Below are 72089 nucleotides of genomic sequence, written 5' to 3' on the forward strand. Positions count from 1 at the left end.
CGTGAAAAGGGTAGGTGGACGCAGTGTTATATAGAACATAGTCCTGAGAGCACGATTGAAAATGAAAACTAGATATATTATATGGTATAAACTATGCACCAAAAAGTGTGATATAAGATGAACCGGGCCTTGAAATATAATATGCAATACATTGTGCGCAATGACAGATTCATTGGAGAGCGCGAGATAGCACAGGCACTAGCGCTTGCTATGTGATATGCGCCTTGGAGTGTAATATGCACAGGGCAGTGTTGTGTAACCTAAGTAGTCTCTAAAGTTGTAATATAAAATATGTGCTGGGTAGTGTAACATTGCATATGCACTGTGACAAAGATATGGATCCCAGATTATAATATGTATGGCATAGCGCTGTGCTTTTAACATAGGCATCGAGGAAGGCACGTTAGATGGGGCAATATAACCCGTGCGAAGGCAAGTGTGGCATGACATATTCACGGGGTGGTGTTACAGTGCACATGGGCTAGAGAGTGTCATAGCATACGCACTAGCTGGTGGAATACAACACAGAGGTGTGTGGCACTCGGCGGGCACTGGTGGGTGTAACACAGCATTGGGCTCAGCCAGGAGCACGCTGTGACTCTCAAGTGAGGTTTGTCTCCTTTCCAGAGAGTAAAATAAAAAGTATTACACATCCGGCGGTGGATGTGTGTTTTATTACCCGTGAGGGGGTTTCTTGCATAGTTTGGTCGAATTTTTGTCGAATCCCCCTTTTTTTATGGCTTGGTGTGCATGTGTATTAAATGTGCCCGTGAATAGCTACCCATGTTTGTATATATAAACGACAAGGGTGTCTACTTGGAGAGTACCCACCAGCGGGGGCGCCGGGATTAGGCACGGTAGGGTGTCAGACATGTCAGAGCTTCACTAGCAGTGTGAATACATTCTACGTGGATTCATTGTATGCATAGTCGCCTTTTAATGAATATCACGCAAATCGTCATGGTGATAGGTACATACGGTTTGTCCAGCATGTCCTAGGTGTTTCTATAAATATATATTTTTTTAAAATAATAAAAATCAAAGGCCGGCCCCGGGGGATGAGGTCCCCAGGGCCATAAGTGGCCTGAGGAGGGGGGCAACACAGACCCCTCCTAAAGAATAAAAAAAAAAAATAGGCCATGACCCGGGGGTTGGGGTCCCCGGGGCCGATTAAGGCCTTGGGAGGGCCAAATTAATTTTTTTCAACAAAACAAATTAGGGTGCAGGCCCTGGGGGATGGGGTCCCCAGGGCTAATAAATTAGAAAAAGAAAGGGGGCCACACAGCCCTCCTGCTAAAAAAAAAAAAAAAAAAAAGACCGGCATCGCGCCGGAGGCCACGCCCCCTCCTTGCAGCACTCTGCAAACGCGCCCCCTGGCCAGTTGTAAGTTGAGGAATTAATTCCCCTTCAATACTGAGGGTCCCTGAGGGCCAACTAGCCCAACAGGTATCTCCAGTATGCGCCAGGGAGCTGCGCTGCAGACAGGTGTTCTGAGGCCACGCCCCTTTTTACACCTCCATGCAACGCAGCTTTGTGGCGCTTACTGGAGGTACCTAGTGGGCTAGTTTGACCCTAGGGACCCTTAGGATTCAAGGGGACTTAATCTCTCAACTCAGAATGGCCACAGGGCGCGTTTACACAGTGGTGAAAGGAGGGGACGGGGCCTGAGCTGACGTGTGCAAACACGCCCTGTGGCGCGTTTTTAAGTTGGGGAAATAATTCCCTTTCAATCCTGAGGGACCCTGGGGTCCAACTAGCCCACCAGGTGCTTCCAGTAAGCACCACTGCTCTGCGTTGCAGAGAGGTGGTGCAGGCCGTGCCACTTTTTACACCTCTCTGCAACGCAGCTCTGTGGCGCTTACTGGAGGTACCTAGTGGTCTAGTTGGACCCTAGGGACCCTCAGGATTCAAGGGGACTTAATCTCCCAACTTAAAACGGCTACAGGGCGTGTTTACACAGGGGGGAAGGGAGGGGACGGGGCATGAGGTGACGTGTTCAAACACGCCCTTTGGTGTGTTTTAAGAGGTAGTTTTAATCCTCTGCCCTATTATATACTAGGGGCTTACAGAGGAGGTCATGTTAATCACAGGGGGACCCCAACGCATAGTGTGCCCTAGTGTATGTAGGTGTTTGCGCTGTATTCTGAGTGTCTTTTAACATAGCACTGGCTCTAGGACTGGTTAGTCAGACTCAGTTACCACCAGTATCCGTCTGAAAAAGTTGAGGGTACAGGATGATTTTGCAACAAGGCTTGTTTCTGCTCTTCTGTTTGTTCTTTCTGCACGTTATACTTCTTCCTGCACTTTTCTTCGTCTTTGAGGACTTCTGTTGCTTCTTGCTGCATTTCTTTTTTTTCTTCCTGTGCGTTTTTCCTTCTTTCTTCACATGTCCTATCTCTGTAGGCATAGCTATAAATTAGCATTTAAAAAACCTTTGAAATTCATTGAAAAAACCATAGGTTTCAGGCACGTTATAGCTAGGAATTAGCATTTAAAAAACCTTAGAAATTCACTGAAAAAACCATAGGTTTCAGGGGCGTTATAGTTAGCTGGACTTTTCACTCGTACAAAACCATTGAAATTCCCCCGTTATAGTTAGTTCAGCTAACTATAACTCGCGCGCCCGCAATGCACTGCTGATGACGTCACATATTACATCACTCCCAATTTAGTTCAGCCCCAAATTCCGCCTTTCACTGGTGACGCGGGATGTAAAGTCGATACGGCAAATTTTTTGCCAATTGACTCCGTCCATCTCTTTTTGGATGTTGACTTCCTTGACGAAATTGTGCAGCAAACAAATTTGCGTGCCGAACAATTTCAAAGGGAGCATGGAGGCACTCTTGGGCCTCATTCTAGGGCACACAAGGGGACTCCCACTTCTTTAGGGGAGTTGAAGATTTTTTAGGCCTCACGCTTAAAATGGGGGTAGTGCATAAACCAACCTTGCTATCCTACTGGTCTACTCACACGGTTTGGTTAACCCCCTATCTTCGCACCATACATGAGCAGAGATCGTTTTTTGCTATTGCAACTCATGTTGCATTTCAATGACAATTCTGCTGCATTGCCCCAGGACCATCCAGACCATGACAGGTTGTTCAAAATTCGGACTGTCATGGAACATTTGCCTGCCAGGTTTCCAGAGGTTTATACTCCTGGAAAGAATATAGCCATTGATGAGTCCTTGATCTTGTAGAAAGGGCGGCTGCTGTTTAGGCAGTACATTCCGAGCAAACGCGCTCGCTATGGCATCAAGCTGTACATGCTGTGTGAGAGCTTGACTGGCTATGTGTACAGCTTGAGAGTGTATACAGGGAAAGACCCAACTCTTAACCCTGTAGGTTGCCTTCCCATGCTAGGGGTCACAGGAAAGATCGTATGGGAGCTTGTCCAGCCACTTTTTCACAAAGGTTATAACCTTTATGTGGATAATTTCTATACAGGAGTAGAGCTGTTCAGTAAGCTCTACAAAGCTGGCACCGTGGCTTGCAGTACAATTCGTTGTCGAAGCAAAGGATTCCCGCAGGAGCTTGTTTGCACAAAGCTCCAGAAATCCTAGAGCACTGCGCTGCGTTCCAACAAACTGATCGCAGTCAAGTTCTCAGATAGGCGTGACGTGTACGTGCTCACTATAATTCATGCTGAGAGCACTTCCCCTGTTATGGTTTGGGGTCAGATGGCGTAGTCCACAAGCCTACCTGTATACTTGATTACAACAAGTACATGAGCGGAGTGGACATGAACCACCAGGTTCTTCAGCCATGCAATGCGAGTTGTAAAACTCGCACTTGGTATAAGAAACTGTTTCCTCACCTGATCCAGATGGCAACATACAATGTGTATGTTGTTTATCGTCAGACCACCACAGGAAGACTCATGTATTTCCTAGACTTTCAGTTGTCTCTGATTGAAAGTCTCACTGCTACAGAAGCAGCAGCCTCAACTTCATGTGTTCTGGAGGACGTTGTAAGGCTGAAGGAGCGACACTTTGCTGATAAAATTCCTGCAACACCCAAAAAGGAGCTACCATGTCATTGCTGTAAAGTGTGCTAGATGCAGGGAAAGAGGCAAGAGACTTGTGTTTACTGTCCTCAGTGTCCAAGTAAGCCTGCCTTCTGTTTTCCTACTCGCTTTATGTTGCATCATACTAAAGCAAAATACTGGGAAATTGACTGAGGTGGAGCTGCCAATAGGTAAACCTTTCAATTGGTGTGAATGTATACCTACTGTCTGTGGGCCACTCCTTCACTACGCAAGCAGCTGCAGAATATTTGTTCCTCTACTTCAGGAAATCATGGACTTCTCAACACCTTCATCTGCTTTCAGAACGTGGTAGTTGTTCTGTTCGCCATTTGGCAAGTGCATTATAGTCCCCAAGCTGCACATACTGGTGGACAGAACATATACCACGTTGTCACGGAGTACCCGTGTTTCACATTCAACCGTTCTTCATAGTTATGATGTTCTCCTTAGAAATCTTTTGGACATTTCCAGCATGTTTACCTGAGTTTCAAAGGTAGATTCCCTTGCTCAGCTCGAGGAATGGCTTTGCGGCATACTCGGGCACCCTTAACTTGCCTCCACAAACTGGAAGGAGTTGGATTTAGCACAGTGAGAGCATTGATAGCATGTGACAGAAATGTTTTCTCAAGCTTCAAGTAGCTAGAGATGGAAGGCATTATTATAGGGTCTCTTGACAATTAGACATGATTAGTCAGGACTCTGATGAGGACAGACACACGAATGGGTCAGAACAGCTTATGGTAGGTGCGCTTTCTGAGGAATATTGCAAAGGTAGAAGGCAGATAGTAAAGGTAGTATAGATACACGTCATGACTTCTACTTCACCCATTGATTCAAATCCATTGCTGCCACTCTCGCACTGAATTTACTATAGTACTTATGGGCCAACGCTGCTTGTCATGTTCATCCTTTATTAGAACTTAGTAGATGGTCCGTTTGCTGTATGATAAGTGCATTACAGTCACTGCATATAACGGTGGAATGGACATATGCTACGTTGTCACGGACTACCCATGTTTCACATTCAACCCTTCTTCATAGTTTATGATGTTATCTTTAGAAAGCTTTTGAAAATTTCCGGCATGTTTGCCTTTGTTTCAAAGGTCGATATGCTTGCTCAGCTCGAGGTATGGCTTTGCGGCATATTCGGGCAACCCCTAACTTGCATCCACAAACTGGAAGGAGTTGGATTTAACACAGTGAGGGGTATATTCACAAGAACGTGTGAGAACTACTGCAAGAGTAGCGTAGCGCAACTTTCAATATCGCAGCCCATCGCGGGAAAATAACCCCGTGACAACGTGGGATTCACAACAAGGCGGTAGCATGCGATAGTCTGCCAAAACCGCGGACAATGTCTGCGATAAAACCAACTCGATGGAGATAAAAACACAAACCACAACACCAAAAAACCTGCGATGGGCCAAAGCGCGATGAGGAAATCAGAGATATGCAGCGCCAGGCCTGCAACACACACTTGGCGGGTGGGAAAAATCCCCATAAAAGCAGAAAAAACACCCACACACAAACTGACCTACACCTGCACTATGGAGGCAGCCGGAGCAGGCGCAGAGGACGAGCGCAATCCCACAAGCACCCCGGACAACCAGCCTGGGACCACGGAGACAGGGAAGGGCAAGGACAAGAAGACGAGGAAGACAAAGTTCAGTCTGCAGGCGAACATGATTATAGTCACGGAGGTGATGGAACACCATCAACAACTCTTCGTCACCCTCAACGTGTCACTGGGCACCAAAACTGCAATATGGCAGGACATCGTCGACAAGGTGAATGCCGTCGGAGAGCACAAGTGGACAATGGACGAGGTCAAGAGGCGAAGGAATGACATCAAGCGGAAGACCAAGGAGAAACTCTCCGTCAATCAGAAGGCAGCAATGCAGACTGGAGGTGGGGCCCAGCGCCACAGCTGGAGCTGGATAACATGGAGGAGCTGGTGTCGACAGTCATCAGTGTGGAGACTGTGGCCGGAGTTGGGGGACCGGACACTGCTCGACAGGACACAACACAGCTGCAACAGGGTGAGTGACCACCAGGCACTGGGGGGACAGGTGGAGATGGCCACAATGGCACACATCCACAATCAAGCAGAGTACAGTGCACACCCACAATGACTCTGGGTCATCGCCCAGATCTACAGACTGTCACAATGTACAATGCCATGCTGTCTGAATGTCAACTTGTACCATGCGTCTACACACATGTGGACACATTGTGACACACCATATCTCCTTCACATCGCAGGGGCGAGAAGGACAACGCCAGCATCGACACCCAAACCATACAAGACATCATTGACCTCATCCGCCACTCACCGCCAGGCTCAGGGCAGCCCAGCTACATCGATGAGACCCCACCCACCACCCAAACCACCCAGCAGGAGGCACCCACAGCCCCGCCCCCGCCCCCTCCCAAGACCTCCAGGGACAACACATGGCCGTCCAACGCAGTGTGCTGGAGTGCCAGATGGAGACGGCTTCGGCATCATTGCTGCCAAACTGGACGCCATCCTTGGGTGTCTATGTCTGCCCCATGGTCTCCAACGAGCCCTGACTGACATTGCTGGAGTCATTACACGGAGAGAAGAACACCTGTCCGCTCAGAGTGGCTCCAGCGATGCCAGCCGTCAGCTGGCACACATACGTAGGCTCATAGAGGACATGGTGCGGATGGAGGCGGAAAGGATGGCAGCCACCACTGAACATCATCGAAATGTAGCTGGGATCTATCATGCCCTACTGACATCCACCATGGCATTGCCGCAACAAGGCATGGCGCAGATGAATGCTGCTGCCCCCACACCATCCACATCCCCGCCCCCTGGGGTGTCAGTGCCACCTAGTGCAGCAGCCGGATCCACTCAGGCCCCTGATGTGTCAGTGGCACAAGGTGCGGCAGCCGGTTCTGCAACACACACAGGTGGGGCAGGGCACACACCCGGGGATGAGTACGCGGATGGGACTGTGGTCAGAAGGACCAGGCACTAGCATTCATTACTGCCACCTGGCCAGTTTCTGCTTGGTCCCGCACATAGCCTCATGACCTTACCCTGACACACACCGGTGCACTCACCTTGGACAGCGACATGGACTGCCACTACCGGATTGGTGACCAATGACACGTCGACCAGGCTGCGGACTGTACCCTTCCCTTCAGCAGGACTTGTCATCCCCGGATGGACTCTGGCTAGGCCTCCACAGGCCTATATTGTGTAGTGTGCTGGGCATTGCCTTGAACCGCTCCATCTGCATAACTGCACTGGATGTGCAATAAACATCCATTGACGCACTGCTGTGTCACGTCTTTCATCAGTCATGTATGCATGTGTGGATGTGGTAGTGATTACACTTGCGTCAATGATGCTCACCCTGTGGGATGCCAGTCGGAGGGTGCTACATTGCATTTTGTGTACCGGGTCCCGTGGACACTACAACAGGGACACATGCATCACTCACTTCCATGTCCGGACATGGACTAAACCACACCCAGAGCCCAAGTGTCATTGTGGCAAGCCCAGTGCTGGTCCGGCGTACGGCAGGCCAGACCACTCTGCTTACGCTCAGAGGGGGGCCATCATTGCTACCCGTCGCAGGCGTACTCGCTGGTGGCTTGCAGGTCACTGATCTAATTGTCAGCATGTCACAGACACTCCCTGAGGGCAGGTTTGCATGCACACCACACCCATCCGGCACAGGCATCACAGGCCATGTGACTCTGCCAACATAAGGGGTCGACGATGTCACATTCTCCTCTGCCCTTGGCGACTGGATGATGGACACCACGGTTCCCAATCATGAAGGGCCCAAGAGTTTTGTTGCGCACAGGGTTAGTGGGAACCCAGGCCTGCGTATGGCACAGGCCGACCACCACGTGGCACTGACTGGGGTTGCACAGGGTTAGTCGCACCCAGCACATTGCGGCAGGCACAGGCACCCCGCCACGGGACGGTGACTTTGGGTGCACTGAGTCTGTGACACCTTAAGCTGCTGAGCGGGTGGGCACCCTGCGATGATGCCCCGCCCCGGCGGTCCGGGCAACTCAGGTTTTGTGTGTCCTGCTGGACCGCAGTGTAGGCCCGAGCCAGCTGGCAGCGCGGGCCTACCGCCACATGGCCTTGCTTCCGGTTCACAGACTTAGTGGCACCCATTGGGCTGATCGGGTGTGCAAAAGACACACAATTGATGTACGTAATGCTGAACAAATCAAAACTGAGCAGGTGTGCAGCCTTGGATGCTGCCGGGTGTACTGGTATGTCCTCTGTCATGGAGAATTCAAGACCCAGCACCAAACGTGAGACCTGGTGGCAAGGGTGCATGGCTGCATGGTGTGGAGGGTGTCATGTCCGCGGGCCCCGGGCTGTGGCTTGCAGCGGCACATGGTGGGACATCCAGTCTACACGCCGGTGGCGGAAGGTGAGCAGTGAGGCCTGGGTGTGCATGGGCGGGCATGCTGCGTGAGCGGCGGGTGCCTTTGTGATGCTTCTGCCTGGGTGTGCATGGGTGGGTAGGCAATGTTATCTTGTGCAAGTGTGTGTACTGTGCCAGTCATGTATCTGGACTCTGTTTCAGACGGCTCTGACTCAGGTGTGTGTCCTGGTGTACTGCTCTACATACCGGCACGTGGTTGGAGACCCACTGGTGGCAGCAGGTGAGCAGTGTGACCTGGGTGCGCAGGGGCATCTCTCTCTCTCTCCTTTCTCTCGCTCTCTCTCCCTTCTTCTATCCCTTCTTCTCTCTCTCTCTTTCTCTCCCTTCTTCTCTCTCTGTCTCACCCTCTCTTCCTCTCTCTCTCTCTCTCCTTCGCTCTCTCTCTGTCCTTTGATGTGTGCAGGACACACCTTCTCCCCATGTCTTTTGTCTTGCAGGCTGTGATCTATGGACTGTCCCGCGGGGAGACGCCATGTGTCTTCATTTTATTTCGGTGTTCATGTTAATAAAGTTTTATTTGTTTCTTCGAAAGTGAATGTGTGATGCTCATTTCTGTGGCGACACATGCATTTCAACTGTTGTGATTGTGCGACATCATGCAGAATATTTTGTACATGTTTTTGAGTAGCTGATGTGGCATGTCTTTGTTGGGGGGGGTGCCAGGGAGGGGTGGTCCGGGGGGTGGTGTCGGTGGGTGTTGTGGCTCTCTTGGGTGTCCAGGCCGCATGATGTGTGGTTCTGTGGCATCTGTTGCATTTCCGATGTGGCCCTGGGCTGGTCTCCCTTTTGTGGTGCTGGCTGCCGTCCGACTTCCTGGTGCTAACGCGCCTTATCGCCGGTTTTGTGTTTTTCTCGCTGTTCTGTCTGGTCGTTGAAAATATTGAGGTGTGGTGTGGTTGCGGCTTTTGGCATGGAAACGCCCACTCTGCATCTCATTAGCGATAGTTGCGGTGATCCTCTGTGGCGATGTTTTTTGCGGCTGCTATCGCAGGTAAACTGGTGCTGTGGGCTGTTAGCGCCAGCTTGTGAATGGGGAGGTAAATTTATCACGACTTTGGCTGCGATGAAGTGCTGTTAATTCGCCGATAGTTCCTTGTGACTATGACCCTGAGTGCGCTAGAGGCGCATGAAAGAGAAGTTTTCTTCCTGAGCCTCGTGTGGCTGTCAGGAGAGCCATTAGTAAAGGTTCACTCGGCATGCATTCGGTAACGTTCAGGAAGAAGGAGGGGGAGACTTGACAGATGGTAAAATGTAGTCAAAATAATTATGTCTTGTGGCATATGAATGTGAGGGGCAACTTGCATGGCGGCGGTTGATTTGTGTGAGTGCAAGTGATTTGGTTGATTGGGCCCGTGGCTGGCGGTATGAAAGTCTTGTGTGTGGTCCGTGAATGGCGTGAAAATGGACCATAAAGTGGTTGGTGCCGTGAAGTGGCTTTATGGCTCCCCTTCAGAAGGCTTGGCTTCAATATTTATAAACATTGATAAGTATTTGTGCTTTGAAGCCAGCTTTTCCGGAGGTGCTAAAACCAACCAGTGTAAGTGGTGGATTAACTTTGTCAAATTAGTGTTAGATTTATATTTGTGGCGGTTTAATGGCCTTTTTAAGACTTTTTTTGTCAATAGGGGTAGCAGGGGGCTTTGTGCCCTACCTGAGTCGCCACCTAGGCAAACCTTCACATTTTTGAGTAGTAGACAAGGAGGAAAGTACAGGGGTGAATGACTTGCGTGACTCTCACTGTTTGGTTTTTTACCCAACATCTCCTGCAAACCTCATATTTCGCAGGAAAAATCACTTTATCCACACATTTTTGTGTGGGAAAGTTGTGGGATCACCGGACTGACACAAATTTCCTACCACCCAGCGTTCCCCCATGTCACCCGATATAAATGGTACCTCACTTGTGTGGGTGGCCAAGTACCCGCAACAGGTAAGGGCCTAAAACATATTAAGGCGACATCAAAATTGCCTATCACATAACGACTTGGTTTTTGCAAAGGGGGTCACCTGTGTTTTTGGCCCCTTGCTCGGCCGCCATCTAGGGAAACCAACCAAACCCACACATTTCTGAAAACTAGACACATGGGGAATTCCAGGGAGGTATGGCTTGCGTGGATCCCTCAACGTTTTCTTACCCAGAATCCCAAGCAAACCTCAAATTTCACTGAAAAAAAATCACTTTTCCCACACATTTTTGTGTGGGAAAGTAGTAGGATCACCATTTCCTACCACCCAGCGTTCCCCCAGGTCTTCCGATATAAATGGTACCTCACTTGTGTGGGTGGCCCAAGTACCCGCGACAGGCAAGGGCCCAAAACATATTGGCGAGACATCAAAAATGCCTATCACAAAACGACCTGGTTTTGCACGGGGGGTAACCTGTGTTTTTGGCCCGTGCTCGGCAGCCACTTAGGGAAACCTACCAAACCCACACATTTCTAGAAACTAGACACATGGGGGATTCCAGGGAGGTATGGCTTGCGTCAAACCCCCATCGTTTTCTTAACCAGAACCCCCTGCAAACCTCAAATTTCACTGAAAAAAATCATTTTTCCAACACATTTCTGTGTGGGAAAGTTGTGGGATCACTGGGCTAACACAAATTTCCTACCACCCAGCGTTTCTTCAGGTCTTCCGATAAAAATGATACCTCACTCTGGTTGGGTGGCCCAAGTACCCACGACAGGCAAGGGCCCAAAATGTAGTGAGGAGACATTAAAATTGCCTATCACACAATGACCTGGTTTTGCAATGGAGGTCACCTGTGTTTTTGGCCCCGTGCTCAGCGGCCATCTAGGGGAACCTACCAAACTCACACATTTCTGAAAAGTAGACACCTGGGGAATTCCAGGGAGGTATAGCTTGTGTGGATCCCCAATGTTTTTTTACACAGAATCCCCTGCAAACCTCAAATTTTGCTGAAAAAATAACTTTTTCCACACAGTTTATGTGGGAAAGTTGTGGGATCACCGGGCTAGCATAAATTTCCTACCACCCAGCACTCCCCCAGTTCTCCCGATAAAAATGGTACGTCACTCATGATGGTGGCCCAAGTACCCGCAACAGGTAAGGGCCAAAACGTATTGAGGAGACATCAAAATTGCCTATCACAAACGACCTGGTTTTGCAATGGGGGTCACCAATACGTTTTGGGCCCTTGCCAGCTGCGGGTACTTGACCCACCCACACAAGTGAGGTACCATTTTTCTCAGAAGACTTTGGGGACCGCGGGGTGGGTGGAATTTTGTGGATTCACACAGATTCCAGGACTTTTCACCACAGAAATGTGAGGAAAATGTGTTTTTTTGACAAAGTTTGAGGTAGCACGAACTTGACCCGAATCCAATCAGGTATCAGAAAGCTTTACATAGCACCAGTTATGTTACATGAGGACACACATTCAATCTTTGTTAGGCACAGGGAGATTAAGTGATTTGCCCAGAATCACAGGATGTTCAGCGTCATTACAGAGACTCGAACCCAGTTCCCCAGGTCCGAGGCTGAGCGCCCCAGCCGTTAGGCCAACTCCTCTCCAATCTCATTGTTTTCTGTTGTTAACACATCATTATATCCGAGAGACACACCCTGTGTAATTATTCAACCATCAACCCTATCTTGTTAATTGTGCAAGCATGCTAACAAAGTTGTGGCGGTTTTTCTATTTATTTTATTTGTTTGCACACCGCCGGAAAGCGTTTGCTTAATGTTCAGTTTCTAAATGATTTGCCTGCTCTCATATCACACACTCACCCTTTCAACCACTTCTCCATCCATACACTTACTCACTCATCTACCCAGTCACTATTCATTCATCTACTGAACCACTAACAATTTCTCCAACTACTCAGTAACATAGCCAGTGTGTCACGGGCCCTAGTAAAAGGAAGGAAATGCCCCATAGCTGCTCTTTGCAAAAAAAGGATCAGTTTCCACTGTGAAAATGCAATGTGTCCACGTTGTGTTTTGGGCTGTTTACTGTTACGGGCACTAGACTTACACACACAAGTGAGGTGCCATTTTTCTTGGAAGACTTAGGGGAATGCGGGGTGTGTGGAACTTTCTGGATCCACGCAGATTACAGAACTTTCCACCACAGAAATGTGAGGAAAATGTAGTTTTTTTGACAAAGTTTGAGGTTTGCAAGGGAATCTGGGTAACAGAACCTGGTGAGAGCCAGACAAGTCACCCCATCCTGGATTCCCCTGGGTGCCTAGTTTTCAAAAATGTATAGGTTTGCTAGGCTTCTCTAGGTGTGGGCAGGGCTAGGGTTCACAATCTACAGCTAGGCACTTTGCAAAAAAAAGGGTCAGTTTTCACTGTGAAAATGTGGTGTGTCCACTTTGAGTTTTGGGCCGTTTCCTATCGCGAGCACTAGGTCTACCCATACAAGTGAGGTACTATTTTTATCGGGAGACTTAGGGGACCACAAAATTGTAGACAAACGTTTATTACCTATTGACTTTCAAAGCATTTCTGCCTTCTAAATGTAAGAATGTGTAAAAAAGAAGTCACTTTGAAAAATGACCTACAATTCACATGCTGGTATGGGTACCCACAATTTCGGAGATGTGCAAATAGCTACTGTTTTTAAACTCTATATTTTGTTCCCATTTCAGAAATACATCGGTGACTTTCATACATATTTTTGCCTCTTTATATTTTACCAAATGAAATACTATATACCCGGTACACAATAAAAAAACATTGCATAACGCTGCTCAGTTATTGGCTCTGGGTTCCTCGGATTCTAGGTGAACCTCCAAGTCCTAAATATCCCCACAACTAGAAGAGTCCAGCGATGTACGGTATATTGCTTTCAAACATCTGTCATACTTAGTAGAAGTAACAGGTGAAAACCTTGGCACAAATGGCAGTTTTTATTTTAACTAATTTTCAATTTTTTCTATTTTCAACTATTAGTTTCTATACAAAAACTTTGAAGGATCTACACAAATAACCCCTTGCTGAATTCCAAATTTTGTTTACTTTTCACAAATGTGTAGCGTTCCAGGATACATCATTGCTTTCATATCCATTTTTACCATTAACTGGAAGGAGGTTGAAAGCACAAAAAATAGCAAAAATAGGCTATGTCCCAGAAAAATGCCAAAATTGTGTAAACAAATTTGGTTTTCTGACGAGTCTGCTTGTCCCTGAAAGCTGGGAAGATGATAATTTCAGCACCACAACCCCTTTGTTGATACCATTTGCAGGGAAAAAACAGACGCTTTCACCTGTAGACCTTATGTGGTCAAAAATTTACAGGGACCTAAGCGCAAACTACACCAAATGGCCCAAAAAGTTCTCACCATGGGGGGGAGGGGGGGTTGGAGGGAGGCCCAGCAGTTAAGGGGTTAAGGAACTTACCCCAAGCTGTTGGAGACACCACAATATGGGATCCCACACTAAGGAACAATGAGGAGAAAGGTGCCCAGGGCATGCTATTCGTGTACCACCATCTCTAGTGGTGATACATGCCTAAATAAAAACCTCAGAAAAGGCCTCCAGGTTATTTCTACATCTTCTTCACCATTCGAGTATGTTTGCCTTGGCGTGCATTACCTCTCTGACATTAAATGGATACAATTTAACTTTCCTGTTTTCAGTTTAACATTAAATGGCTGAAGAACTAAAGGAGAAAGAAGCATGTGGTAAGCAACCACATATGCTCTTTTGGTCAGCTGTATGGAATCTTCATTTTGTGGCTCATATCTGGGATCAAGTGCTGTGACTGACGGATGGATGAGTGTTTACTTTTATAGGTTAGTTTTCTTGAGTCTGAGTCTGCTACTTCATAGTTCTCCTCCAAGCAAACTTGCTACTAGACAACCATAAGTTATAGGGCCTATTCACAAAGGTAAATTACACTTGTGAGTAATTTACATGTGTAAGTTGTAAGAGGCTGGCCTGGTATATGATGTACCTTATGTAAGTGGACACCTTGCACAAGTCCAGACAACCCTTATGGTGATTGAAGAGGTCTCAGACAACCTTAGAAAGCTCTCTAAGTGGCAGCTGTGGAGTGCAGCCTTCAAGCTTAGTCCAGAAGGAGAGTAAAGCAGCTTGTTTTACCAGAATGCAATCTTATAGTGTAGATTAAGTGAAAAGAACCACACCAACTATTTATAAAATAATATGTATTTATTATAGAATACTCTCTAGTATGTTCAAATATCTCAAACACAGAGATAAACAAAATGCACACAATACTTCAGTTAGAAACACAGTAAATAGCACAATATACACAGTGCACCCCAGAGGGGGACCAAACCATATATTAAGAAAGTGGTATAAGAACCACGACTCTGGTCAAGACAGTGTTGAGAGGACGTAGAATTGCTGTGGACCCACAGAACAACCCTAGGTAAGTAGATAGGGACCTCACGGAGAGAGTGTGCAGTGTGGGAACACAACTACGTGCTCCGTACAAGTCTATGTGCAAGTCGCAGTTGGATTTTCAAAGATTAAGGACCCTTCCCAGTGGACTCTGAGGAAACTACTTGGAAGACAAAAGGTTGGAGAGCCAACCAACCCGTGGATACCCTAGTACCCACGTTATCTACACCAGGGAGATTGGGAGCATAGGGGTGAAGTGGTGTCGGAAACTACAGTCAAACCCAAAGCAGAACTTCAGAAAGAGCCGCTGCTGGAAGAGGAGAAAGTTTCAGTGGGAATCCACATGTGGATTCTTGAAGAAGAATACCTGAAAGCAGAGAGGACAGAGTCTATGTCACTCAGGAGTGACCAGGAGACTTGGAAGACGAATGCCCTCCGATGTCGGGTGCTTCAGGGAAGATGACGATGACCTTGACTCTGCAGCCCTGAGGACCAGGCGATGCTGAGGAAGACCAGGACCCAGATACGGGCTGGCCCACGAAGGATGTCGAGTGCTGCGGGGTCTGTGTCCGGCAGGAGCAACAAAAAGCCTTGGCAAATGCAACCCACGCAGGAAGTATAGAAGGTGCAAAGTTGGGAAGAGCGGGGTCCAGAGGACCCACCACAAGCAGGGGAGTCAGGACAGGCACCAAGCAATCAGGGGAGCCCTGAGGAAACAAATGGGACCCTCAAATTGACCCACAGGCCGGAGTCAGTGGAGTCGCAAGACGACCTTGAGCAGCTCAGCAATGGAGCAGGCCACGGTGCCCACGAGGCGGTGTGGTTGAAGACGTTGGTGGTGGAAGGAGTTGCCAGAGGTTGGAGCTACTTAGAGCCCAATGCACTTGTTGCAAAGTTGCCAACAGGCCTTTGCACTTGCAAAAGAACGCAAAAGCACAGGGGTTCAGTTATTGCAGCCCCCACTAGGCATACTGGCCTCAAACTCGGTGAGAGAACGGCTCAGGCCTCAAGGGACATAGAGAACTGTGTTGTTGAACCCTTCGGAGTCCGCAGGAGCTCGGGATCAGCAGACCGGTCAGCAGTGTTGAGGTGCCTACAAATGCAGGGAAGTGACTCCTTCACTTCAAGGGAGATTCTTTCAAGTGTCTTTGATACGCCACAGGCCTAGGGGGTTTCTGTATGAAGCCCAGACACAGACGATGCAGCAGACAAGCAGGGAGACAAAGTCGGGCCCTTACAAATTCCAGAGTGTCCAGACGGGTGAAGTTGAAGGGATATTGGAATAGAATCTTGTCCCATGACGAATCTAGGGACGTACACCCAGGTAAGCCCTTAAGTACCCAAGGGAAATGGTTGGGAGGATTCAGGGAACCCTCCCAGGGGAGGGTCTGGACAGGGGGAGGTTACTCCCATGTCCTTTGTTCAGTTTCGCACCAGAGCGGGAGCCGATGGCTCCCAGGACTGTTTTGAACTGGACTATGCACAGGGATACAAATGTGCCCCTCATGCAGACTTTCTGCCGCTGGCAAGCACACCCACATGGTCCCAATACACTAAATCCTGTCTGGGAGGTGGCCACAACTCCCTGTGACAGGATGCCTATTGTTCCACCTTCCTCTGCTCGAGCTTGGCTCAGCAGCAGGATGGCAGGAATGTTTCTCTGGTCAGCAGCATCCATTTTGTGCTGTCCGGGTACCCAGAACACTGAGAGCCAAACGGAATCATACCTCCCACACTGTTTAGTGTGGGGGTATGATTCCAACATGTTGGGATTTGTTGCAGCCGTTTTCGAGATGGTCATCGCGTAATTATGCAGTGCCGCTCTATATAGTTTAAGGCTGCCTCACTGATAACCCGAAGAAGCGACTCCATAGGCTGCAGGGGTGTCCTGCTCATGCGGGGGCACCCTCTCTGTTATAGCCAAGCACCCTGCCTTCAGGAGTGTAAAGGCCTGCCATAGGGGTGACTTATAGGTTTTAAGTACTGTGACCCAAGATATAGTAAGCCTATATCTTTAGTAAGTGGTGCAAGCGCCAACTTACACAGGCTGCAATGGCAGGCCGGTAGTTCCATTTTGAATGGTCTCATGGGTGGCACAATGCAGCCCATGGGAGACCTCTGAGGTTCCTATGCCCTGGGTACATGGGTACCCTATACTAGGGACTGACGAGGGTACCCCGGTATCCAATCTGGGATGTACCTAAGTACTGAACACATTTTAGGGAGAAAGCAGATAGATTGGGGTGCTGATTAGCAGGATCCCAGTCAGACTAGTCAAAACACAGCTTAGCACCAGGCAAAAAGTGGGGGTAACCATGCAGAAGGATCCTACTTTCTTACACAAGTTCACTCTTAAACTTTTGAGTAACTTTATTACTTTTTGCCATTCATCACTTGGGATTATAGTTACTCAAAAGTGTAGACCTATGCAACTCTACCCTCTGAAACAGAGTAGAGGAAAATTTATGAAGGAACATTACTACAGCCAAAAAATAGTCATAGTAAGTCCAACACCAAACATGGCCAAACAATGATACTGCAACACCCTCCCACCGAAAATATTGGAGGCTGGGACTTAAAATATAAACCCTATATATTTATTAGCAAAGTTTTATATAGCGCTGGATAGACTCAGAGGTATCATAGGGTTTTACATGAGGATCAGCAAGTTACAGGTTACATAATTAAATCAATTACAGGAGCAAAGTACAGACATAGGAGAAAAACATGAGATTACACAATAATATGAGCTGCTAGCGTGTAGCATAGCCAAGACACACGTCTTATGGGGAATGAAAGGTAGAGGGGGAATGGTAAACAAGGGTAAGGAATGCAGATAGAGTCAGGCAGACCGGCAAGGGGGAAAAGCACTTCAGGGGAACAAAGCAGTCCAAGCAGTCAATATGCAAGAAAGACAGAACCGACCTGAGTATTGGTGGAAGTATACGAAGGGAGGGGTGTGGGAGACCATGGGGGGAGTGGGAGGGGACTAGAAGAAAAGGTCAATCAGGCGAAAAAGGAGCAGACGAGTAGCAAAGAGGATAGGTCAAAGCCGCCATGATGGAGGACCAACCAGAAGCCGATAGCATTTTCCCAAAAAGGCAGGATATACAAAATCGAACAAAAAAACAATTAAGGTAGCCGACTACACGGTTCCACGCAGGACTGGAGAAGGGGAGGCAGCTAAAGAATCACAGGGGGAGGAGTCGGGGGAGACGAGGAAAACAATGTCCAATGTCCAGCTGGGTAGGTGACCGCCAAGGGGTGAACCAGAGACAAACTCCTCTATAGCTGTATAGGGCAGCTTCACCAGGCATCGGCCAAGGTTGCTCGGGATCCTCGGTAAGTACAGATAGTTATGGTTTCCGCCCAGAGGGCATCGTCAAAGTTTTATCGAAAGCACCGGTCCGGGTGTTACTGGGAAGCGCAGTCCGCCTCCAGCTCGCCCCCAGGTCAAGAGTGGTGAGAGGAGAGGTGGAAGGGACAGTTTCAAAGTCTGCAGATGCATCATGGGAGGCCACCATATTGTTAATAACGTTCGCGTGCACCACACGTACGGCACCCGAGTTTGTAATTTGGGATTACTACAGCTCCCAGGAGGTACGCACAGGCGCTGTATTTGTGATGGTCTCCCATGGTATAATCGCGTTGGCCCTTCGCGAGTGGTCTCACTTCTAGGTATTTTTAGCATCCTCCATATTGAAGACAGGCAGAAACAGGAAATAACATTAAATTAAAATATTTATTAATATTACATTCAAACTTTTGTAATAACATTTAATGTAAAAGTTAATATAACATGTTTTTATTAAAATACAATTTAATTGCATTTCTTGAAATCAATTTCAATAATTATTAATAGTAAAATTTTTTACTTTTGCATATTGAATATTTACAAAACGTATTTAAGAGCGCTGTAGCATTGTTATTTTTATCTGCATCTAAATAAATATATAGAATTAATTTACATTAATATTTAAAAGAAAAATATTTTGTACTATTTTTGTCAAGTTTAACCATTTTTTTTTACATTTTAACCACAGGAATTGCAAACTGATCAATAAGTGCTTTACACGATTTTTTGTATATGTGCATGAATGGTTCAAATTAATTTTACAATATAGCGATGTATCCGAACAAAAGGCTTATGCCCTAATTAGGAGTTCCACTGTACTGGGGTAGGTATTACCACTATTACAATGTGGAAAGTTTGATTCAGTGCCATGCAAGTTACAACACCATGGAATTTGAAATTACCTCTTGGGACTGATTGTTCCTCTCTGTTCTACCACACAGAATTCCTAGTTCCATTCCATAGGGATAAACCCATACATTTACCACCTGCTTTTAACAGGTGGTAAATGCATGCAGAGTCTGATGGGGGTGGATAGTAAAGGAGAGAGGTTGGGGAGTTAGAGGGGAGGGGGATGTTATTTCTGGCACGAAAGAAAAGTACAAAAAAAACAGGGAAAGGAGCTTGGCTAAGCATGCAACTAAAGCCTGACACAATTTCATTATGCACAATTACTGCACACAATTACTGAATCTGGTTCCCCCTCACCCAGAGAACACCTCTGTGTATAGAGTTCACTGCCTATTCCAGATTCAGCCAGCTCTGCCCCTCTCTTATTTGTGAACCGACTTACGAACTTTTGTGCTAGTATACAAGAACCATTTTGTGATTTAAATTTATAGTTGCACAGTTTGTGCAGTAGCATGTGAACAGTATAAGTCACAGTTTTGTAGAAAGAAATGTTTCATATTATGTCAGAACTGAGGACAAGGAGCTATCTAGTCAACTTTCATGCCGTAAACAGAAAACTGATACATGACTTAACCGTAAATTGGACATAACCCCTACTGCACAACATCATATGCTTTTTATGTACAATTTCATTTGACACTGATTTTATGAGTTTCTGCCTGTTCACATTTCCCAAGTGTGTTTAGTGCTTAGTCAACATAACACAATGCAATGACAGATACAAAATGTATTCCTGGTTCTCTGCTGCTAATCCTTTTACTAATCTGACACTATCCCCTGGCTACTCAGGGTGGCTTTAAATCACCAGTCAGTAGAAGGCAGAGATGCAGGTGGGAGAGTTAATAATGAGTGGCCAGGAGGTCAGTGGGAAATTATGTTTTCATGAGCTCTCGGGAATTCAGTCTCTATTTTTCTACGGGTGCTATGTACCTTAGTTGATCAGTTGTCTTTGACACCGATCCTCTTTGGTTCGCATACTATAAATTCTTCTTGTACAGTCAGTGGTGGGCTGATGGTGGTAAATCCATGCTGTCCACTGAAGATACAAAAAAATATTGCAAGGTCCTGATAGTGTCAAACCCACAAATACAGGCTGCATGGCTTTAGGGAAATTTCCTTTTCTGCTTTGGAAAATACATGTTAGGTTCTATAGAGGAAGCTTCAACTGGCACTCAAGAAGATCCAGGCGTCCAGGTATGGTAGAAAAGACCAGGTACAAACTAATTTGGGCCTTGTCCTGAGAATACACCCAAGTGGTACTCCTTGCTTCACAGGCCTTAACGAACCAGTTGGCTATTTTACTGAATCAATGAGAATGATGTAGCACAGACTGTAAAATAACTCAGACAGTGAAAGAAAAGTTTAACATCTTCCTGAGCCATTGTTATAGTTCAGTGTGTGGTATTCAGACGGCCATGGGGACTGTTGCATAGATACTGCTTCCTTTAGCACACAAATAAGAGGGTTTCTCATAAAGTCTGTTGGCATCGTGTACATGGCAGAGCCGTAAAAGCATGATATTTCATAACACAGGAACAGAATATTAGAAATATTGAGAGCAGCCAATTGTCAATGTCTCGTGTGCCTATTTCAACCGGTCCTAGATTGTTAGCTTACACCACAGTGTATTCTTGCTTTTCAAATTCACAATTAGAATGGGAAAAGTTATGCCCCAGAATGCAAATTGATATTGAAATACCCACATTGTGAATTTGTCTCTGAAAAACAAAACAAATGCTGAATGGACTACCACATCAATTCTTTGACATATTTGGGTAGAAAAGCAAAATCTTAATAACTCAAAGTAATGAAATAAGACAATGCTTTTATTGTTACAATACCACGATAAAGGCAAAATCTATACAGACACACTTGTAATAAACTTAGCTAAAAGCAGTGATACACGTCTACAAATTTCAGTTAAAAATATGAACTATTCAAAAGACAAGTGAATATAAAAGTGATATATTTTGCGCTCACCCTGAAAAGAAAAGAAGAAACTTACAACGAAACTGTAAGTGTGGCATGTTCGCTTTTGCTGCAGAAGGAGACAAACCAGAAAGGAACCTCTAAAATATATCTAAAAGACTCAAAACACGACTGGCTGGTCAAATCTCCAAAAGAGATTTAGGTGCTAACTCTATGAACTACATTTCTTGGTTTTATATTCCTAAAGTCTATGAATCAAAAATAGATTGTGTGATCATATTCTTTAGCACTGTGTAATCAATTACTTTGTACTGGAAGGCTGACGAACAGAGTAGTGATATACTGTTTCCTATGTGTTAATCTTTGCAAGATGTAATTTACGGAGTAAAACTTTAATGGCAGGAAAGGGCAACAAGGCATTTTTGAAATGTTCAGCGCACATTTCAATTAGCAGCTTCTAGCATGAATTTGTATTTTGTAAACTTCTTGAAATAAAAGTCTGAAATCCCCAGTGAATAGTCTTGTTGTACTCGTAATTCTGGTTATATTTGCTTTGTTCCACTATAAATTGATCTCAATTAGCATTTTCTTGCATTACATCACCTTGTGTTTTTCTGAGTAGAGAGTACGTAGAGGACTGAAAGTTCTATAATCATACTGTAACAAACAACAAAGTGAAGGAAGGACTGTTTGAATTATAGCAGACACAGGAGAGATCACTCAGGGCAGCATTCCAAACCATTGTTTTTCATCCACTGCGCTGCTCTAGGCTGTGTTCCTTGCTCCTGTCTAGAGTGGTACAGTGGGAAAAAAAAGAAATAATGAACTGGAATGCGGTTCGAATAATGAGAAGTGGTGGAGATCTGTTCTGGCTGCCACCCATATTTTGTTTGTTTTAGAATCTCAGTCCTTGTGAGATTCATTTTTATCCCCAACTCCAGTTTTCTGGCGGCTAGCAGCTTTAATTGGCTAATAGTGTGTGGCCTTTGTGATTATTATTTCTTGCTTTTCTGTAATTATGGCTAGGTCATGATCCTAAAAGCCCAATTGTTCCAGAAGCATATGGAACAATACTTACATATTCTCTAACTGGGTGACACGAAATGTGGTGTGTCTGCATGTATAACAGTATTTTGCCATAAGTACCTAACTTTCAGACACCAGGTTTTTTCTCCTTTATAAGGAAAAACCTGCCGGTATTTGATTTACATATTTTCTCTCTATTTGTATGAAAGCCTCTGTACTGGGCAGCAATTATAAGTCTCTATATATGGATTTTAGTTTTTCACTACATAGCTCTGTGTATTTTTCTGGTCACTAGGGGATTGCTTTAAAAGGTCTTGATATTTTTGCACTTTCAAGTTGGCCTTTATTTTCTAAAGCTCCACTTTTTAACATTTTAATATTTGCTTTTGTTGCCAAATTTCTTTGCATTCAAGGCCTTTTCATTACGAGTTCCATTTTGAAGAATACCTGTGCAGATTTACCAGCAGAAGTAATTTTTATATATATACCTTCTGAATTTTGTCTCTAGCTGCAGCCAGTAGACCTATTACTGTTGTCAATTTGAAAAAGGCCCATGATTCCTCCTGCGATACATAAACTCCAAATGTATCTTTAAAGAAAAGCTAAAAAAAAATGATAAGTGTGCACTAGTTTCATATCCAACTGGTTTATTTATCTGTATGTACAATATCAATTAAAAGGTACATGCTAGAACAGGAACGGAAAGTTGATTCATAGTATTTTGTGACCTGCTATTACAAAACACTTCTGTATGAATTTAATTCTTCTGTAGTTTTTCTTTTCTGCAGTTGGCGTCCTTTATTGCCTTCGATAGCAAACAGACATTCATTATGTACCACAGTGCATCAACGAAAGTAGCATTAACTCTCCTTTAGATCAGAATGCCTCTTCATATTCAATATATTTAAATGGTCTTTGAATACTGTGTGTTCTGAGATGCTTCTCTAGCCATTTCTTCCCCTTGAAGACCTTGGCACATTCCTGACATGTGTAGGAACTTTCCCTAGAGTGGGTAGCTTGATGGTACTGAAGGTTTGGCTTAAATTTGAACGCCTTTTCACATTTGGTACATTTATACGGTCTTTCACCAGTGTGAGTTCTCTGGTGTGCAATTAGCGCATGCTTCGTCGGGAAAGCCTTGTCACATTCAGAACATGTATGTTGTTTTTCACCAGTGTGGGTTCTTTGATGTAGATTTAACTGTCCTTTGCTTATGAAAGCTTTGACACATTCAGTACATGTATATGGCCTTTCCCCAGAGTGGATTCTCTGATGCAGCATTAACCTGTCTTTTGCTTTGAATGCCTTCTCACATTCAACGCATTTATATGGCCTTTCACCAGAATGGGATGTAAGATGTACCATTAGTTGTCCTTTTGTCACAAAATCATTGCCACATTCACTACATTTGTATGGTTTTTCCCCAACATGAATTTTCTGGTGTTGTGTTAGCTGTCCTTTTATTTTGAAACCTTTGCCACATTCAATACATTTATAGGGCCTTTGATCAGAGTGAGTTCTATTATGCGTAATCAGTGCACTTTTTGATATAAAAGACTTCTCACATTCAGTACAATTGTATGGTTTTTCACCAGTGTGGGTTCTCTGATGAAGTAACAGCTCACCTTTTGTTTTGAAAACCTTAGAGCACACCATACATTTATGTGGTTTTTCACCAGTGTGATTTTTGTGATGCAGTATTAGCTGTGCCTTCGATTTAAAAGCCTTATCACATTTGCCACATTTATGTGGTTTTTCACCAGTGTGAATTCTCTGATGTAGCATCAGCACCCGTTTTGTTTTGAAAGCCTTATCACATTCAGTACATTCATATGGCCTTTCCATGGAGTGGGTCACACGATGTATTATTAGGTGCTGGTTTGACCTAAAAGCCTTTTCACATTCAGTACATTTATAGGGTTTTTCCTGAGTGTGGGTTCTCTGGTGTAGCATTAGACATTGTTTTATCTTGAAAGCTTTGTCACATTCTGTACATTTAAATGGTCTTTCTTCAAAGTGGAGTCTCTGGTGCACCATTACTTCTCCACTTGTCCTAAAATCCCTGCCACATTCACTGCAATTATATGGTTTTTCCCCACTGTGGATTCTATGATGTACCATTAGGTTTCTTTTAGTCCTGAATGCTTTGTCACAATCTGTGCATTTATGAGGTTTTTCACCAGTATGGATTCTCTGATGTAGCAGTAGCACTTGCTTAGTCTTGAAAGCCTTTTCACATTCACCACATTTATATGGTCTGTCTTCAAAGTGGATACTCTCATGTAGCATAAGCTCTTTCGTTGTTCTAAACGTTTTGTCGCATTGTGTGCATTTATATGGTTTTCCACCAGTGTGGATTCGCTGATGTGCCCGTAACGCTGATTTATGTGAAAAAGCCTTGCCACATTCAACACACTTAAATGGTCTTTCTGCAGAGTGAGTACTTTGATGCCGTGTTAGATTTATTTTTGTTTTAAAGAACTGGTCACATTTGGTGCAAACATATGGTTTTTCATCTGTGTGGGTTCTCTGATGCACTATTAGATGAGTCTTTGTTCTAAATGCCTTGGCACATTCAGTGCATGTATGTGGTCTCAACCCAGAGTGGATTCGCCGATGTACCACTAAGACCGCTTTTGATTTGAATGCCTTTTTACATCTGGTACATGTGTATGGTTTTTCATCAGTGTGGGTTATCTGATGCTGCTTTAAATTCCCCTTTGTCTTAAAAGCCTTTTGACATTCAGTGCATTTATATGGTTGCTCATCAGTGCAAATTCTCTGATGTACCATTAGATGTTGCTCCATTTTTAAAGAGTAATCACATTAATTACATTTATTATGCCGCACTAAATGTCACTATGAAGAAAAACGCTGCACATTAAATTCTGTAAAGTCTGTCCATTATGTGCACCTTTACCTGTTCCAACAGATATATACAACTAAAGGATGTGTGTATGTTTTCTTTAAATCAAAAACGAATTCACAAATGCATACGAAGGATTTTCCCTTGGAATAGTTTTGGCATCGGAAGATGCTCCTCTGGACAATACCATCACCGCTCTTTTGTTTAATGACAAAAGGCTTTAAAAAAGAAAATGATCTTTTCCTTTCTTGTTGTATGCCAGGTACCTGTTAGATTGGGAAAAAAATAACATTTCATGAGAACGAAATACATACGCATTAACTGTAATAATCATGCATTAACTGTAATAATCTACATGAAAACTCAAACAGTCACGGACTACATGTACGAGTCAGCTTAGTATAAGCTGGAAAAGGTTGCAAAGATATGAAGGACACAGAGGCAATAAGACATTCACTATGCCTAAACATTGTTTAACAAAGATCCAATCTATATGTGATCGATTAGCCTTGCCTACAACAAAACACCTAGAATAATCTTCCTCATTTTGGGAAGAGATTGGAAATCTTTGCCACAGTAAAAATTGGAAGCCTTAACCACTTCTGATGCAGCCCACTCATGTACTTGTTTCCCCTTGGTGTTCTTTTCTCCTTCTTACAGAGACAGTCTGATTGAGTAGTACAGGAATTTTTACCATTGTCATCAATTTGCGTATGATCAGTCCTCTTTAGTTAGGTAGCAGATTGGTAGTAAAAATGAGATATGGGGGCTGTAAGTTTTGTATTGTGTGGAGCTGAATGGTTAGAATGCAGAGTTAACATTATTCTTCATAGATCAGGCACCACTCCCGCTCCAAGGCACGATCTTGCAAATGTTGGAATAATCTTGAATAGAGACTCTCGAGCGCTAGATTAAATTAATTTAGAGAAACCAAGTCTGGTATTTGCCCCATAAAGCTAGTGTACAATGCTCCCCTTGCATTGAGGAAAGATTAACATGGCTGTTGTTTGAAGCAGGGGTCTAAAACTTGGTCAAACTATCACCATGGGGCAGAACAAGACAGTTATTCTCCCTTGTGTGCTACTTTTTCCCATCCCACTTCCCATTGCCACACACTGCCACCGCTTTTTATAAATAATTTGGGGAGACCCATGCGAAAAACTGCTGCAGGTCCCTCTGCTATTTAAAAAACAAATACTTCATTTTTTTTTGTTTTTATTTACTGATCCATCTCACGTTGGTAAAGAATCATTTTCTTTGCAGGCATGCATAATAATCATGACGTATCAAGCATGTAGAAATAACAAGCCTCCTTTTTGTTTTGTTTCTTCCAGCCATGCAACACATCTTTTTTTTTAATATATATTTTTATTGCTTTTACAACAAGCAAAATCAGCAATGCTCTTATGCCATGTTGAGGTACATAGGAATCTTATTATATCAGACCAACATATCAAACATTCTGTCACTGCCCAACAAGAGCTGATCTCAGCTAGTCTTACACATGTCTACCACAGCTGATCAGATCTTAGGTTACATCAATATCTATGTCGCATTGTAATACACCCTTTGTTTATATCCACACTTCATAGCAAGTCACATCCCAAATTGCCATCTTGTTGCGGATTATTGGAGAGTTCCCTTGTCAGCAGGCCCCCTTGTGTTTCTTGGAGAGCCGCCACCAAGATAATGATGTGTAGTGTGTGTGTAGCAGTCTTATTTCAGCAATCTATGATCCACCTCGATTTGTTATTTCAGCTAACCTTAAGTGTTTCCCTTTTATAAGGGTGTGGTACCGGGTCGGTTCGATAGGACTCGCATCAGCTTGGCCCATTCTACCAACTACTCCGACGATTTTTCGTCCCTCCTAACTTGTTGCATGTGAAACTCCTCCGCCTCTGTCCATTCCAGCATATCCCAGATCCAAGCTTCTTTGGGAGGCGCTTTTGGGCTTATGCAATGACTAGCAATTCACAGGATCACGCCCAGTCCAAAAAACGTAATTCTCAAACGTTGCCTCACCCTAGATTTCGGGATAATGCTTCAGAGTAGAAGTTTCACCCCTTGGAATGTATGTGCTGACTGTGTAGGCTACCTCCAACCAAAAGCCATATGTAATAGGGCAAAGCCAAACCCTGTGTAAGAAGTTCACCCTGCTAATGCAGCATCTGCCACAGCTTGCTGAGGTGGTCGGGTAAATTGTGTAAAGTTTTTGCTGGTGTATAGTAGGCCATATGTAGATAACTATACTACACCCATTCAAAACGTGCATTACTGGACACTGTCTTCACCCCTTTGCAGGGCTGCAGTCCACTCCTTATCGATAATTTCACCCTCTAAATGGTCTTGCCACTTGTCAAGTACTTTCAATTCCTGTACCTATTTATCTACTCGTAGCGAGCAGTATTTATGAGAATCCAGTTGTCTACATTGGGACAGTGCCAGCAGCAATGCTTTAGTCTGTGATTGTGGAAGGGCCTTCGGGAAAGGAGACCTTATGCTCCTGGCTGTGTAGGCTAGCTTAGCATAGTGTAGGAACTGACCAGGACCTATCTTGAAGTTCACCTGCATTTCCTCAATTAATATAAAACTGTTCTCAGCATACAGTTCTGTATACAGGCTATAGTTGGGACATCCCCCCACCCTTTTCGGGAACCACCAGTGTATGCCAGTTGCAAAGGGTGATCTTTTGATTATTGTTGTCACATCCTTTAGTAGACATGATGGATAACATAGGGGAGATGCATCAGTAATAAAGTGAGGAGAGGCTCAACACAGTGCACATGACTAAGGAGGCATTTCTCCCAATTATCCCCTTTGTCCTGCCAATGGACTGCATGCTGCAGCTGGGCCACCATATAGTATAGTTCTAGATCTGGAACCTCCAACCTACCATGCTCCCATATCCCTAGCTCACTTTGCCACTGGATTCAAGCTAGCCTGGATGATGAAGTGTGTTACTCAGAAACCGGTCCCAGGATGCTTGTTTCCGGTTCAGGGAAGACCTGGCTTGGCAGTTCGGGCTAGACTGTTCCCATGATGCACAGGGTCAAGACTGATTTGCATATAGCTGGGTCTGAACTGAGGTGGAGAAGTGAGCTAAAGAACGATGATGGATTCAACCCAGATCTGTGACTGGGGGTGAGTGCCTGGAAAGTTTCAGCATGCCGTCCATTATCTCCTTGTGTTTGCTTTGTTCGCCCTAAGTTGGCAGGGTATGTCCAGACAGACGTGGTTCCCTTGCTCACTTTGCAACTGGATTCAAGCTAGCCTGGCTGATGAAGGGTGTTACCCAGAAACCGGTCCCAGGGTGCTTGTTTCTGGCTCAGGGAAGACCTGGCTTGGCAGTTCGGGCTGGACTATTCCCATGAGGAACAGGCTCAAGACTGATTTGCAAAAAGCTGGGTCTGAACTGAGGTGGCTAAGTGAGCTAAAGAATGATGATGGATTCAAACCAGATCTGTGACTGGGGGTGAGTGTCTGAAAAGTTTCAGTGCTCAGTCTATCATTTCCTTGTGCTTGCCCCATACCCACTTCAGCATATCAAGTTAGACTCTGCTCCACCTACCCACCCATATCAGATCTCTCATCAGTCAGTCAGGGGCTACAAACATCTGTTGAGGGATCAAACAGGCAGCCCCCTGCAGCACATAAAGACAGTAGTACCATTTTCACCACTGCAACTCAGCCTATGACGGATAGTGGAAGTGCCTTCCAAACCCTAATGCACCAGACAGTCCACCACTCTCCCTATGTTCAGCCGATGGCTGTTATCCTCATCCAGCTGTATTCGAATGCCTAAATATCATAAGTTAGATGTTTCGCACAGATAACCACCATGGTGAACAATTTAGATTTATTTTGTTTGCTAAGGAGACCTGATATCTCCTAATATTGTCAGGCCTTTAGCAGGATCGGGATTAAGTACATGATGATACAAATACACCGAGTATTGCTGGCATACATAGGACCCACTTGGGTGATGTCTCCTACCTGTATACCCCAAGGATTAAGCACACTTCTGAGCCTATGGGTCAGCGGTTCCATCACTAGTGTGAAAAGCAGAGGCAAGCAGAGGCAACAGAACACAGTCCTGCTGTATTCGCGCTCTACAATAAACTGATTCAAAGTTATTGTGCCTGTCTTAACACGGGCCAGTAGATGCGTGTACAACAGCTTTATCCATTTCATATAAGTTGGTTTGAGGTTCATGGCCCACAGCACCTTCCACAGATAGGCCGAACAGACCAAATCAAAGGCCTAATCAAATCAAGTAGGACTGGGTGCCATCCTGATCCAACCCAACCACCGCATGAAGTACCTCTGAGCCAGCATATATATATTTTTCTGTGGTATAAAGCTGCATTAGTCCTCGTGCACCACCCCCTGGAGGACCAAAAGAAGGCGATTAGCAAGTACCTTACCTAATATGTTAACATCCATATTTAGCATAGAGATAGGATGTGGGATAGGATCTGACCAGGGCAGGGTCTTTATCTGGCTTGGTAGTTAGGACTAATTAAGCTGGTAGTATCTCCACCTCACAGGCCTTATAATACACGGCCAATAATCTATCTGCCACTAGGGCATTATCATGATGATAAGACGCTAATGGAAGTCAATCTCCATTGTCTGTATCTCCTCTATCACCGTCAAGATCTCGTCTTTATTCGGGGGGGGGGGGCAGAGACAGACTCTCTCTGTCCTGGAGTCTGTGGCGCAGTCGGAGGCCCAGAGTAATAGGCAGTCGTGTCCGGCCCAATCACACCTTGGCTATTTATCTATAAAGTGCTCATATTCTGGGCGTACATCTGGTTAATGCCCTCCTGGGTGTAATGTGTGTGCCCAGTTCCATCTTGGAGCTTCAAAATGGGCATCTGAGAGGTCTTCCTCTTAAGCAGACATGCTAGTAGTAGGCTAGATTTGTCACCCCTCTATACAGTTGTCGCCTATGAGTTCTACTTCTTTAATTATCCAGGCGTTCCCATGTCTATATAAGGGTACCTTTGCAGGTCACCCACTCTTAGAGTTCTGCATGTGTATGGGAAGAGCCACCTTCAGGGTTTTTAATCTAATCTACTATGAGCCCAATAAATGTTCCAGTTCTTTTGTTACCCTGTATACATGGCACTTACCCTGCCTGGGTACCACAACCTTCATGGCCTCCCATTCCACTGCCCCACATTGTCTGCGTTAGCCAAAAAGTAATCATGGAGAACATCTGCAAGCCCCCGAGTGAACACAACCATCAGTGCCACAGTACAGAGGTATATCGGTATTTTAGCTATGCCGCGTCCTGCCACAAAGTTCACCTTTAAGGGGGAACCAGCTGACAGGTTTTCTATAAGTATGACATACTCTTATATTTATGTGCATAGCAGGATTGTGTGTAGCAGGAGAAAATATTAGATATAGGGTGCAACATTCTCCACAGCTCTACCAAAGCCAATCCAGACACTGCCCCCACTAAGCTGTTGGTCATGTGTGGCTAAACATTGTCCTTTGGTGGGTTCTATCCAGGTCTCCATTTACTATACAACTGAAACTGCTCGCCCATATGTCTGCGGCAATATAGTGGGAGAACTTCTGCACTACTTCAGGGAAGAACACCGCCTCATCCAAGTTAGGGGCATACTCGTTGCCCATACAGAAATTATGTGAGTTTAGTGAACCCACCAATATTTGGTATCTGCCCATCACATATACCACTAGGTCTTTCAGAAGAAATGGAACACTAGGCTCCACCCAACCCAATACTCCTCTGGCATATCTGGAATAAGTTGTTGCGTATATCTGCCCCCTCCATTTTTAAAGAACCTTGGGGACATCTCCCCCATATAAATGTGTCTCTTGTAGTATCTGTACGCTAATATCATATCGCCGGAGATAAGAATGATCATGGGATTTGATTCAGCCTTCATGATTGGTTGTGTGCTACAAAGTGCTACAGCTCTGTTTACTGTAATTTAATGTCTAGGTGTCCTTCGGACAAAATAGACATTAAATCTTCTTGCCTACAACAAAGTCAATATGTCACCGGCGTCGGCTATATGAATCCCACACCTCTGAAGAGACCCCCAAGTGCAACAAAGAGATGAATCTCTAGAAAATTGGTTTGATTTATTCAACACATATCCTTGTAATCTTTGAGTGGAAGTAGGTAGCAAACAAGTACGTTTCTGAAAATGTTATGATGGAGAATAGCTGCTGAAGTATGTTGTAAGCCTCAGATTTCGTATCAAATGGAGAAGGGGGCAGGGAGTGCTTAGGCTGCATCAAGGCTATTTATATACATTTAAAATGTTACGTTTATAGACAGAGTTAGAGTCAAGGCAGTACTTTTACTGTTAAAAGGGTTCGCTTTAAGTCTGGTATGAATCTATTGCTTTACAGTTCTCTATACAGAAAAAAAGGGTTCGATAGTAAACAGCAAAATAAATATATAAAATTACTCTAATGCATCCATGCAAGCGTAGAAAGGGAACTTATACTCACTTTATCTTGAGTTTTATCCTCTGGGTGTAATAAAATGATGGTGTGAGTGATGTTTTAACAATTTCTAAAATGGTTCTGTAAAATGTATTTTCCACCATTGGGCTGTAGTTGTAAATATGTTGACCCACTACTAAATATGGTTCTTAAGACAGCAGTTTTAACACTTCTGTAAAAGGTATACTTGGAGAAATTAGATATGGCTGTCAATGGGTATCACGTTTTGTTTCCATGCTTTTCAAAACTGAAGACTAAATAGGTCTAATTGCATGTGATTGAATACTAATCATTGGCTGGGAGAATTAATTAATGCCTCAGAGGACAATAGGCTGCTCTGAGCCCAGAGTGAACAAAGAGGCAATAACTGAGGACCACTCAGCAGGGATTACCTATCTGGGAGCAAGCAGGAACAGTTGGCAGAACAAAAGGCAGTTTTAGCACAACTTGGAAATAATAAGGAAGACTTCTGCTAGTCATTCCCAGAATCCCGCCTGACAGGCAGCCTCAAGTCACAGTAAAGGAGAGAATCAGTTTTGACTCAGAAAGATGAGAGGAGAGCTCATCTAAATTGGGGAGTGGCTAGGGGGCTTAAGGCAGGCCTGCATGGTGGCAGCTGGGTGCTGCTGTTTTTGAACTTGGAGCTTCTGGGGAATTTTAAAGTAAAGCAAAGAGGAAGTGCTAGAAAGACGCTGGAGGATTAGATAGGATGTCATTTTTGCAGCACACAAAATTAAGAAACACGTAAATAAACACAAAAACCAGTTTTTTTCAGGGATTTTCAAAGGTTTCTTTTGTTAACATGCTTCAGCGTGTTTCCTTAGGGGAATTCCAAAACTTGTGTGTGTCTTTCTGGGTGTACTTCTGTAGTGGCACTTAGGACAAAACCTAAAGGGGGTATGCTCCATGCCCCTTTCTCATTCTCCAACCATGTAGGCCCAGTGTTCGGTCTTTTCATCTCAGTGTTTCTCTGTAGTTTTCAGCTTTTTGTAGGCACCTTCCAATTCTTTACCAGTCATTGTTAATCCACTTTCCACAATGGTGATTTTGGAGGAAGCCTCTCTTTTTCCCATACAATTTCTTCTTCCTCAGCTCCAGAGCTTTCCCTTAGGCTTCCAGATCGAATGGCAGAATAAGAATCTGAAGATGGCGACAACATCAAGGGATGTCCAGAGCATATACGTCTGATGTCACTCGGGGGGGGGGGGGGGGGTGTTTAAGCCCAAATGGTCGATGACGCACACAGAAAATAAAGAGATAACAAGGAGACTATTACATACCCAACCACTAGATAGCGGAATAATGCACAGCATGTTAATCTAAAAAAGATTCATGCTGCAAAAATATCAGTATCATCTACACATACTACCTAGTAACCAACCACCGCCAACAGACCTACTCCGTGAGTACCCTTATCCATGGAATTTGGATACTTGACATCTAATCTCAACTTTTCCACTTCACCTACAAATGCTAGTAATAAACACTATCCTAGAGCTTGGCAGAGCCCACAACAGTGACATTTCCCTGGGAATGGCACCCCTTTAGCCTTGCCATCAGACTTACTTTCACCTTAGCATTGACCTAATGGACTAAGTTGGAAAATGTAACCAGGAGACTGGGTTTTTAATCCCAGTCTTCTTTATGGCAAAATGAAATGCTCTTAAACAATCGCTTTTTGAAATGATTCCTTGTCTCCATTTTGACACTATTTAGAATCAGTGTAAGTGCTGCTAGTATTTGGTTAATGGCTATTACCTAGAAGAGCAGGGTCCCAGTACAGTCTGCCAAAGTCACCAAAGAACAATCTGGTGGTAAAGCAATAGCCTTTGCAACAAATAGCAATTTGCTGCATTCTTTAATCTACTGCTTAACAAACTGTTTAATCATGGGAGAACCATAAGATTAATAAGAGGTGGTGAACCAAAATGCAGGGCTATGGTGTCCTGCATGGTAGCTGTGTAGTCAGAAGGAAAAGGGCCACAACTGCAGGACAAAAGTGTAACATGCAGGACAGTTGGACACCCTATTCTCGTTCCAGGCTCCTCACTCCAGAACACTGTAATAATGCACGGTGGAAACGGGCCTCACCTGGATTCGCTGACTAAATCAAGTAAAACCCTTAAGACTGAGGTCAGGAATGCCGTAAGAAGAAAAGGAAAAAAGCATTTACTATAGTGCATGATATATAGGCTGCATCATTACAAGAGAGCAAGGGGCTTCAGTTGGAGGTGGGAAGGAGAATCTGGACCACTGCCATGGAAGACAGAGGGGACTACACTAGTAATATAGAACACTCAGAAACAGAACTCTGGTCTGTCCACACAAGAGATCTGAGACAGTGTGTCTTTATAGTCAAGAGGTGCTAAGTATGAGAAGAAGACAGGGTGGATAGGGCCCCAACTGATAAGTCTGTCAGGAGCTGCGGGACATTGGGGGGGGGGGGGGGGGGGGGGTTCTACATACACTATGGGACTGTCCACGGTTGGTAGGATTCTGAAAGTGGGTCCAGGAAGGACTCAAAGAGGGAGCTGGCTTATTGGCAGCGGTCTCACAAAAAACTATTATTTTGAATATCTGTGGGAAGAAGAACCCCAGAAAGTATCATAAATTGTAGGCCACCCTGGGATTTGCGGTGTGTTTTAGAAATGTTGTTCACCAGTGGGAAGCAGCTGAGCATCAGAGTGCTGAAGAGTGGAAATCTGACATGGATTGGTGCAGGTCTGAAGAGCGCCAGGTTTATGAAAGTAGAGGCTGCCTTATCAAGTGGGAGAAAATATGTAACATGGGGGCGAGAAGGGTGGAGGGACATACCCGGGCCTTATGGATGGCCCGTTCAGGCAAGAGAAGTATCCCGATTAAGACAAAGATTATGACTTGTAGGTGACTTGTGTGTGGGGAGGAGCGGTGTGGATTTTAAGGGTTAATAAAGTGAATACAATTGAAGATCGATGTGGTATCCTGAGAGATACTTACTGCTGCCATGATTGTTTTGGTTGTTTAACTGCAAAATAAAAATTGTTACAAAAAAAAGTATGGCAAGAAGAAATGTGAATGAACACTCTTTGTTCTGCCAGGACCAACTTTGGCCGTGGCCAGGACCAACTTTGCACCATAGTCCTTGACAAACCTACAGCCAGGGCTTTAGGTATGCCAGGTCCTGTCAATGCTCAGCATCAGCACTTCTAAAAACTAGCTGCTCAGATGGGTTCTTATCATGCTACAGAGGGGCAGGAGGGTGACGAGCAGAACTCACTCAAAACGTAACAGGTTTACAGTGATAAAGCGTTTGCATGCGCTGCTTCTGCCCAGTACGAGCAGCTTCTAGACATTTTCAATACTATTTAACACAGTAAATGCTGTTACTGATTCAACTTATGCAGCTAGCAACACCAGAAAAGCCAATAGTCCACATTTATTTTATGTGTATTATCAGTTGTTGTATTATATATCTAGGTGTAATTACAGAAAGAGGCAGCAAAACGACCAAGCAACACACTATGCTGAATAAGCATAAATTCTATGTCAGATCAGAGACTTGATTATGCTTTACTTTCTTTACTCAAAACTCACAGCAGCAAAAATAGAACGATAACTCCCATAAGTAATTTCATTATGTCATCAACTACATTTGACCACAATAGCTAATCACAATGTCCCTCTGGGTATAACAGTCCACACCGTACTCCTTTTGTCTTCTTTCTTTGCTGCTCACAGCAGCCTCAGAAAAGTGACCTTATTTAGTTTCTCACTATTTAACATTTGAGCAGTATTAAGGTTTTAGTGAATTATTTGGTACATGTACACTGACCGAATTATGTAAACCGGCAATCAAACTCAGGAAGCGCAGCTTGCATAAGTGGGCACTTCCCTCAACCCCTCCTGCCAGGCAGTTTGACCTGGGGTGCCCCTCCCCTGTCCAGTGCTTGCTCTGGATTGTGGTTAAGTGACAGCGCTCTCCTCTTGAAGGACGTCTCTTGCGGTGTCTCAGAAGCTTCCCCTAGGTGTCTGACCTGCTGATGCATTCTTTGTTTGAGTCTCAAGGAGGAATTTTGTCTGAGTAGGCGTGCGCATTCAACACCTTTTATGATTACAGTGCTACCTCAGGTTGTGCTTCTTGTGTGTTTTTTCTCCACATGGTTAGTTTAATTAGGAGTTTTCCCCTTATATTGACTGGGGTGTTAGTCAGGTGTTATCTTCGTGTACACTATAATTCATTATACTGACTTCATAAGTGACTTAAATGGGTGAAGCTCATGTATATGGTAGGCAGGAGGAGGTGATAGAGGAGTATGAGGTGGACCCAGAATTGGCTTCCATTATTAATATGGCAGTTTCCCAGTGGGGTGAGGCGGAAATGACAAAGACATTGCAGAAGTTGCTGGGCTCCGCCACCAAGAGCCCCAAGGGTTCTTCTGAGAGTCTGCCACAGACGCACATTGAAGGTAGGGCCCCATTGGACTGCAGGGCTTTTCATAGTCCAAAGAATTGGCAGTAGCCTTTGGTAAACTGCAAAAACTCCGAAGTGGACCTCCTACAGAGGAGGCAGGCCCAAGTGGCCTTTTCAAGCAGACATGAGTCTGATACTGGAACCTTGGTCTGACCAAGACCAGAGGGCCATTGATTCCCCCTTCCCGGATGAGGACTCAGACAAAAGATCTAAGAGATCTCGAGAATGGCACCCCACAGGGGGAACTAAGAAGGAATTAAAAGACTGGAGGCGGCTAGAACCCAAAAATACCAGACTAATGCCTCTGACCTTTTCAATCCCAATGACATACCGCATCCCAACTCCTTGGAGCAGAAGCTCTCGGAGACGGTGGCATGTTATTTGAAACAGTGGCTGCGACAGCCGCTGGACAAAGAGGTCCATAACAAACTCTAGGCAGAATGCCTGAGACCCTCTAATACCGGGCAAGGTCATGCCACGCATGAACTAGACACCATGATGGTTACCTTAATGGGCCGACTGATTAAGGACCCCAAGAGGGATAGTGAAAAATCTTGGGAGGTTATGCCAAGATAAGCCTAATAATGTTACAGGACCCCTAACAAAGATCATGGAGTTGGTGGGACCTAGTGAATTTTTTTTTTGCAGTTTTATATAGCACAGACATGACACGAAGGTATTTGAGCGCTTTACGTGAGCACAAGTAACTTAACTCAAGGACACAAATTTTGGGTGGCAGGGGGTTAGGCAAGGGAAGATTAATTTATCTGCCCACAATTGCAGGATGTTGAGCTAATGCAGAGATCGAACCTGGTTTCTCAGTTGCAAAGTCGGTACCTCTTGCCATTATGTCACATTCTCTCGTTCGTTGAGGCCTTTACATCTCTGGGCATATTTTATCCATCCTTAAAAGAGAGATTTATAGCCCCTGTATTTTTTGCTGGAAGTGGTAGGGGTCACTTATCTGGATGCGTCCCCTTCTGGATCGGGGGGGTAGAGTTTTCCATTTTTGGGGCATACTGCACCAAGGGGGCTAGCCATCCATGGCCCATATACCGGAGGCTAGATTGGAACAGATCTTTAGAACTGCAGATTGGTCGACTTCACATTTAAGGGACTCTATTTCAAACCAACGGATCAGTTTGCTTCATTAGTGGCAAGTAAGCGTTAAAGAAGCATAACCAAGCCGCCAGTCCTGATATAGAATGAAAACTTTCCTAGCAAACCTGAAGGAAAATTTCAATTCTATTAAGGATACAGAGGCACATAGTACCCATCCCGATGTGTGAAAAGGTTGGAGGACCCACGTTGGATAGAAGTATCTCACTTAATATAATACTGTGCCCCGTTTATATCTGCATTGTTTATATTAAGGGCCTTGCTCATGCAAAGAATTAATGAATACTGTTCCTTTTTAGTTATGGAGGATAAACAATGATGGCAGTTGCAGCGGAAAGGAGAGGTGAGAGAGAGGCCACCATTCGCAAAAAGAAAGAGGACAAAAGGAGGTTGACACGGGGGGCAATTGGTGAAAAGATCTTCAAAAGATTTGGTTGTAAGCTGTTAAGGTCCAAAATGATGCCTAAATTCCTGTGCTCCAACCATCCCGATAAAAAAGATCCAATCTTCGCTACATAGAGTGTGACAGGAGTAGTATGTCCTTTAAAACTCAAAAAGCTATCAAATTTTCCCTATACCTCAACCAGCCTACCCACATAGGTTATGTGTTTAAATTGTAACCTTCTAAATGGGACATTCTGATATTTGCACCACTCTTCTGGACCCGTAAGGGTAATAACTTATCCAGAACCCACCGTCATGGAAATAGAAATGCCAGGAACCCCAATCTGACAGAATGGTCTCCGGACACTCATGGAATCAAACTTTAGTACATTGTGTTCCTCTAGCTCTTTTTCTTGCCCTCCTGCTTCAACTGAATTCGACACCAACATCACAAGATTACCCTCCTCAATATCTTAATCAGAATTGCCTTCTGATATACAGTCAACAGAAAGAACACGTTTGGGTTTGACATGTGTTGACTTGATTTGCACACACTTGCAAAGTCTCCTTTCCTCTTATACTTGGTGCAATTATTATCGACTGCGGAGCATGAGGAGGCATTGCCTAAGTCATTTTTGCTGCCACACCTATAACACTCTAAAGTAGTTTTCTATTTAATGTCCATTTTCATTTCTACTTTACCACGGTGTCAGAAACAACTGCATGGACCCGCGTCTCCACACTCTTCGCTATCTCCAACGCTTTATCCAAGATAAGGTTCTCCTTCGACAAAAGTTTCTTGTGGATCTTTTTTGCTGTTCGTTTTTTCCACTAATTGATCCCCAAGTATCCCATCCTAAAAGGTTTTGTAGCCACATGTTGCAGCTAAAACTCATTCATGAAACTCTCCACTGGTTACCAAAGAAGTTGCTTACTCATATAAAATTTGTGCCTTTCTATAACAATGTTACGTTTTTTCTTGAATCGAGAGACCATCATTTGGATGGCTGAGGCATAGTCGTATATAGCATCACAATCCTCCTTAACAGCTATAGGTAAGTCCTTTAGTACTTTCTTACCTTCGGTCCTAAAGAATGGCACAACTCCTCCATCAATAGCCTCTAAATAGGCTTCAAATCCCTTTAAACAGGCTTCTCATTCTACTGAAGTATTACAATTTGATGTGGAGGGACAGCTCCTCAAAAGACCAATGACTTCCGGTTAAAAATCGGGATGCAACGGGGCCCACCAACCCCAGCGGCTGGCATCCAACTCAATCACAATCTCTGGAGTTGAGTCAAATATTGCTTTGCTATTCCAGGCCTCCATGTGATTTAACCACCACAACATCTCCGACCTCGTTTCCTCCTATAGGATAATCTGTTCTGCATAACGGAGGCCTTTCCAAAGATGAGGAATCTTGAGCCTCTAAAGAGCCTGATAATGTAACGGGCCAGACAAAATGGCCTGAATCGACGAAGCCAACAGGCCCACAATACGAGCTATCAACCTACGTACAGTCTGCTTACTCAGAGTTGATCTAAATTCTCTTTTGATGCTCTTGACCTTTTGGGAGAGGGGGAATCAGCTGGCAGATGAGAGTCTGCCTGTAATCCCAGAAACTCTACGCGCTGGGACTGAGTCAGAACTGATTTCTGAGCGTTTAGAACAAAACAGAGGACCTGAAGAAGTGTGTAAGAACTAACTGTGGACATTAAGCCATAAGAATGATGTTGCCTAGATAATCAGACGCACCCCTCAAGGGATCCCACTACCAGTCTAAGGAGCTTCGTACAGCAACAAGGGGCGGAGGAGAGGCCAAAGGGAAGGACTTTGTACTCGTAACAATGACAGCGCCAGAGGAACTGAAGAAAAAATCTGTGGGGTGAAAAAATGTGACTGGAAAGATATGAACCTTTTAAAAATGTAACCAAACCATCCAGTGCCCCTCTCGGAGTATGATCCTTAAGAGATGGATGCCCTCCATTTTGAAATGGCGGTAAGCAATCCAACCATTGAAATCTCTGAGATTTAAGACCAGATGAGACCCACCCCCTTTCTTCTCCACCAATAAGATGTAACTGATAAAACTGTTTGGGTGGGGTGACAGTGCCTCTATGGTGCCCTTTTGCAGGAGAGTTTGAATCTCTTAAGAGATAAAATCATGTGCGAGGGAAACCCCTTCCTCAGTTTGTAACCCTGAACAGTCACTAGAACCCAGAGATCCTGAGTCAGATTCTGCCATTTGTGAGGAAATTACTGGATCCCGCCCCCGAGTAACACCTCGGAAAACAGAATAAGTCTCACCTGTGGTACCAGACTCTTGGGTGGGAACCCTGCGATCCACCGTAGCGGCCTCTCCGGGAACGATTCTTCTTACCTCAAGGACGAGAGAGGTAGAAGTTGGAGGTGGCAGAAGGCATCTCAGTAATCCCCTCTGGTTTGATAAAAAACACTCTATGGGCCTTGGCTAAAATCCCGGCCAAACGCTCTCCCTCTGAAGTGCCCAGCCCTGCCAAAAAGTGGTCTGAAGGCTTTGCGAAGGAAACCTTGAGCTTTCTCGGGTTACTCAATGTAGCCACAAATTTACATAACTCTGAGAAAAGGCTGACCAAACAGCAGATCCTGAGCCACTGAAACAGATTCAGAAGATGCAAGCTCAGTGAGTTCTGGTCAAGATTAAGGAGGATGGACCTATGCAGCTCGCTGGAAATAACTTAATTTCCATTGCCCAATTGGCCTATAGCCCTCTGCCCCCAGCCAACCAACTCATCAGAGTCAATGGCCAAAGCTGACTACTTGGCTCAGTAACCTAACTCTAGAATGTTAATGAGGGGTCCGGACATGTCGAGGAGCTTATCCTGACAAAAACGCCAGGCCCTATCTATACCCTTATTCAGGTCCCATGAGTAATTTTTGAAACAGGTAATGAGGGTTTGATCCACTTCAGGAGTGTTAGTGACTTTGCCCGGGAGATCATGTCGAAGACACTCTGAGCGCAGGCGCTCTTACATTTTTGTCAAACACAAGGCAGATATGTGATTGGACATAGTCCGCCACTTCCTGGAGGTGAAAGCCACGTAGAGGAATTTGTATGAATAATTTTGGTCGGCTCAATGGCGAGAACTTTAGCTTGAGGAGAGGGATCGACATGATGTCACTTGCATGTACGCTTGCTAGGATCAGGTTCATCTTTTTGGTCTGAACTCTGGGAGGATAAAGTACTGGAATCATCACCCGTTGTCGGAAAGAGGGCGGAGAGTATTTTGGAAGTGCTGTAGTCATGATCCATTGCCAAGGAGCTGGTCACTCGTTCCAAATTAGAGGCGTGTGATCCCTTAGGGGTTTTCCTGCTGGCTTTTAGCTTGAGAGGAGAACTGACGACCTTTTATATGTGAAAGGTGTCACTTCAGGGGTTCAATGGCTTTCACCAGTGTCTTGATCTCGGAGTGCTGTACCCCAGCTTCCACTGCATCCAAAAGATCTTGTTCCAAAGACCCAGCCAGGTCATCATAATAATAGCCCTCCTCATAGTAAGCAGCCATGTTCAAAAGGTTTGCACTGCAGACCAATAAATGCCTCTGAGGGAAAGAGCAGGTGAGGAAGGGAGACACACCTCTGAATACGAGCAATCAAGGGGAGAATGCTGCAGACGGACCCCCAAAATAGGCCAGCAAACCACGAGGCTAATGCTAACAAACAACGTTGATAAGAGACAAGGAGAACTTAGATGCGTCTCTCCCGCGTTCAATCAAAGCCTCCGAGAACAGAAGGCAGAATTCCAGCCGTCGTGCATGCACACTGGCCGCTCGAACTTTGTCATAGAAAGAGGACACGACTGCAGTCATGCTGCATTACTCCAAGTCTCCCACTCCACACAATGAAACGAGGGCGAAGAACGGCTCCTGTGTAGCTGCAGGACATATAGAAAAACAACAGTGCATGTCAGAGCAACGCTTGGTGGCCCCAAAGAACGGGCGAAATGTCTTAAATAAACAGAAGAACACTGTAAAGCAGCAATAAAGGCACATTACAGCATAAACATTCAATTATCAACAAGCATCAGTAACACGAACATAAAAATGAATAAGGCACTTAAATGGCTTACAAGCAGCAAAGAAAGAGGAAGATGGACTGTCTACAAAGGGATTATATGGGATGGGTCTACAAGGTTATCATGTGACTGTTATGGAGTAATGGGAAAGAGTTTAATTTGATTGACTGATGTTTTGAAGTGTAAAAGAAAGAAAAGCATAATCAGTGCGTTGTTGATGACAATGTGGCTGGTAATTAATGGGAGTTTATGTTTTGGTGCTGTGAAATTTTCGTAACGAAAGTAAAGCACAATGAATTCATCAGGCAAGCTAGGAAATATTCCTTTATTAGCATATGTGTTTGAGCCACGCCCCTAGCTGTATATGCTATACCCTATCGAAAGACCCTTCTCATTAGGTCGAGCCTCAAGTCAGCATGTATGCGCTGCGAGACCTGATGTATCTACAACATGGGCTTTAACCAAGACCATCCCTTGCCATTGGTTCTTTGTTGTGCTACTTGAAATGCTGGCTTTGTTTTTGGTCCATTGCTTTCCATTGTCCAGCATTTAGGTGCTTGCTTGAGGCCCAGGCGATTTCACTCATTGTTTGGCCATCCAACCTTCAGGGTTCCTACTGGCCCAGCGCAAGATGGCACCTCCTCCCGTCTGGGAATTCGCATCAGCCAAAGCCCCGCCTCATCCCGGTGGCTGCTTCATCAACAACTATCGCTCTAGTAAGGTTACAATCAGTTGTTTATTGGGGCTTGGTCTGACCGCAGCTCTGCAGTGCTGTTGCAGGGGGAATCCAATTTTAGAGAATATAAATGCTGCCTTTGTATACTGCTCGTGGCTCCTATGTTCATGTCGCTGGCAGAGTGGAGTGGAAGGTTTCCACAACCTCCATGAGGCTCGCCGATTTAGCATTTTGTTGAATAATGCGGGAGCTTGATCAAGGTATGAAACTAATAGATACAATTTATACAGTAGCAGAAATTGTCACTGATAATATAAATAGTTATGAAGCACTTCAGGCTGTAAACCAGAGGTATGCAGCTAATCGGCAAAACCAGAAAAATGCAGAGTTGTCTACCATTATCTCTCAAGTTTTTGTTTGTTTGAGAAGAAACATTATGGGAACTAAGCAATGGAAGCTCTGTTTCAAACCTAAATCTGCAAATGAAGGGAGGTAAAATAGAGAAACAGCATACAGGCGATACAGTGTGGCGACCTGCCGCCCATCATTCTTTTCTATTTATTTTCTTTTGTAGAATTTACGGCCCGCCGTGCTTTAGCTTAAACATGTGAAGCTAAAGTGCTGCTTGCCGCGAATACTACATAAGTAAATAAATAGAAAAGAAAGCAGAACCCAACAAGCTTTATTAAAACGTGTGTAGTGTTCCGTTTCTAAAATCTAACATGTATAATCAATAACAGATGTAAAGGGCTATTTCAGTCAAGGGTACTCCAAAGAGAACCATTCCCATTAAATTCAGGGCAACAATAGGACTGTGATGTGATGCTACTTCTTGAGATGTAATTTTGCATTGCCGATGTTCATAAGTCTCCTCCCACATACATTTCTTTTAGGGTTTGTTGTCTGGAAAAGAGGGTCTACTTCACACTCTGCATTATATTGTCTTGAGCAGAAATGGTTTCTAAACTATATGGGGCAATATGTAAATAATCATGCATTCCTGGCATCAAGAAGGGGACACCTATAGGCATCTGTCCAGGATGCCCTTCGCCCCCCCTTGCCTTCAGGAGTGTGTAAGTGACAGAGTGTAGGTATCCAGTGACGAAGAAAGGGAGACTGGAATGCCGGTGCAAGCAAGGAAATGGAGACCCACAGTCAGCTTGTTAGGTAGAAAATAAGGGCATTATTGGTGGTGTTCATTGGGCATATAAGTTTCTTGGGCCCCGGAGCCAGTGCGCTAGCCATTGATAGCTATGGCCCTACTGGTCCCCATGCGAGGGTGGGGGAATTGTTGCTCCTCAGGTAGTACTGATTCCTAAAGGCATGTAGCACCTAGTGACTGCTATTCGTGATGCCAATCCCTGCAAATGAAGGTTGGCTTCAGAGTATAACTTACCAGAATGTGGTCATCTTTCGAGGGGAAGACAGCATCCATAAAAAGGCACACACTTTATTGAGGCAGCCTCTATGTTTTTCAAAAATAGTTAAAGGTGCTTAAATACATAACATTTCATTTTTTTTATGGCAGAGTTTTATATAGCGCGAACTTGACCCGAATCCAAGCAGGTATCAGATCGCTTTACATAGCACCAGTTACGTTACAGGAGGACACACATTCAATCTTTGTTAGGCACGGGGAGATTACGTGATTTGCCCAGAATCACAGGATGTTCAGCGTCATTACCGAGACTCGAACCCAGGTCCGAGGCCGAGCGCCGCCCTAGCCAACTCCTCTCCAATCTCATTGTTTCCTGTTGTTAACACATCATTATATCCGAGATACACACCCTGTGTAATTATTCAACCATCAACCCTATCTTGTTAATCTGTGCAAGCATGCTAACAAAGTTGTGGCGGTTTTTCAGTTTATTTTATTTGTTTGCACACCGTTGGAAAGCGTTTGCTTAATGTTCAGTTTCTAAATGATTTGCCTGCTCTCATATCACACACTCACCCTTTCAACCACTTCTCCATCCATACACTTACTCACTCATCTACCCAGTCACTATTCATTCATCTACTGAACCACTAACAATTTCTCCAACTACTCAGTAACATAGCCAGTGTGTCACGGGCCCTAGTAAAAGGAAGGAAATGCCCCATAGCTGCTCTTTGGATTATAAAATACAGCAAAATACAGGGTTCAGTGGCCCCCCCTGGCCTGTGGGGGCCGGTACCATTGGACCAGCTTTACCAATGGAAGTTACGCCCCTACAACTACTCAGTATCGATACACCTATACATTCATCCATCCACTAAGATATCAACACATTCCTAAAGTGACATACCCATTTGCTCATTCACTCCCCATCTCTCACATATCCATCTATTCATCCACTTCCCACTCATCTACTAGTTGACATTGTTCATCATTTAGCCATCTTCGACCTACTCATCTACCTACTAACTAATCACCTCACCTACAAACTTACTCATCACTCAATCATTCATCCAAACACCCACATCTATCCATCTACTCATCCATCCATGCATGCATTTAGTAATCCATTTCCACATACTTTCATATACACAATGAATCCAACAACTCACCCCCACGCACTCAGCCACCATCTATATGTTGCATCGCTAAGTTCTTATATGATATAAGGTCTCAAAGCGAGACCAATTGCATTGTAAATGCTTAAAGTCATGCCAACAGCCAACCAATACCAGCTCGACGGCCCCTCTGACCCCAAAGACTAATAAGATCACCTTGAAATGTACTACTGACCTCTGGCTGGTTCACGATGACGTCGCTAACCTCGGATTCCTTTCCAGGTCACACGCGGCGCAGCCACCGCTGAAAGGAAAGGAGGCCTCAGAGCCCGCAGGCCGAGTCACAGCGCCACGCCTGCCACAGATCCGCCGCGAGCGCTGAGCGTGGACGGTGCCGTGCAGCACCCCGTCCCTTGGAGCATGCGCAGACCGGTCGGACTCTACCAAGGAATGTAGTGTTTGCAGCGCGGAGCATGCGTAGACCGTGGCTTCCGGTTACGAGCATGCGCAGATGAAGACATTTGTCTTGTGTATCTCAAGCTCCGAGCATGCGTACGTCTGCACGACCTACTTAAACACTTGTATTTGTGGTTTTACAGCAAGACCTGAAATTAAAACAAATACATCAAGAGAGCAGGGAACTGTCTGCGCAGCAGAAATACATCTCGGGTTTCTGCTGGCTGAAGAGGCCTTACGTGTGAGTTGAGTGAGAAGTGTTACTCCAGTGTTATTTGGTAGAGGAGTCCCCTTTGGGGTGTTAGGCTGGTCTGGTGTCGGTGAGATTGTATACCCGTACAGCTGGATTGGTGGCCGTGAGATCGCATTCCCTCACAGCACATATACGTCCTTTTCTCGCTTTATCCAACAATAGTTATTGTGAGGAATTGTGTATTATATGGTGCACTTGTGGAATAGACTCATGAAATCAACTTGGGTCCAATCGGGCTCGTTTGCTAAACCTTCTTCTAGTGGTCTTCAAACTTTTTAATGTTGTGCCCCCTTCAAATATTTTCACAATGATTCTATTAAACTGGCAATGTTTAATATGTCTAGGCTTATTTAAACATTTCAGTTAAGTTCTGTTACTGTTTTAAACCTCTGAAGGGGGAATAAAGCTAATGGGAGGGTTTGGGACTGGTCTCGTCGTATTGTACCATGGATGACATTATATTGGCATATAGACTGTACCAAGTTATGTTTGGTGTTGCTTATATTATTGTTGCTGTTGTTTGATCAGTGGTGGAAAGCACATGTATGTACATGTCATTGATGTGATATGTTGTATTGCCCTGTTCTGGGCAAGTTGCTGACCATTGACCAATAAAAAGGAACGAAAAAAAAAAAGTTCTGTTACCATTTTAAAAATGCAATCAAAATACATGATTGACAAACGTACTAATCTCTTTAGGCAGGCTAACGTGTAAGTGTATCCACAGTGTGATTATTAGAAATGAGGGTAGGGGTTTGAAGAGTATTTGGAGCCCCTTCCCTTTTGGCACCTTCTCCCAGCCAGAATGTATATGAAAAAAAGATGGGAGTGATGGCCCATTACAGAGCCGCTTACTGTCGCTCATGTTTTTTCCACGGAAAATAAAGGGCTGTTATCAGCATAATGCTTCTTTTGGCCAGAGCCTGGTGCCCTCCCCCAGATCACTTGAAGCCCCTCTAGGGGGGTCCGCCCTCCAGTTCTAAGACCCCTGCCTTGGCTCAACCAAGGGTAGCTATGAAGGGGCGTGGTTTAGCGTGTGGCTAGATGGCTGGGCTTTAAGCGAGCTCTGCCGGCCGGGCGGAATAAACCTTTAACATCCTGCAGCAGTGAGGGGATAGAACCACACAAAAAAGCGGGTTTTTACCTCACAAAGCCCGGAGAGCCGGTGTCACTGCTCTCCATCTGCCAGGGTGCCCTGGATTGCCAGAAAGCAGTGCCTATCTGCCCAGGGGGAGACGACATTGGGCACTCGCATTGGCGTGCAGCCCACTGAATCGGAACCGTCTTTAACTCCTATCCAGAGACCTGACCCGCGTACCGAGGGCCCGCTGACTGTCTGGTCCTGCATGGCTGCTGCGGCCTGGCTTCGGCTGATGCCGCTGCTGCTTCCTGGGGTGCGTGGCTCGGAGCCGGGCCGAAGATCTGCACTGGCTGTGGCGTGGCCTGTGCTGTACGAGCGGGCCCGAAAATCGGACCTGTTCCGCACTTGGGCCTGCGTGGCTGCTGCTGCCCGGCTCCAGATCTGTTGGCGCCGGTGTCGGCGTGTACGCGGCCCAAGGCCGGGATGAAGATACACTTCCATGGCGGTACGGCCTGGACTGCGCGTGCGGGCCTGAGAGTGCGGCCTGCTCGTTGCCTCGGGGGCACACCTGATGCGGTTGTGGAGTGGCAGCGCTGGTCACCGGCCTCGCGGCGACACCGGGGACCAACCCATCCACCAAGTAAGGAGCTGGGCGGGGGAGCTTGCCGGGGGTCTGGCAGGCCGTGGGAGGCGAGTAATCAGACAAGTCCAGGCCTGCTCCCCTCAATTACACTGGCATTGCGGGGATACTCGCCTCGTCCCAGCATCAGCCTGGCCTGGCTGCCAGGTGTGTTCCCTCCCAGCCGCTCCCCAGCCTGGTGAAGACTTTGAGGCGACCCATCGGGGAGCCCTGTGGGACCGCCGACATCCAGACCCTGGTGCCTCGGGGCAAACGCTTCGTCCCTTGGATCCTTGACCCGTGGGAACCTGCTTGGCCTGTGTTGCGCACCTATTGAATACCACAGTGTGGGCAGAGACCGCACTGGTTTCTTCGCTGTGGGCCCCGGAGGGCTTTCGAGGAGTGCCCTTCTCCTGCCTGAACGGACTGACCGAGTGGACGCTGCCTCCTATCCGCTCCAGCCGCACTGACAAATTTGCAATTGACTACTGTGGTGTGCGCGATCGGTGAAAGAGGCACTCACTTCCCCGCTTTTGCCAAACATCTCTGTGCCCTATCCCAATCGATTCTCCTGGTGTGAGATCCAACCTAGCTAGAAATCGTCGCAATGGGGAATGCTGATGCGAAACAGCCCAAGCTCACATTTGAGGGCCGCAGAGCCGGCAGGGCCAGTGAATTATCTCAGGAGGCCGGCGAGCAGGCCGCACGGACAGACACAACTGATTCACAAGATGACAGTATTCGCTCCATACTCCTTGAAGTCGAATCAAGCCTAAAAACTATTTCTTCCAAGATTGACTCCTTAATAGCCTGCCTAGACCAAGTCAAACAAGGGGTGTACACTCATAAAACCTGCATCACGCAACTGGAGGCAAGGGTTTCTGACGCGGACGACTCCGGTGCCGAAAACCGACAACACCTCTTGAAAATGGATAAGGTGCTTGATATCATCCGCACTAAAAATGAAGAACTTGAATCCCACTCCTGCAGGAATAATATCCGAATCGTGGGTCTCCCTGAATCCCCCGCAATCTACAAAATGGAGACCTACCTGGAGTCCATGCTGCGTGAGCTTTTCGGCACGGCTGTATCGGACCTTTTTATCGTTGAGCGGGCCCACAGATCGCTTGGCCCGTGACCACCGCCGGGGGCACCCGCATGGCCAATAATAGCCCGCCTGCTGAATTACCATGACTGAGACTCCATCCTTCGGAAGTCAAGGGAGATGGGGGAAATCAGACACCAAGGGAACACACTCTCCATTTACCCTGACTTCACGCTGTCTGTGTAGGCCACTCGCTGGGACTTCCTCCCAACTAAACGCATTCTTCAGCAACTCCGTATAACATATGCCCTCGTGTACCCCGCCAAGTTCCGCATAGCCTCTGTAAATAAGCCTAGCTTCTTCACGGACCCTAAAGCTGCCCTGGAATTTGCAAAACAACTACAAAAATCTCTTCCCCCTCAATCGGCAAACTCCTACTGAAGACAGCCACGCAATTGTCAATGACTAACTCTGCCAACGAATGGTAGCAGTTCCTCTGAGGCCCTGTTGATAAACTCAAGTGCACTCAGTTCAGTAGTATAAATGTCTGCTGTTGTTATGCTTCGCTCAAACTGCTGTTAATTACCCGTACATTCTCCCCTCCATGCTGTGAACTGGCGCTCTCAGCCACCCTGCTGCACGGCATGGGATAGTCCGGTTGACCCCACGTACCCCTATTGGGATAATTTCTGCATCATGTTCGTATCCACCCAATTGGGGCTCCTTGGGTGGGGGAGGCATGATTCTCAAACATTTTAGGGCATTGGAGTAGGAGGGGGGACCACCCAGAGTAGATGTGATGTTACAAATTCACACCATAGGGCTATGTTCTATTGTTATACCTGCTTCAATTAAAATTCGACTGAAATTACATTCGACTACGCCACTGTCACGTACCATGCTGTATTATCTCTAGGTGTCAGGACAGATACTAGAATACTTGCTTTCAGGCCCTTGCTAGGCATTATCAATGACTGAGCTGTCTCTTCTGACATGGAATATTAGGGGCATAAACGACTTCCGCAAAGCATGTCTCATACACTTGTATCTCATTAGGCACAAAACTGTCATCTGTTTTCTACAGGAGACACATCTGATGGCTACTAGCGCAGCTAGACTACGATCCAGGCACTGGAGGGACACATACTCCTCATTTTACTCTAATTATGCAAGGGGAGTCACAATTTTAATAAAGAAAGGTCTGCCATGGCGCACTTCACACTCTCACATCGACACTGAAGGGAGATACGTGATTCTCTCAGGAACCCTTTATGCCCAGCTAGTGATACTGACAGCCATCTAGGGCCCGAACACAGACAATTCAGACTTTTACATCCAAATATGGAAAGTTATCCCCTCTCTTGACCCTTTACCGTTGTTATGGGGAGGTGACTTCAACATTGCCCCACAGAACATATCTGACTGCTCCGGCACTCGGCTGCTTCACCCACAGGCCACCGCTACATTACACACCCTTATGCAAGATAACAGCTTAGTTGACATACGGCGGCATCTCCACCCTGACAGGTGCGAGGGTACTTGAGTTTCTAACTCTTACTGTTCCTGGTCCCCTATTGATCTGTGGGTGGTCACTCAAGATGTATCATGCTGGGTTACCTCCGCCACGCATCTGGCACGCACTCTATCGGACCACTCACCAGTGAGCTTGGCCATGCAAATCCCGCGGACTCCCCGGTGCATGTTCGCATGGCGCCTACAACCTCAGGCGCTTCGGGATGCTGCATTCCGAGAGGAACTTTGCGGCGCCATCATTGAATTCTTTGAACTAAATTCTGTCTCTGTGGACTCCCCCTCTGTCGTCTGTGAGACCTTCAAGGTGGTGGATCGGGGAGAATGTATTGCACGGCAGTCCGGCGTGCTCAGATCCATTAGGGGCACCTTGGAGAAACTGGAAGCAGAACTTAAACAACTCAATCAAAGCTACGTCAATAACCCTTCCCCAGCTACACTTACAGATATAAGATCAAAGATGACCGAATATCATGCAGAGGCTGAACGGGAGGTAATGCATCTCAGCCGTGAGGCACAGGCACGCCGGTATGGTGAGGGCGATCGGCTCGGCAAAACACTGGCAACTCTATTGAGGACGCCACACGCCTCCTCTTACATAACAGAACTACAGGATGACCCTGAGGGAAGAATCAAGTCCCCCAGCAAAATAGTTGACAAAATAACCTCATTCTATTCTCACCTCTACACCGCTGGCGATCCAACACCCCCTGAGGTTATCGAGTAGTATTTTGATACTATTGAGCTGCTATGGCTCAGTGATAAACATCACAAGTATATGGATGAACCATTCACCACCGAGGCGATCGCACAAGTGTTCTCAGGTCTTCCGGGCGAAAAGGCACCTGGATCTGATGGACTGCCGGACGCTTTGTATAAAGAATATGCACCCCTCCTCATACCTCACCTTGCTGAAATGTACAATGAATTCGTCACGAGTGGCCAATTCCCCACCACCCTCCGTGAAGCGTTGATTACTCTTCTCCTCAAGCCGGACAAACCACTGGAGTGCTGCAATTCCTATCGCCCGTTATCACCTATCAACACAGACACAAGATATATGCACAACTGTTGGCTAACCACCTCCCCCCTCTCATGACACTTATAGCTCGTCCGGACAAATCCGACTTCATCTAAGGTTGCGCCACGTCACACATTTTGCTCACCATCTTTTCTGTAATGCACCAAATCAATTCCGATCTGCCAGCGGTGGCGGCCCTGCTGGACGCCACCAAGGCATTCGATTCACTAGAATGGCCTTTTCTCTTTGCTCTGCTTAGCCGCCTTGGTTTCAGCCCAGCTTTCGTAAACAAGATCAAGTTACTCTACACGTTGCCCTCAGCGCGCATACGCATTAATGGGCAAATCACTGAACCCATATGCATCACCAGAGGCACTAGACAGGGATGCCCCCTGTCACCCATGCTCTTCGCCATCGCGGCACAGCTGCGACAGCACCACACGCAACGGGGCATTGGGTTCTCCACCCGTGGCCTTCCATGTATGCTGATGACGTGGCATTATACATCCGTGAACCCCGTCAAAATTTGGCCCCAATAACCAAAGAGGTCATAAGATTTGGTGGCCTCTCGGGCATTCAAATAAACTGGAATGAATCTATTCTATTCCCTTTAACGGATTCAACCCAACCTGTCCCCACAGAATACCCTATCAAATGGGCTGCTGGGCAGACTAAATATCTCGGTTGAGACACAGAGGAGCTTTGGAGGGCTAACTACGGCAGGACTATGGAGTAGCTTGAATCTAAAATCAAACACAAGGAGATGATGGACGGAGCGCTGAAACCTTTCAGACACTCACCCCCAGTCACAGATCTGGGTTGAATCCATCATCATTCTGTAGCTCACTTTGCCACCTCAGTTCAGACCCAGCTATATGCAAATCAGTCTTGACCCTGTGCCTCATGGGAACAGTCCAGCCCGAACTGCCAAGTCAGGTCTTTCCTGAACTGGAAACAAGCATTCTGGGACCGGTTTCTGGGTAACACCCTTCATCAGCCAGGCTAGCTTGAATCCAGTGGTAAAGTGAGCAAGGGACCCACGTCTTGGCATACCGTGCCAAGTTAGGGTGAACAAAGCAAACACAATCTAAAATCCTCACATGGAAAAATCTCCTGTTATCTTTAGCGGGGCGCATCGCAATCGCCAAGATGGTGTTCCTGTCTAAGTTTCTTTACCTGTTCTTAAATATTCCACTGCCACTCACCTCCCACTTTTTCTAGCACTTGCGCTCCAATTTAATCACACTCCTATGGGCGGGACATGAGCCGCTTACCGCTTATGAAACCTTTACACTGCCATTTTCCCCTGGTGGAATGGGCGCCCCAAATTTTAAGTTATATGCTTATTCAGCTCAGGCCAGTTTTCTCCATTTTTGGCTGCACTCCACGCCCTTTCAGCCAAATGTCGCTGTAGAGAAAGACCTCGCATCCCAGTGGCTGCTACAAACATCAATATTCTTGCCATTTACGACTCGAGAGGCGAAATGAATACTGTTGAATGCACACGCTGGGCCTGGGAAGGAATCCGTAGACACATAGGGGTTAAGGCATTATACGCACCAGCGATGCAACTCACTAGCAATCCCTCCTTTCCTCCACTGCAGACTAACAGCATGGCATGCCGAGCCGCGGCGCTGGGTATCCGCACTAAAGCCGATCTTTATCCTAACAGACACTTCCTTTCTCTCCCGAACAACGCCACTCCATCAGACAACCTATTATATCATCAGATAGGAGCGACCTGCAGAAACACGAACGATGCATTCCTTTGCCCTCCACCGCCAAACGCAGTACTTGAATACATCCACACGGCATCCTCTCTGAGTAAGCTTGTCACCAGATTATATGCACTAACTCTCGCAGTCTCCCCTGTGGACACTGAGCGGGCACGCTGTGCATGGGCAGCAGACTTAGTCGACAGGCCTTGACCAGAACAATGGCAGTACTGCTGCAATCAATCCGAAAAACTCTCCCCAATTATCGACTGCGCCAGATACATTTTACATTTTTACACAGACTGGATCGCACCCCCGCAGCACTTCACAGGATGGGCTTGGCGGAGGATGCAAGATGTGTGAGATAATCTGCTCCCGAGCAACCTTGTACACTTGGCCTGGTTATGTCCGAAAATAGCGAACTTCTGGCAAGATGTTTGCACAATCATTAGCGCCATCACCTCTGACACCCGACATTTCTACATACTTGCTGGGATATGTCAAGAACATTTCGGACACTGATCGTAGACTGGTTGCAATGCTTCTGGTGCTGGCCAGGCGCAGGGTGGCGATTCACTGGGGCCATAAGTCGGCACCAGTTGCAAAAAGCTGGCTAGCAGACGCGGAGCACTGTCAGTCGCACCATCAGTCATACCATAGCGAATATTGGAACTTATTGCCCCTAGCGAGAAGGCCACATGATATTTGGGCCCCTCTGGTATCCTAACTTTGACAGATAGACGAGGCTGACCAATACCCTGACCACCTCCCAGGCCCTGTAGCTGCAAACGACTAGATTAAAAATGACAGTTGCAGACCTAATTCTCATGAAAATACAATGTCGTGAATAATGTACAAGCCAATCCAATAGCAACTTCTGTGCCCAGTTTTTGATTGTACTGTCGTGCACTCTGCATAACTTGCTATTAATTGAATGCCTTCCTAACATGTTTCAGCTTAAACTATGTAATCAAATGCATAATATGTAATGCGCTTTACTCCAAATAAAGTTTATAAAAAAGAAAAACCTTGGGTATCTGTGGATTCAAGCTGTCCAGCTCAAGCAAAGGAACAAGTGTAAAGCATTTAGAAGTACCAAAACAACAGAATAAGAAAGTCGCACAACAGGAAAGAAATACAGCACCAATTTATAAAATTACGTGTTTGTTTTTTTAAGTTCAAGAAAAGGTTTATTGAAAAAATTAATATGATCATAAAACAATGCTTCGTATATGCAGTTATTTGTTGATACATGGATACATAAAGGTACAATAAACAGTAATAATAATATATAATATCCACTAAAATGGTAAAAGGATAATATATAAGATGATATGAATACAGTCAAAGGTTCACAGAAATCGTAAATAACAATATATGTCAGAAAAACACAATTTTAAAAACTATTATAGAAAGTGATAAATCAAGCATAATTGTAGACAAATAGTAAGAGGTCAAGGAGGCTTGATAACTTCTTGTGAGGGAGCGGGTAAAGAAGTTTTCTTCATGGTATCGTCTAGAAATTGTGTGAGTGGGCCCCATAGGTGAGAACGTTTAGTAGCAAGAGATATAGGATGAATGAGTGCTGTATCAAGGCGATGATTATGACATACAGCATACCACCAAGCAAAATAGGACAATTTAGAGGAGTCCTTCCAGTTTTTTCACATTTGCTGAAAGACTACAGCTATTAACAAATCAATAAGTGGTAGCTGGGATTGACTCGTTTTTCAATCCAGTGTTAAACTACCCAGAAAAATGTTTGTGGGGGAGAGGGGAATTGTGGTGTGAAATGTAGTGTTGATTGGGTGCCAGACCTGTTTCCAAAATATAAGAACATGTGGACATGTGAACAGCTTATGATGGAGATGGGCGTCGACCTGGGAACATGTCCAGCAAGTGTTGAGATTTGTGTTATGTATTTTATGTAGGTGCGTGGGGGTAAGAAACAATCTATTATAAATGAAGAAGAGTGGTTGTGTTGTGCTGGCCGCTCTGGATGATTTCCTAAGCTTCGTCCAAATTCTGTTCCAAAAAGAGATAGGCCAATTAATTCCCAAATCGGCTTCCCATGAGAGTTCCAATTTGGTTTTGTCCCGGATCACAGGAGGTATCATTAAATGGGAATAAACGGTGGATGCTTTGGGGTTTATGTACAAAAGGTTATGCCATGGGAAGAGGGGATGGGAGGGTGAGGAAGGTGCAGATTTGAGTTTAGCATAAGTATTGCGTTTTGCAAGGTTGAAAATTTAGGTTTAAAGGAAGAAGGCAAATGATAAAGAGTTTGTAATTGCGTTAATTGAATGGGCGTGCCCTGATCAAAAAATTGATGAACCCAGAGTAGACCTTTGTTTCTCCAAACCTTTCCAATATATAGGTTTCCTATTGAGAAGGATTTGTTCATTGTGCCAAATTGTGGAGTTAAGAAAAGTGTCTAAATTATGTACCACTAAGTGGGGTGCAGTGGACAGTAGTCTACATGAATGCTTGATAACGGGGGTAGAGAGCTTTTGTGGTTTGCGAGTAAAGGAGAGATATTCCTGAAATTAAAAGGGAGCTAGAAATGAGGTCTCAAGATCCACCCAAAGAGATTTATCTTGAGAATGATCAGCAATCCAGTTCGATAGTTGTCGTAGCTGAAAGGCTTTGTGATCATTAGAAAAATTAGGGAAATTGACACCGCCTTCAGATTTTGGTCTTGTTAATTTCTGTAACGCCATTTTTAATTTTTTAGCATTCCATAGAAAATAAGTCAAAATAGAGTTAATCTTTTGATATAATTTAGATGGGATGGAAAGTGGAATGTTAGAAAGGGTATACAAAACTATCGGACTCAACATCATTTTGATTGTGTCTAAACGGCCCCACCAGGAAAGATGAAGGGGATGCCATCTTGCGACCAGTGTTTTGAGTTTGGCAGAACATTTGTCTATGTTCAAAGAGATAGATATCTTTATCGAGGGAGAGAACCAAATGCCAAGATATTTGATATGTTTAGGGTTCCAAGTAAAGTTGGAGATCTTAAAATCATCCTTAAAGGTGTATTTGGTTAAGGGTAATATCTCACATTTTCCTCCGTTCAGTTTATAGCTCGATACCAAGCCATAGGCCTCCACCTCTCCCATGAAAGCAGTAATTGAAGATTGTGGTTGGGAGAAAAAAACGAAAATGTCGTCAGCGTAAGCTGCCAGCTTAATTTGTTGGGGGTCTGAGACAAAAACTGTGATTAAGTTATTCTGGCATATTCTTGAGAGAAAGGGTTCAAAGGCCAAATTGAAAAGAAAAGGGGACAAGGGGCAACCCGGGCGTACTCCTCGTTTAAGATTAAAGTAGGGGGAGATGAGGCCGTTGGTAGATATGGCGGCCTTGGGCTCGGAGTAAAGTAGGGATATTAAAGAAATAATGTTCGGTCCGAATCCAAACCACTTGAGAGCGTGGAAGATAAAAGGCCAGTAAACCCTATCAAAGGCATTTTCTGCATCTAACACAATTGCCGCCAAGGTGTCTGGATAGTGTGATGATTTAGATAAAATGTCAAAGAATAAGCGTGTTTTGTCAGTAATGTTGCGACCCCTGACAAAACCTGATTGTTCCTTTCCAAGCAGTATTGGAAGATGTGGTTCTAATCTTAAGGCTAGGGCTTTCGAGAACATTTTATAATCTATGTTAACTAAGGATATAGGTCTATAATTGTTACAGTAACGTAAATCCTTATCAGTCTTTGGTATTAGACAGATCAAGGCTTCGGAAGAAGAACCAGTGGAATTACGAGAAGCGATAAAGGAAGAAAGAAGAGTGTGCAAGTGTGGGAGTTATAGATGAAAGAAATGTAGATAAAACTCTACTGTGAAGTCATCTGGGCCTGGGGCCTTGTCGTTTTTAAGAGTTTTTAAAGCATTTAATAATTCTGTTTGTGTAAGTTCAGCTTCCAAAGAGGCTAAGTCCGATTGGGGATTAATATGTTTTTGAAGCGTGGAGAAATATTGGGCTATGTCTGTATCTGAGGGCGTGTGTTCTGGTGTGTAAAGGGATTGGTAGAAATGTACACATTCTTGGAGTATTTCAGTGTCTTTGAATTTCGATGCTTGGGTATCATCTATGATGGAATCAATCTGAAGTTTCTGTTGTTTGATCTTTAGGTAATTGGCCAGAAGTTTGCCCAATTTGTTTTGGCCACCATAATACTTCGCTGAGGATTTCAGTAAGTATAGGGAAGCCTGTTCGGTAGTGGATTCATTAAAAGCGATTTTTGCATTTTTGAGATCTTTATGAGAATCCTTTGACTTGGAGGTGTGGAAAGAGTGCTCAAGTTTTTTAATCTTAGAAAGAAGTGTATTATGTAATATGCGGGAAGCTTTACGTTTATTTGTCACAAATCTAATGATGAAATCCCGAGCGGTGGCCTTAAAGGCGTCTCACACTGTATGAAAGGAGACATCATTCGTTAAATTAATTTGAAAAAACTCTTGCACGAAAGAGGTAAAAGATGAATTGAAGTTAGGATCAAGGAGTAGGGAGTTATTGAAACGCCATTTTTTTGGTAATGTGGATTGATTAAAAAAGTCGAATTGAATTAAGACAGGCGCATGATCCGAGATAAGTATAGGGCCTATGTCAGCAGAACGTAAGGATTGGCAGATGTTGCGTGAAATAAAAATCTGATCAATTCGAGATTGTGTTTGATGTGGAGAGGAAAAAAAAAGAGTATTCTCTTGTGGATGGGTTGCAGAGACGCCATGAGTCTAATAAGTTTCTTTGTTGAATAGTTTGTGTGAAAATCTTATGTGGCGTGTTTGGGATAAAGGGGGATTTAGAGTTCCTATCGATGAAAGGGTCCATCACTTGGTTGCAGTCTCCTGCAAGAATAACGTTTTCTGATGGGTATTTGAGTAATAACTGAGATATACGAGACCAAAACGTGGTATCACCGCTGGTGGGGGCATAAATGTTAAGTAAAGACAGAGGGGTCTTCCCCAGCAGGAGGTTAGTGAGAATCCACCTACCCTCTGTGTCGGATTCTTGGGAAACAAGCTTGGCATTCAGTGATTTGTGACAAAGAGTTATAACCCCATTCCTTTTGCCATCTCCTGGTGAGAAAAAGATTTCACCAACCCAGTTTCTTTTGAGTTTTAGTGATTCGACTTTGGTGAGATGTGATTCTTGTAGTAACGCAATATTAACGTCTAATTTGGAGAGGTGAGATACAGACTCTCTGTCTCTTACTGGGGGAGTTCAAGCCTCTGACATTCCATGTGACAATTTTCAAAAACATTTGAGATGAAAGTATTAAAAACATAAGTGAACCAATAATGTCTTGTATATTATGAACAATATTACTTCCGAGAAATTCAACAATAATAACTATAAAAAACATTGAAGTAAGTCTTATAATAGGTACGAAGATATAAACAGTTGAAACCATTGGAGACAAGTTGCAGGAATAGAAAAGGTGAAGAAAAGGAAGAAGCGAGATTAGAAAAAGAGAGAAATGATAGATAAGAGGAAAGAAGAGAGAATAAAGAAGAAGAGGTAAGAGCTGTAAAGAAGAATATGAGAAAAAGGATCATATCCATATAGAGGTCAAAACAATGGAAGGATGGGGGGGGGGGGAGAGACCACATGGAACGATGACATACCCAGACTCCATGAGGTAAGGCGGGGAAGACTTCAGGATGTAGACAAAATTCAAAACTAAAAAGGTCACGCACATGAGGATGGGATCTGTGTAAAAAGAAAAACCAAAAAATGGTTAATATAAACAGGATGGAATATGTCATGACACACTTTGACATCAGACATTATAAGGTTATAACCTGAAATGGAAGAAGATAATGAGAAACAACAAACTGTTATACCATGGCAAAATCCATTTTAGAATTCTGTAAGAAAAACAACATACTGAAACGCTAAACCCTATTCCAATATATAACAAAAAGCTATTTAGAGGGTAATGAGAACAGAAAAAGCCATTATACCATGGCAAAAACTATACTAAACTTCTATAGTTGAAACAACACATTGAGGAATTAATCCCTATTTAGATATAGTCCAGAATAAAAACTATTTAAAGCGAGTGCTGGAAATGTCCATCTTTTCTGGGCATCGTGTATTGAGGAAACTCATTAACTTTGTTGGGTCCTCATAAGTCCTGGTGTTGTTGTTGAGAGTGACTTTAAACAAGCAAGGATGAAGCAATCCAAAACGTGCTCCAATTGAACGCAATGCTGGACGCATATCGAGGAATTCTTTGCATCTATCTACTGTGGACTTGGCATAATCTTGCGAGAAGAATAGTTGGTGACCTGAAAATGAAATACGCTTCAATAGTCTTACTGCAGAAAGCACTTTGAGAAGGTCCGTATACTCAAGGAAATACAATATAACTCCTTTTGGTCTTTTCATGCTTGAGGGATTTGAATGCAGTGGGCCCAGTCTAGGGGCGCGTTGTATATTAAGAGTAGTGCCCTCCGGTAGCTTTTGTACTGTCTGTAGAAATTTTTTGAAAGAAGGAGATGGGATCCGATCCTTCCGTGCCTTCCGATAAACCATAAATGCGAAGGTTGTTGCATCTGTTTCTATTTTCAAGATTTTCAACCTGTTTTTGCAAGGATGTAATTTGGGAATGAAAGATGTCTACTTTGTTGTAACATGCAGTTAGAGTTTTAACATTATGTTCAACCTTGGTGACTCTTTCTTCCAATTTGTCCCATCCATCGGTTAGGATTTGTATTTTAGAATTTGTCTCCTCAACAAATAGCCTCAGAGCTTGAATTTTCTCCAGAAGGAGATCCATGGAGACAGACGTAGGCGGCTTCGGTGGAGAAGGTGGATTTTTCTTAAGGCGTTTAGTTGTTGCCTTAGTAATACAAGAGGTGCCACAGGTCGTAGTTGAGGAAGCAGTTGTTTTGGGCAATGATGTTTGGGAGTCCCCCATTTTAATGAAGTTGAAACGTGGCCTTGAATGGACAAGAAATTTGCGATGTGAGGATATTTGTAATGAAGATACTCTTTTTAACCTACCCATGCAATGGGAAGAGTTAAAGCCTATACAGAAAAAGTTATGTAAAACTGTAAGGTATAACGTAAGTGCGCAATTTAACCTAATAATAATGGGCAGGGCACACTGTAACAGAATTTGCATACCTTTGGCGTAGGGCAGAATAATATCAAAACAAACATGTACCAATAGGCATGAAGTGATATATAAAGGTGATGTTTGTATGCTTAAAGGGAAAAGATCACATGTACATTACAAGAACATGTCTATGCCCAAGCAAACCATACCACATGCCTAACTTAATATCCTATCCAAGAGATCCTCTTTAAATAGAGAATCTCGTGATATACTCATATAATATTGTAGGCTCTGAGAGGAACACAATTAAGAAAAGCAGATGTTTGCATATACACATTTTAGCAACATAGAAACAAGGTTACAGAAATGCCCATTCAAAACCTGTTAATACCAGCGCATGGAAATAATGACCAAAAACACTATTCTACATGGCTATTAATGGGAAACATCCATAGTCAGTAAAGCGGGGTCAGTAAATGTATAAAACATTGCTGCTGTTGAATAAATCCAACGCACGATGAAGATAATCTCCTGTCAGTAAGTGAAAGTCAGTAAATGAATGAGTCACTGCCACTTTAAAAAGAGCCCGCATGCATTGAAAATAATCTCCTCAGCATACAGGCTGGTGTTGTGGGTTGACAAAATGTCAAAATTCACTTCATGCCGTAGCCCTGAATTCCGACCTTTACTCGGTTAGTTTCCTGTCAAAGATACTTCATTGCAGGCTTTAAAGAAACATCGCCACGTTATAAAAGTAAACTCCTTCGCGCTGACAGCTTGAAATGTATTGCTCCTGTGAAGCTGGTTCAGAGCGTAATGAGGAGTAGAAAGGGGGCACTGCACATTAAAACATGTCCAGAATTCAGTTAATCATTTAGCTTTCAAGTGACATCCTTTGTTAGTGTATTCTCGCGTCGCCGGTGAAAGAAAGTAATTATTAAGGGCAAAGATGCGCCGCACGATGAAAGCCGGCTCTCTCAGCGCGCGGAAAGTACTGAGGTGACGGCAACTATTACCGGAACAGCAGCTGAAGGCGCGATGCAGAATATGAAGACTATTCACGTCGGAATAGATTTAAGAAACCTATCACCTTGTAGCGCTGATGCTCCGGTCGTCAGTTCAGTTGGTGGTGATTTCTGACATGGCCGGTGCAGGAAAATCCCTCAGACCTCTCCGCCACCCCAGGCGAGTCACGGGAGATCCGCCATCTTCCTCGGGCGCTAGCCACGCCCCAAATTAAGGTATATTTTGATGAATATGTAGAAACCAAAACAAACAAAATCCACTTGAGGGTTCCAGAGATGTAGATTTTTAAGTAAAGACAGCTTTTTATTTCAAAACGCGAACAAGCATTAGTAACCGCTGACCACTTCGCCGACCACTTCCACAAGACAGCAACCATTTAGAGAAACTTCGATCCCGAACTCTCAGACTTCTTCTGCAACCCATCAACCACAACCACCAATCACCAGTTCACCGCACAGGAATAACTTAGCACACCTACAATGACAACCCTGGTTAACTCCGTCCACTCGGGAATACCAACCGCTCAATGCCCCTATCGACTCCTCAACCTCGGAAGAAACTAGATCAGCCACAAGCTCACCACCATCCTCAGCACCTCCATAACAACAGCCACCCTTTCCAATGCATGGAAACAGGCGGAGGTTAGAGCCCTTCGGAATAAACCTTCGACAGACCTCAGAGAGCTCCAGAACTACCATCCCATCTCCATCCTTCTGTTCCCCGCCAAAGTCCTGGAGAAGGCCATCAACCTCCAACTTAACGATCATCTGGAGAGAAACCAACTGCTGGACCCATCCCAACTGGGCTTCAGAGCCAACCACAGCACTGTGACAGCCCTGATCGCAGCAACAGATGATGTCCAAGACTTACTTGACAAAGAAGAATCAGCCACCCTAGTCTTCCTGGATCTATCCCAGCTTCCAATACCATCTCCCACAACACACTCAAAGATCGACCACACCAGATTGGAATCACAGACGATGCGCTCAGATGGATAACATCCTTCCTCATGGGACGTACGCAGAGAGTCTGCCTCCCTCCCGTCACCTTACAACCCAAGCACACGACCTGTGGAATACCCCAAGGCTCATCTTCAGCCCCACCCTTTTCAACATCTACTTGACACCAATCACAGACATCATCAGATCGCACAACATCAACATAATCTCCGTCGCCGATGACATTCAGCTCGCCCTCTCACTCTCAGTGAACCCCACCCTGACGAAGCCCAACTTCCACAACTGCATGAAGAACGCTGTAACATGGATGAAAGACAACTGCCTGAAACTCAACACAGATAAAGCGGAAGTTATGATCTTCATCAGACACACCGCCCACTGGAAAGACTCTTGGTGGCCAGTGGAGCTTGCACCCACCCCAACGCTGCATTATACTGGCCAGCAAACTCTCCATGAAACATCAAGCAAATGCCATCTCCTCAGCCTGCTTCCACACAATCCGCATGGTCTGCAAAATCTTCAGATGGCTCCCCATCAGCACAAGGAAAATGTTGACGCAGGCCCTCATCACCAGCCACCTCGACTACGGCAGGTGTCCTCCACCGAATTCATGCAAAGACTCCAGACAATCCAGAACGCAGCAGCCAGAATGATCCTGAACCTGCCCAAGAGGACACACATCACCCACCACCTGAAAGACCTCCACTGACTCCCTGTCCAGAAGACATGCCAGTTTAGGCTCCTCACCCACACCTACAAAGCACGCCATAACCAAGGAACAGACTACATGAACCACCGCATGATCTTCTACCAACCCATCAGAAACCTCTGCTCCTCACACCTCTCCCTCACTCAGATATCACATATTCACCGTAGCCACTCCAGAGGACACTCCTTCTCCCACCTCACCACCAAAGCCTGGAATACCCTCCCCCTCCACCTCTGCACTTCACCGTTGCTGAACCACTTCTGGAAGGGACTCAAGTCCTGGCTCTTCAACTGACACCTGCAGCACAGCACCTGGATAACCCCTAAGGCAATTAGCTACGCAATACAAATACTACTTGATTGATTTGTAACTGCAAAGTTTGGAAGCTTTGTAAAGCTTTTAAAGAGTTGTGTTTGACTACGGCCCACGTTGGGCTACCAACTTTGACAGGGGGAAGGTCAGGGGTGTTAATGAGGAGTAGTAGGAGACTTACCTTGGCAGTAAAGCAGTCTCCAGTCCAGTTCCAGGATCTATAAGCGAACCACCATAGGCTTCAATGGAGTAGTTCTGATGCAAGAAATACAGAATGCTGAAGATGCTGTAAGATGCCGATGATACTATATGGTCAATGGGGTTCTTCCTGGAGCTACTCCTCGGTCCACGGTCCAGGTGGGGCAACTTTGAGCATAGGGGTCGATGTCTATCGAAGTACTCCTTGGTACAATAAAAGTCCAGTTGCCACTGGACTGCTGGTCTCCAGTCACAACGAAACCAGCTGTTCCCTTTCGTGAAGACTAGTGTCTACCATGGCTGACCAAACTGGCTTCGACGACTCTCTTGGGTCGGCAGACTTGGGTGCAACATTTGAGCACCAGTACTTGGTCATCCAGGCTGCATATCAGTAGTCAGCAGCGGGCAAACAATTTTGGCTGCTGACTGAATAGAACAAGCTCCTTCAACTTTTGTGGTCCTGGTGGTGTAACAGGAAGTCAGCAAACTTTCTCTTGGGGTTTCCCTATTCTGTCTGGGGCTCAGGGGCGACTGTCCACGGGCCAAGCACCACAGGCTCAGTCCTCTCTTTGCTAGCCCCAAGGATCAGCAGGTGCAGTCAAGCGCTTGGTGCAGCCTCTCTTGCTAGGTCCAGGGAACACCATGACAGTCCTTCTTCTGTCCTCTCTATAGCCCAGATGTGATCTATGGTCTAGATAACAGGGGAGCCATATTTATGCCCATAAAATGCCATCAGGAGATGTGATGGTCACTAGTCAATGGGCTAGTAGGAACTTACCTGCTGATGATGACATCCTGCGGAGTGTGACAGCTAACTATCACAGAGTGAACTATTCTGCCCACTCCCAGGATGGTAGAATGTCTGTGTGTGTGTGTAGCTTTGTGGCTGTCTGAGGCAAAAACACGCAAACGGAAAAACAGTTTGGCAACTGGTCTCCCCCCTTTGTCCCCACGGCCAACTCGTCTACCTCAACAGAAGAGCAGCCCATCTTTTTGTGTTTCTACCATTTGCCCTTTAAAGAGTTTCCACTTTGAAGCTCGCCATTGGGGCACACACCATATGGGGCTTTTGCCCTTCAAAGGTGGTTTGCCCCCTTGAAGCTCACCTTTTGGGCTCACACCCTGTGTGGCTTACTGCCAGGGAGAGGTGACACCTCTTATAATGGCAGGCCTCTATTGTTCTTACTCATGGGAGTCATTCACACTTCTCCCCAGGAGAGCAGAAGCATGTCTTTCTTGTGGCCAGCAGCTGTGTGTGGCCACTGTAAAACCTATGCAACTGAGTGGCAACTTTCTAAAAGTTGCCCTTACTTGAAAGCCACATTAAATTCGACTTGCGCATCAAGTCGGGTTTAAGCTGACGATTAATTTGATACGTTGAAGTACCAACTTTAGTAGTCCCATTCAGAAGTTAGCATAGCTGAGTGGTCAGCATGTAACTCTGCACCCGCCAACGGGGCTACTAGCTCTTCCATAGTAAAAAAAGACAATTTGGAGTTTGTACTGTTAGGTCATATAAAACGATATGTTCTGCTTTCTAATATACATACACCACCCTGCTATGGGCCTCGATATTAAGTAAAACAATTGGTTCTGTCGGAATGTCAACAATTGCTTAGGATACTGTTTTTAATGCAGTGAGAAAACACTTATTTATCATGCACAAAACAATAATTCGGGAAAGAGAAGGAAAACACACACCGAAGCAAGATTCAATAGTATATTCAATAATGAGTATAGAATACTAGTGGCTGTCATAAATACAAATTCAATTACAGCAAAACATCAAGTGGCTGCGGTGAAAAAGTGACATATAGTGATTAGTGATATAGACAGTACACTATATACATGACAAATACAAGTGAGATAAAAAGGGGAGATGTTTTTTTTTTAAAGTTCTTGCCCTGTCTATTTTTGCACATGTGCTACAAGATCCATTGATGAATTAAATCGTGATCATGAGAACTGTGTGGACATATGTAGCATGTTGATGTTTCAACCCTGGAAGCAGTACAAATATGAAGTGCAGCAGAGCGGGTCTTCCTCAGGACTATGGAAGGATGGATGGACAGCCAAATTGCAGAAGCCTCAGTTGATGAGATCAGAAGAGAGCGGTTCAACTGCACCGATAACTAATTCATATAAGAAAATCAGGAAATTCAAAGAAGGTCTCCACCAGCCAGTTGGAGCCTCATCTATAGATTCACTCGACTTCCACCAGCCGGTTGTAGTCTTGTGAAATGCGCTTTAGTAATCCGAAATAATGATTTGTATCGTGTTTCTTAATGTGCTGAAAGCGCATCCGTCCGGCAGCTACTCAGACCTGTTAGTTACTGGTTACTAACTGGTCTGAGTAGCTGCCGGACGCCCCTCGCAAGCGGGCCTCACCGCTAACATATTCCAAAAGGAAGCAGCACCTGCTTAGATAGTCACTTCAAAGGCTCCCGTAATATCGCTGCCTTTAACTGCAAATGCCCCACCTTGTGATCTAGTCTTTGACAAAGCCTTCTGGGGCGAAGTAACTAAATTTATGTCCACCTTACTTGACCCCATCATGCTGAAGCTAACTAAAATCGGAGAGAGATTAGCAGCCTTAGAGGCCCAAAAAACATCAGCCACTCTATCAAATGCCATACACCCTGTCGACATACTATCCGCAGTCACGGAGAAGCCTGAATCTGTTGCGCCCGTTGGCCAGGGCGCAAATCCCTCACTGTCCCTGGGCTCTATAATACAGTCTTCTGCACAGGTTGGTTTGAGCCCTCCTCCTCACGCTCAACTTACTGAATAATTGGAGGTCCGATCACCAACACCTTTGGCCAGAAGGGTAAATGATTACCAGGCACCGCGAGGACTGGGTAAATCAAGTTTAGGATCTTATTCAGCAGGAACGCAAGGACCCCCCGTGGCACCGGGGGAAAACCATTCACATCAAGTCTTCCATCTTCCACTGGCTTCTTCCCCCTTGTGCTGGTCCTGGCGAATGTTCCCCCTCTGCGGGTCCAGCAGTTTGAATCTACCACCCAGCTAATGGACAAATGCCTGCACTGGCAATCAAATCATCTTATGGACTGGGGCACGGGGAGTCATCAGCTAGCAAATAAGATCATTATGGCGAGGAGAGTGGGGCGGGTTGGTAGCTCTACTAAATCCATCGCGGGAGACTGCGTGGTGATTAACTTTAACAAACCCCACCTTGGCACTGCCTTTCTTGAAAATCTCCATAGGACACCCCTTAAGAGTACGCAGATCACCCCTTTAGAACTGGAGTTCTTCTATTAGCAGGGTCCTCCGACAGGTTTCGCCCAGAGGGATGGGCTATGGCCAACCCCACGCATGCCATGTTTTCCGAATCACGCAAGCACTACCCCGGGGTCGGGTTATCCAGCAGAATCACTCCCCTCTCAGATCTGGAAGCGTGTGATTGACCACCAATATCCACCTCCTCTTCAGTAACTTCGCCAGTTAACCCTGTCTCTGGATCACAGGTGGCCCTAAAGCCTGGCATCATGGAATGTGGCAGGGATTTCCTCTAAGGTTGGAAATACTGATGAGGTTCTGGACTTTTAAGAGTCCAGAGGTGTCAGGGAAACAACACCCGAAGACCCCTGAGTTCCCCCTGTCCCGGTGCACAAATAAACAGAGACACGGGCTTCTCGATGGCGGCGTCAAAGACCAAGGTTTATTTACTGCAGGGACACAGAAGTCATAGGAACCACACAGAGGCAGAATCTAGGAGACTGTTCAAATTGCATTAAGTGGGTCGTTTCTTAAATACAAGAAAAATGTCTTGGGGCAACATTACACGAATATTTCTCATGCCCAACCCGGTATCCCAAACAGACAATAAATAAATATCAAACAATGATTAGTTTTAGGTTTTCGGTATTCGATCAGGCTCTCTTGTCAGTTCTCCATTCTCTACTTGATCCTCCCCGTCATAAAAATCGTAACCTCCCCATTGTAAAAGTCCAGAAGGAAAGGAGCAGTGCCAGGTGAAAAGGATTGAAATGTAGGATAAGAGGTGTTTATGGATCATAAACGGGCAGGGCAATCGTCTTCGGCCTTTCAGTCAGAACAACGGACACGAGAACCAGTATAGCAGGACTGGCCTCAAGCAAGGGAGGCAGCTTGATTCTGCCGAGTCATGCAGCGTCAGCCTTTCTCGGGCTCGAGCTTACGTGTCCTTAACAAGGTGATCTTGCCGGGGTCATCGTCCGTTCATTGACTATGTGAGGGCAAGAAACAAGATGGATGCCGTAACTAAAATGGATGCCGTGACTTTTACGAGAGAATACCCTGTTTTCCAGTGAATTCATGCTAGTTGCGCAGCGAAAACACTGTCATGTATACAATGGATCATTTGCGGTTCATTGGTACCAAAATCGTGTCAGTACTACGATACCGAATTCACGGGTTCGGATCGCTACAAAACCTCAGACCGTCCTTTTGCCCTTACATAGGCAATAACTCACTCTATGTCAGAGTCCATTTCTATGCTCATCAGGTCACTGATGTGTTGTTGTAGCATTGCTCTATCTCGTGGCGTATCTTTGAAAACAGGTGGTCTTCTTACGCATGATGAAACACAAACGCTACATAAGGCAGGGCCACACTGAATAATGAGACAGCACGAGAATAAAAATACTAACGTAACACCAATGACCATTAGAACCTTCCACCCCCATGCAGATAACAGATTCCAGAACCATCCCATTAGTGACCAGTTACCTTCCTCTACGTGAATGGAGTCGGAGATTTTGTGTAACTTAGAGATGGCCTTGTATACTGTTGGCGCATTATCTGGGATAAAAACGCAGCAACTTGATTGGATCATCTTGCATACCCCACCTCGGTCTGCAAGTAACACATCAAGAACCATACGGTTCTGTAGCGTCATGAGGCGATCCGCTTGAAGCTCAGCTGTCAGATTACTAAGGGCACCCGCAGTTTCAGTGATGGTGGATTCAACTACCCGTGTTAGTTGGCGTAAGTTTCTACTGTTGGCCATAGGCCCCCAGAATGGGAGGAACCCCTTGAAAAAGTCTCCTGCCTCTTGGCCAGCAGTATCTTCTTTACTGAAGACACCTCTCACAACTCTAGTTTTGTGATAATCCGGTGCAGCAGTATATGTCGGAGGTAACAGTTGAGCGATATAACATGAGCCTGAGAAGTCAGCAGGCAGCCATGTATATGCTCTGTCTTGACAAACAAAATAGGTACCCTTAGCAGCTAAGAATGCAGGTGAAGATTGTGACGGGAACACGTATGTTTCAATACAGTCACTCTTCCCCAGTCGAGCTTTCGGATTCCTCCCATTCCCTTGCAAACAGACCTGACCTTGGTGGGGTATGACCCAGATCGGAGTTGAGCTCTTACGTTTGTTCTCGCCCAGAGTAATGCCATATTCTGTAATGTTCCACCCCATGTAAACTCGCAACTCATCCTTGGGAATGTACGGAGTATTATTGACATCTCTCACCATGTCAGTGATTCCTTTTACCAAGGCTCTATTAGCAGAGTTATACCGGATGGAACGCGGAGGTCGTGGGGGGTAGGTCTCTAGAGCATAGGCGAACATGGTCTGAAATGCCCAGAATGATCCATTATAACTGAAAGGCAGAACCAAATAAGGGATGCCCTTGTCCATGGTATGTGGTATCAGGCCACATACCCAGCAGTTTGTTGTGTTAACCCCTAGTTGATGTTGGTGCAAGAGCTGAATGAAAGTGTTATTTATAAACTCAGAGCGTCGAGCTTGCTCGTGAGCAGGAAAAGGGGGGAAAGAATGAATAGTACCAATAGTCGGGGAAACAGAAATATGGGGAGGTACTGTAGACGTAACAGGTGCAAAGATCAATTGAATACCAAAAATAATTCCGCCTACTAGAGTTATAAAAACAATCAGAAGTGTCAGAGCACATTGCATTAGGAAACATTTACTGTACAATATGTCATATAATTTTGTCTTGTGCACATTTATGACTTTAACCCGTCGTAATTCAGGAAGCTCCATCTTCTACAACCGTTCGCAACGGATGGTTTGTACCTGTTAAAAACTTACCTCTGTTTATCCTGGAAGTTCCCAAGACAAACAGAAGAAACCGACCTAATGTCTGATTCCCTGTAAATTAAAACAAGGCACACGTTACGACCCTACGGTAACCCAGACGGCAAGGTAAGAGGATAGTAAAAACAAAAATTTTAAAGAAAAGCAAACTTCCTGACTGTACGGGATGCAATGCGATCAAAACAATTTTACAGTTTTCAAGCAGACATGTAATCAGTTCATCACATGAGAACGAAGATTATATCTGTACTTTCCAGGTCTTGTTTGGTCTTGAAATAGCTGGTCCACAGGTGCAGAAATGTTCGACTCCACAGGTGACAAGTGTTCACTTTCTGCAATACTCGGTTCAGGATTCAAAGGAGCGGTTTCTGCTGAGGTGTCAAAGTTCTGCGTTTCAGTTCGTGGATGGTCCGTTAGGTACTCTGCATCACTGAAAGGGATGTGCCTAGGAACAGGTTCTGTCTCGGATACACCAATTCCCTGTCTAACCCAGTTGTCATAGGGGAGTGGAAGAGGGACACGCTTCTTGTGGCTGGCGTGTACCCAATTTTTCCTGCCAGCCAGGCGTACTGCAGTTCTGGTTACAAGGAGGACCTGGAACGGGCCCACGAATCTTGGCTGAAGGTTTCGGGTACGTTCAAAGTTCCGCACCACAACCTGGTCACCGGGTTTCAACGTATGGCCTGGACTCTCCGGCAGTTTAGGCAAGGATTCGAATACCTGTTGATGAATAAGGCTCAGTTTAGCAGTCAGATCATGAAGGTAATCAATCAACATTGGGTATTCTATCTGTTTGAATTCCTTTGGCCTAGGGACTCCCCAAACATTAGCAGGGCGGCCGAACACAATCTCATATGGGCTAAGCCCTACTCGAGAGTGTACAGTCGCTCTGGTGGACAGTAAAGCTAAAGGCAGTGCGTCTGGCCAAGAGAGACCAGTGGAAGCTTGAATTTTCGCAAGTTTCAGCTTCAGAGTGCCATTGTACCCTTCCACCAAACCTGCTGACTGCGGATGATTCGCACTGTGGAATTTTTGTACAATTCCTAGGCCTGCACACACACTCTTCATAACTTTCCCTACAAACTCACTTCCGTTGTCTGACCAAACAATCCGTGGCATACCATACCTAGGGAAGTATTCTTTGAGGAGGATTTTGGCAGTGGACATGGCAGTGTTATCCTTTAATGGGTATGCCTCAATCCATCTTGAAAAGGCACATACTACCACTAGGACATACTTAAGATTGTTACACCTGTCCATGTGGATATAATCCAACTGAATCACTTCAAAGGGACAAGAAGGGGGAGTAAAATGACCAGTTGGGGTTGGGGTTCCCTTGCCAGGATTATGCATCAGGCATACCATGCAGTTTTTCACCACTCTCTCCGCACACTTAGTAATTCCATCATTCTTCCATACTGGAGCTAACATTTTACAGATCCCTTTCGAACTGATGTGTGCCGCTCCATGTGCCATCGTGACTACTGCAAGTACATACGCATTGGGTAACATCCAACGTTGCTGCTCAGACAGATCAATCCAACATCCACTCGAATCCATTTTACCCGTTTTCTCCTTCCATTCATTCTTCTCATTTTCAGTAGCCTCATTCTGGATTGCTTTCACACTGTCAATCGTATTCTCACACATTCCTGATTCAGCAATCCATCTTGCAGACGTTGCAACGTACATTCGGCTCATCATGTTCTTGGCCGTTTCTTTAGCGACCTCATCAGCAAACGCATTCCCTCGGCCAACATCATCCGTAATCTTTCGATGTGCACTGCACTTCACAATCGCAACTTCATTCGGTAGGGTCAGGGATTCTAATAGATCGCTGACTAACTGTCCATGTTGGATCTTAGTTCCATGGGACGTGAGAAAACCTCTTTCTTTCCAGAGACGTCCAAAGCTATGTGCAACGCCGGAGGCGTACTGGCTATCAGTAAACACATTCACTCTCTTTCCCTCAGCTAAAACACACGCTCTTGTCAATGCAATTAATTCTGCTGCTTGGGCAGAATTCTGACTCACTCTTGCAGTCTCAACAATCGTACTCAAAGTCGTAACTGCATACGCGGCCGTCACATCACCATTCTGGAGTTTAAAGCAGGACCCATCGACATATAACGTGCCGTCTGGGTCTGATAACGGAGTATCTTTTAAATCAATTCTACCTTTTGTCTCTTCCTCAGTTCTGAAACAACAATCATGGGGCTCTGAATCACTCGAGTCTTGAGTAGTCGGCAACAGCGTTGCTGGATTCAATATGTTGCATCGCTTGATCTGAATGTGACTTGCCAAAAGCGTCAGCTCATAGCCTGATAATCTAGCACTGGTGAGGTGCTGAGTTTTCGTTCGATTCATGAGTGTATCCACAGCATGTGGAACCATGACTACTAGCATGTTGTTCATGACTAGTCCAGCAGACTGTCGAATAGACACTGCGGCTGCTGCCGTGGCTCTCAAACAACTTGGCAATGCTCTGGCTACCGGATCTAACGTGGATGAAAAATATGCACAAGGCCGCTGTTTGTCACCAAATTGTTGTGTTAATACGCTTAATGCACAACCTTCTCTTTCATGGACATATAGTGTAAACGGCTTACTGTAGTCAGGAGTACCCAACACAGGAGCTGAACACAGCGCATCACGTAAGTCAGAGAAACTCTGTTGACATTCATCAGACCATGGCAAAGGGCTCGGAACACCTTTTCCAGTCAGGGCTACCAATGGTTTCGCCATGAGAGAAAAATTTGGGATCCATTGCCTACAGTATGACGTAATACCCAAAAACGCACGCACTTCTCTCTGTGTGCTTGGTACAGTCATCTGTGAAATTGCTTTGATTCTCTCTGGGGTCAACCTTCTTCCCTCCTTTGACAAAAGATGACCTAAGTAGGTCACTTCTTGGCAACAATATTGCAGTTTAGAAGGTGACACCTTGTGATGTAAGTCTGACAAATGACGCAATAAAGAAATAGTAGCTGCTTTGCAAGTTTCCTTGTCGTCAGCGGCTAGTAAAAGATCGTCTACGTATTGGATCAGAGCAACACCATGAGGAAGTACAAGAGCGTCTAATTGACTCTTCAATGCTTGGCTGTAAATTGAAGGGCTTTCACAATAACCTTGTGGAGCGCGTTTGAATCTGAAACTGCGTCCTCCTAAGGAGAAACCAAAAATGTCTCTACTTTCTTCGGCTATGGGAATGCTGAAAAATGCATTTTTCAAGTCGATCACCGTAAACCATGATGCCGATGCAGGAATCAACGTCAATAATGCAGTGATATCTGGTACCACTGGAAACTGTGGAATTACAATTTTGTTAACCTCTCTGAGGTCAATCACAAATCTGTAGATTGGAGGTTTGGAAGGGTCAGTACGTTTCAAAATCGGCAAGACAGGACTATTGCAGACATTTCCTCTCGTTTCCTCTATCACATCTTTCTGTATCAAGTCT

At 45.1% G+C, this 72089-nt stretch overlaps 1 protein-coding gene across 1 annotated transcript; it reads right to left on the minus strand.

Moving 5' to 3' along the window:
* Positions 1-20876: 20876 nt before the first annotated feature.
* On the minus strand, positions 20877-44991 carry LOC146813732 (uncharacterized). The gene is made up of 2 exons (XM_085610222.1): positions 44796-44991; positions 20877-25158 (listed from the first exon to the last, which is right to left on the minus strand). Exon 2 carries the CDS (start codon positions 24832-24834, stop codon positions 22903-22905), a length of 1932 nt encoding a protein of 643 aa, XP_085466348.1. The 5' UTR covers positions 24835-25158; positions 44796-44991; the 3' UTR covers positions 20877-22902.
* Between the last annotated feature and the right edge of the window lie 27098 nt (positions 44992-72089).

Source organism: Triturus cristatus, chromosome 6 (assembly GCF_964204655.1).
Source record: "Triturus cristatus chromosome 6, aTriCri1.1, whole genome shotgun sequence".
Classification (NCBI taxonomy): Eukaryota; Metazoa; Chordata; class Amphibia; order Caudata; family Salamandridae; genus Triturus; species Triturus cristatus.

Coding starts and splice junctions, on each gene's coding strand:
- LOC146813732 (XM_085610222.1), bottom strand. CDS start 24,834: ATGGAGCAACATCTAATGGTACATCAGAGAATTTGCACTGATGAGCAA.